The 72,089-nt window shown below is 48.0% G+C and overlaps 1 protein-coding gene and 1 pseudogene across 1 annotated transcript; one reads left to right on the top strand and one right to left on the bottom strand.

Moving 5' to 3' along the window:
• Positions 1-42,765: 42,765 nt before the first annotated feature.
• LOC123443119 (casein kinase 1-like protein HD16) lies at positions 42,766-50,308 on the bottom strand. The gene is made up of 16 exons (XM_045119385.1): positions 49,851-50,308; positions 48,181-48,315; positions 48,030-48,103; positions 47,851-47,920; positions 47,561-47,616; positions 47,405-47,476; positions 47,230-47,324; positions 47,071-47,134; positions 46,849-46,978; positions 46,550-46,768; positions 45,864-46,003; positions 45,325-45,499; positions 45,079-45,169; positions 43,550-43,707; positions 43,177-43,365; positions 42,766-43,091 (listed from the first exon to the last, which is right to left on the bottom strand). The coding sequence occupies exons 1-16, from the start codon at positions 49,944-49,946 to the stop codon at positions 43,032-43,034; spliced, it is 1,824 nt and encodes a 607-aa protein (XP_044975320.1). The 5' UTR covers positions 49,947-50,308; the 3' UTR covers positions 42,766-43,031.
• A 345-nt stretch (positions 50,309-50,653) lies between these two features.
• LOC123441541 lies at positions 50,654-52,452 on the top strand (annotated as a pseudogene).
• The last annotated feature ends 19,637 nt before the right edge of the window (positions 52,453-72,089 follow it).

The following is a 72,089-nucleotide window of genomic DNA, read 5'->3' as shown; positions in this document are numbered from 1 at the left end:
GCATGTGATCGTGTTATTTTATTGCTGCTGTTTTGTCCATGTCAAGTATACATTCCTATGACCATGAGATCATGTACCTCACTGACACCGGAGGAATTCCTTGTGTGTATAAAACGTCCCAACATAACTGGGTGAATATAAAGGTGCTCTACAGGTATCTCCGAAGGTGTCCGGTGAGTTAGCGTGGATCAAGACTGGGATTTGTCACTTCATATGACGGAGGGGTATCTCGGGGCTCACTCGGTAATACAATATCACAAACAAGCCTTGCAAGCAATGTGACTAAATAGTTAGAGAAGGTATTTTGTATTACAGAACGAGTAAAGATACTTGCAGATAACAAGATGGAAATAGGTATAGAGATACCGAGGATCGAATCTCGGGCAAGTAACATACCGAAGGACAAAGGGAATGTTATAACGGATTAACTAAATCCCTGACACAGAGGTACAACCGAGAAAGATCTTCGTAGAATATGTAGGAGCCAATATGGACATCTAGGTCCCGCTATTGGTTATTTACCGGAGAGTGTCTCAGGTCATGTGCATAGTTCTCGAACCTGTGGGGTCTGCACACTTAAGGTTCGGTGATGTTTTGGTATTATTGAGTTACGTATGTTGGTGACCAAATGTAGTTCGGAGTCTCGGATGAGATCTCGGACATCAGGAGGAGCTCCGGAATGGTCCGGAGGTAAATATTGATATATAGGAAAGTTGCATTTGGCTTCCGGAAATATTTCGGGCATTACCGGCAAAGTATCGGGGGTGATGATTAGGTTCCAGGGTTTTACCGGGAGGGGCCACCCACACGGGAGAGGACCTAATAGGCCTAGAGGTGGCACACCAACCCCTAGTGGGCTGGTGCATCCAGCCCAATAAACCTATTTTTGGTCAAGGTGCAAAAAGAAAAGGAAAATGAAAAAAATGAAGGAGGTGGCCAAGTAGGAAGGGAGTCCTCCACCAAACCGAATTGGAGGAGGACTCGCCTCCCTTGGCTCGGCCGAACCCTCCGGAATGGTGCGGAGGTAAAGATTGATATATAGGAAGTGAGGATTTGGACATCAGAGGTGTTTCGGGCATCACCGGTAATGTACCGGGACCGCCGGAAGGGTTCCGGAGGTCCACCGGCAAGGGCCACCAGCCCCAAAAGGGTACTTAGGCCAAAAGGTGGAAGGGATCCAGCCCAAAGTGGGCTGGTGCACCTCCATCTCTCGGCCCAAGGCGCACAAGGGTGGGGAGGGGCAAACCCTAGGCGTGGGAGGGCACCCTTGGGCCCAAAGGCCCGCCCTAGGGTGCCTCCACCGCTTGGTCGCCGCCTGACGGGGGGATAAACCCGGGGTAGGTTCAGCGAGCCTGCTCCTTTACCTTCAGCCAAGAAGGAATAACCAGAAAATTCTACAAGGCCCAAGTCCCCTGGCCGGCTAGGAAGCACCTGCCGGCTGGGGGCGAGGCGGCCAACTTTTTGGCCAGCCAGGAAGCATCTGCCGGCTAGAGGCGAGACGGCCACCTTCCCGTGGCCGCCTAGGCCAAGCCAGCCCGCTAGGGGCGAGGCGGCCGTGCCCAGGACGGCTAGTCAAGCAGGCTAGCCGGCTGGGGATCTCAAGTCACATCAGACCGTAGGTCATGACGAGACCCTACGGTTAAAGGTGGCTATGCATCTGCAAAGGTGCTGGATCGGAGTGCACGGCAGGTACCAGCATCGGTGGCCACGCCGCTGACCTCCTCCGGCTCTAATCCATCACCCTGCATAGTGTCGGTCCGTCAAACTCCCACTCCATTACTGCACTCGGCGTGGGAAGAGTGGAGACGTCTGTAATGTTTGCCCATGACGAATCTCGCTGGATGACGTCGGACGTACCACACGTGTCCTGCGTCAACCATACGCGAGAGCCTTATTGGCTAGCCGGCGGGTCCCACAACCAAACGGGACCTCGCAGCTGGCGGGCCCTTCCAGCGACAAGACAAGACCCCCGTGGCCCCCCTGGCCAACCGGCGAGGCTGCCAGCCGGGACCCACTCTTGTACCTTTTATCCATATTGTAGGTTGGTGGGTTTGTCTATAAAAACCCCTGGCCCCCCTCCATGCAGAGGGTCGGTCAACTTAGCACACACACCAACCACCTAGGAGAGGCAGACGCGAGCCGGCAGCTCCTTCTTCCTCCTCCGCAATACAGCTCCAGGAGCACTTTGTAGTCCCATTCATACATCATACACTTCGGCAGGATTAGGGGTGTTATCTCTACGGAGAGCCCTGAACCTGGGTACATCGTGCGTTCCATGCTTGTACCAACCTCGTTCCCGGTGCCCTCCGGTGCCACTTCAGTTCCCACCATCTTTAGCCTACCCATGGCTTATGTTTCAGTAAACACCGAGATTTGGCGCCCACCGTGGGGCCATCCGCGGCATTGGCTGGCTTCACGCGCTGGGCGGGGCCCCGCGCTTACACCACCGGATGCATCGCGTCCGGATAGATCTGCATTCCCGTGGAGCCTACTTTCAATGAGGCTTCACCGATGATGATCGACGTCCCTGTCCGTCATGCGGAGTCGGACGGGGAGTCCGATGAAGAGTCGCTCCCTAGCGTCGTCGTCGCTGCTATGGAGAACCTCATCGTTCTCTTTAGCGATCTGCGCCTCAACGATGGTCCTCGCTACTTTGGCGAGGACTTTGATGTCGAGGCGTTATGCGCCAGCTTCAGTAGGCTCTCTATCGCTGAGACGCCTACATTCAACGTGTACCCCAACAATGTACTCGTCTTCGACGGTCCTCCGTTGTCTGCGGGGTTCTTCACCCCATATCATGTCGCCACCGTCTCCAACATCATGGAGGTGATGGTCATCGGCGCTGGCACCAGCACGGCTCATGGCAAGGCATCAGCAAACGCTGGTGAGCCTACTGCTGTCACCGCTCACATTCTTCAGGCTGCGCTTACCGGCCTGAAGACGCCCATCTCCACCTCCACAAACCCCACCGACGCACGGGCTTCGCTGGAGGAGGCTCGCAGGAAGATCTTGGAGGAGGGCATCGACATCGCCTCGGCTAAACATCGGATGGAGGCCACGCAGCGCGAGTATAACTCTGCCTACGGCCTCACTCCGGTTTCCGAGGCCCCTAGCCGGCTCGGCTCGGTCCGCGGCCGCGGCCGGGTCATCGCCGAGATTCTAGGCGGCAAGCAGCCCATCTACGAGACTCCTGCGGCCAACTTATGGGCAGCCCAGGCAGCCATGGCAGAAATGCCAAGCTTGGAGGGCGAGGAGCGCGCCTTCCAGGAGAAGCGGGTCAAGGATCTCCTTGACGCCGCCAACAAGAAGCAGACACGGCTTGACCCCGGTCAAGCTCAATCGGAGTCTCCGGGACCCAACCCCGGAGCGCGTCATAACCCCAGCGGTCATCAACAAGCCAAAGGATCTTCCTCGCATCGCACTTCCGGCCGGAAGGGCGAGGGCAGCCACGACAGGCGCTCTTAGCGCCAGAGCGAGCATGCTTCGAGCCAGCGTCATGGAGACGATGAGAGTGACAAGGTATATGAGGTTCCTCGTCCGGGGAGGACCCATGCTACCGGCTCACAAGGCGCCCTTCCGATCGCAGCTCGGATCGGCGCTCGCATCCCCCAGGGTGACTGTCGTGGGTATAAGCCTGACAGTAGATGTGTAGGGTACGAATGAGATGGGCAGAGTCCTAGCTACGGCGAGGTTGTATGAGTTCAGGCCCCTCTGCGGTGGAGGTAACAGCCCTACGTCTCAGTGCTCTCGGAGCTTGTTACCGAGTGTGATATGGAGTACAAAGATTTGCTAACCCTTTAGCAGTGGGGGAGGGCGGCTTATATAGAGTGCGCTGCCCTCCACAACGGTTCTGATTCAAGGGTGGAGTAGTGGCGATTGAATGCATACGTTACAGGTAACGTATGCTCTAAATGCTAGTAAATGCACCCGGAAACGTACAGCAGTTTCCCTCCGGAGAGGTTACGACGTACCGAGTGTATCCAGTCGGTAGGCCCGGTGCTCTCCGAATGTTAGTCTCCGACTGGATGATTCTGGGCCTGTTACCGACTGGATGATGGGGGCACCTTAATTCAGTCGGGGCATACTTAAGGTCCTGTCCCTTGTGTGGGGTAGTCCTTGGGTAGGACATGTAGGGCAGGCCTATGACCCTACCCTAGGACTATGACCCCATCATTAGTCCCCGAATGGATTGGCGTTGAAACATCGAAGCAGTGCTCGAGGTTCAGATCCGACTGGACTAGGTTCGGCTTGGGCGTTGCTTGCCTCTATCCATTTTATCTCTCCTGACCAATGATCCGAGTGGAGGTGTTTTGCGAAACAGACTGTTGGGAACCGAGTGCTTTCGCGGCATCTTTTGATGCGACCGGTCAACTGACAGCGGCGGATTTTCTGGGATCTCAAATTTCGGGTTCCGCGCGCTTAGCGGGGACGACGTCAGGGCGCTCGAGTAGCGCCGGACTCCTCGATCCTCGCGCCTTCAACTCCTCCACTGATATCGCAGCGGCTGGTTGGGCAGATAAGATTCCGGGCCCGCTCGCCAGCGACCCAGTCGGCGCTCTATTTAACTCTGGGCGATGAGACCCTTCGATTACGCTCGCCGAATCCTTTGCTCTTGCCTACTCCGTCTTCCTCGCCACCTCCTGCGCTCATACACCCTTCTCTTCCCCTCCTTCTCGAGAGCTCGTCGTCGCCGCCATGACCAAAGGTCAGACCAGCAAGATGGAGGCGAGGAAAAAGAAGAACAAGGCGGCGGCTGCTCAGCGGCGGCAGCGGCCATTGCCGGCGGGGTGGATCCAGGGAGACTTTCTCCCCTCCACGGTGACGGAGGGGGACCTGCTGGAGCTGGTAGAGCACGGCCTGCTCGTGCATAAGTCCTGGAGGCTGCCGGCGGATGACGACGTCGAGCCGGCGCCACGGGAGGGGGAGCGCGTCTTGCTCCTCAGCCATGTTCACAGAGGTTTTTCTCTGCCCCCGCATCCCTTATTCAAAGGCATCATGAATCATTTTGGTGCTCAACTCCATCACTTCCCTCCGAATGCCATCGCCCACCTTTCTGCCTTCATTGTTTTGTGCGAGTGCTTTATCGGTTGCCCCCCCCATTGGGGTTTATTCAAACATATCTTCTCTGCCCGCTCTCAAACCATCAAACGTCTTAGTCAGTCGGATGACAAGACGCATCTCCTCCAGCTCTGCGGGGGTTTAGGGTTTCAGAACAAGAGTCGAAGCAGCTACCCTGCTCTCCAGTTGAGCGAGTCGGTTAGGAACTGGCAGTCGACGTGGTTCTACTGCCAGGACATAGCCTGTCCGAATGCGTCGACTAGGCTGCCTCCGTTTAGTCTAGACCGTCCTGCTCCACCCAAGCAACTCGCCCTCTCGAAAGCCGAGAAGAACGACATCCAGCCTTTGGTCGAGGCGCTCGTGGATGTTGTCAGGAGGGGGGTCACCGGTATTGACCTGCTGGAAGTCTTCATCGGTCGGCGAATCCAGCCTCTGCAGGCACGCCACCACGCTATGTGGCACTACGCAGGGCCCGAGGATTCTACTCGGACCAACGTGGAGGGCATACTCGAGGAGAAGGTGACCTCGTGGGTGCTCCAAATCACGGGTCCCTGTGAGAACCCCAAAGGAACCCGTCAAGTGACGCCTTACAGCGCGGACGACCCTCCACCGAATCAGGTGAGTAGCATTAGCCGAGTGCATTGAACTGTCTTGATTCCAGTCGTTTATTTATATCTGCGTGTGATGCTTAACGTTTCCGACTGACCTCATGCAGGAGTGGACCAACTGGTCCTCCCCCGTCTCGAACGGGAATCCGGAGGAGGAGGAGGAAGAAGGCAGCCAGGAGAGGAGCGTGGAAAGCGCTGAATACGTCTCCGACAGCAGGGAGTCGGAGGAGGAAGACAGTGAGGAAGAGGAAGAGGATGAAGAGCCAGACTCGCCACCTCCGCGGCCAGAGCATCGGAGTAAGCGTCAGCATGAGCCTGCCGTCCCTTCAGCTCCTCCTTCGTCGTCGAGTGCTCTGCCCTCTGCCCCGGCGGTACCGAGTGTTCGAGGCACCAAGAGGACCAGGGATGCAGCCGCTGAACTTGCAGGCCAGTCCTCCAGGGCGCCCAAGCCAAGTGGGCCCAAACCTCGGAAGGCTTTGCCGCGGATGAGGATGGCCATCCCTGTCACCTCCACGTAAGTGAATCTAACTTTCGGCTCTTTCTGTTGACCGAGTGAACTCCTGCTTTACAAGTCGAATGGACTTCACTCGACAGGGTTGCCACTTCTGCGACCTCGCCGGCCCGTCAAGGGGACGACCCCATGGACACGGACAACATCGTTTCGTCCCAGCCAGGTATGTTGTGGGAGAGTCGGGTGTTTATTCCTGTAGACTGTGCCATCCTTTTCTTTTTCTGAGGCGCCATGTTATTCGGCTTGTCAGGGGCGATCTGCCTAGACGAGGGCGACCAGGGGAGAGCCGACCCCGTCGTGGAGCCTGTCTTGGAGCCTGTCCTTGAGGCTGCTCCTCCTGCTGCCGCCCCTGCCACCGACGCTCCACCGACCGAAGTGTCTCCACCGACTGAACCAGTGCCGGTGGGTGAGGAACCGACTGGGGCGAACCTTGGGATGCCCCAGGAACTTCCCACGATTCCCGGTTCGTCGAATGCTGAATTCAGCATTTGGTGTGTCCCAGAGGAGCAGGTGGGAGCGGCCAAGGGGGCCATGATCTAGGCGGAGCTGATGGACGGAGAGGCCAAGAGGGCTTATGACTCTGTTGCGGCTTTGTACCAGCGGAACTTGGAGCTGCGCGATGACATCCGAGTAAGTAGTCTAGTAAGTACTTACTTTTCTTCTGTAACCCACTGGGTGTTGTCTGCTGTTTGCAATGGGTTTACTCCGAGTGAACCCAGTGGGTGTAGTCCCCGAGACTTCTGTCGAGTGCTTGCACCGACAGTTGTCTTTATACATTTGGTCTTTAGTTTGGTTGTGTCCGTAGACAAGATTTCCGAGTGCGAGTACTTATTGCAGTCGGAGCGCCCTTGCGGCAAGAGTCTCCGAGAGTAAGTTGCACGCAGGTGGAGTAGTATTAGCCCTTGAGGCGTAGGTGAAAACATGCATCTCAATAGGGCGGGCCTGCTTGAGGTGCATGCCAGTGGGGTCACTCTTAGTGAACCCACTGGGTGTAGTCCCCGAGACCGCTGTCGACTGCTTGCGTCGGCAGGGGTCTGAAGAACTTAGCCTGTGAACTGATAAACTTGCTGATTACCCTTTGTTTCTTGGTGCAGAAAACTTGTGAAATGGGAACTGCTTATGAAGCCGTGAGAGCGGAGAGGAACCAGTATGCTGGTGAACTGGAAGCTGCAATGCTCGCCATGGTCGGCATGAAGGACGCGCTGGAAGTTCGAGAGAAGTCCTTGGAGGAGGCGCTGGAGGCAAACAGGGTCTTGGTGGCGGAGGTGGAGAGACTGAAGAAACAGAGGACTGAACTGCACAATCAAATGGCTGTTCGGAACAAACGATGGACAGCTCAGGAGAAGTATGTCAACGACTGGGCTGTCCAGATGATGACTCGTCTGGCTGGTAAGTCTTATGCTTTGTCGAGTGGTTGTACCGTGTGACGAACACTCGGTTTTTACTGTCTGTTTGCTCGTTTGGTGCAGATTTTTGTGGTGACGCCGAAGCTGAAGCGGCGGCTGTGGAGCGGTCCATGAAGGACAATGTGCCACTCGGTGAGGACGCCAACCGGGATCTGCTCCGGGCGCATATCCGCGTAGGCAAAGTGGGTCCTTTTATCAGCCGACTGAGAGAAGTCATCGGCCGCATTGAGAAGGAGCTTTGGCCGGAAGACGAGTCGCAGCAGGAGATGGAGACTCTGTTGGGGCAACTGGAGGAGATTCCGGACCGAGTGCAATCCTGGAATAAATCGGCAGCGCGTTGCGGTGCTGACATTGCGATGTCCTTGGTCCGAGTCCATTGCAAGGAGGTGCGGGAAGATAAGCTGAAAGCATTGAAGGTCGCCAACACGAAGAAGCTTCAATTCCAAGACTTCATGGAGACGTTCCTTGAGACTGCTACCCGCATCGCTGATGGAATCGACTTGGACACTTTTGTGGAGCCCTCCAGTCCTGACGCCGGCCCAGCTGACGCGTGATCAAACTTTATCCTCGGTATGTCGAGTGTTTACCTGTAAGATACTGTGGCCACTTCTGTTGGCCGTCATACTTTTAAATCGGTGCGGGTAATCTTGATCCGCACTGAGTCAGCTATCGTTTTTGGACTTATGTTGTCGGAATGAAAACATTTAGTCTTTTGTCGGAATGCTGTTTCGAGTGCAACCCTTAGTGCGTACTCGGAGAAGATTAAGACTTAGGTGATTCGTGGTCACGTCTAAGTCCCCGAGTGCGACTTGTAGTGCACACTCGGAGGAGATTAAGACTTAGGCGATTCAGGATCGCAGCTAAGTCTCCGAGTGTGACGTATAGTTCACACTCGGAGGAAGTTATTACTTAGGTGACTCTTGATCACAGCTAAGTCTCCGAGTGGGACGTATAGTGTACAGTCGGAGGGAGTTATTACTTAGGTGACTCTTGATCACAACTAAGTCCCCGAGTGTGACCTGAAGTGCACACTCGGAAGAAGTTTGTACTTAGGCAATGCAGGATCGCAGCTAAGTCTCCGAGTGCGACGTATAGTGCACACTCGGAGGGAGTTATTACTTAGGTGATTCTTGATCACAGCTAAGTCCCCGAGTGTGACGTGAAGTGCACACTCGGAAGAAGTTAGTACTTAGGCGATGCAGGATCGCAGCTAAGTCTCCGAGTGCGACGTGAAGTGCACACTCGGAGGAAGGTAGTACTTAGGTGATTCTTGATCACAGCTAAGTCCCCGAGTGCGACGTATAGTGCACATTCGGAGGAGGTTAGTACTTAGGTGATTCTTGATCACATCTAAGTCCCCGAGTGCGACGTGAAGTGCACACTCGGAGGAAGGTAGTACTTAGGTGATTCGTGATCACAGCTAAGTCCCCGAGTGCGACGTATAGTGCACACTCAGAGGAGGTTAGTACTTAGGCGATTCAGGATCGCAGCTAAGTCCCCGAGTGTGACGTATAGTGCACACTCGGCGGAAGTGAGTACTTAGGTGATTCGTGATCACAGCTAAGTCCCCGAGTGCGACGTATAGTGCACACTCGGAGGAGGTTAGTACTTAGGCAATTCAGGATCGCAGCTAAGTCCCCGAGTGTGACGTGAAGTACCCACTCGGAGGAAGGTAGTACTTAGGTGATTCGTGATCACAGCTAAGTCCCTGAGTGCGACGTATAGTGCACACTCGGAGGAGGTTAGTACTTAGGTGATTCAGGATCGCAGCTAAGTCCCTGAGTGTGACGTGAAGTACACACTCGGAGGAAGGTAGTACTTAGGTGATTCGTGATCACAACTAAGTCCCCGAGTGCGACGTATAGTGCACACTCGGAGGAGGTTAGTACTTAGGCGATTCAGGATCGCAGCTAAGTCCCCGAGTGTGACGTGAAGTGCACACTCGGCGGAAGTGAGTACTTAGGTGATTCGTGATCACAGCTAAGTCCCCGAGTGCGACATATAGTGCACACTCGGAGGAGGTTAGTACTTAGGCGATTCAGGATCGCAGCTAAGTCCCCGAGTGTGACGTATAGTGCACACTTGGCGGAAGTGAGTACTTAGGCGATGCAGGACCGCAGGTAATTTTTCTTTTGTGTGTGTGTGAGAACTCTGAATCTGCACAAAACTGAATCTGCTGAATATATTATTTCTTCAAACTTGTTCGTTACACTGCTTCAGTCGACGATCACATATAAAAACGCTTCAGGAGATCCCCGTTCCATGTGCGTGGCTCATCTGTCTCCCTCTGAATATTGTAGAGTTTGTATGTGTTGGGGAACGTCGCATGGGAAACAAAAAATTTCCTACGCGCACGAAGACCTATCATGGTGATGTCCATCTACGAGAGGGGATGAGTGATCTACGTACCCTTGTAGATCATACAGCAGAAGCGTTAGTGAACGCGGTTGATGTAGTGGAACGTCCTCATGTCCCTCGATCCGCCCCGCGAACAATCCCGCGATCAGTCCCACGATCTAGTACCGAACGGACGGCACCTCCGCGTTCAGCACACGTACAGCTCGACGATGATCTCGGCCTTCTTGATCCAGCAAGAGAGACAGAGAGGTAGAAGAGTTCTCCGGCAGCGTGACGGCGCTCCGGAGGTTGGTGATGACCTTGTCTCAGCAGGGCTCCGCCCGATCTCCGCAGAAACGCGATCTAGAGGAAAAACCGTGGAGGTATGTGGTCGGGCTGCCGTGGAAAAGTCGTCTCAAATCAGCCCCAAAACCTCCGTATATATAGGTGGGAGGGAGGGTACCTTGCCTTGGGGCTCAAGGATCCCCAAGGGGGTCGGCCGAGTCCAAGGGGGAAGGCTCCCCCCCCAAACCGAGTTGGACTTGGTTTGGTGGGTGGGAGTCCTTCCTTCGCTTCCCACCTCCCTTTTTTTCTCTTTGATTTTTATCTCTATGGCGCATAGGGCCCTTTTGGGCTGTCCCACCAGCCCACTAAGGGCTGATGCGCCACCCTCATGGCCTATGGGCTTCCCCGGGGTGGGTTGCCCCCCCCCCCCCCCCCGGTGAACTTCCGGAACCCATTCGTCATTCCCGGTACATTCCCGGTAACTCCGAAAACCTTCCGGTAATCAAATGAGGTCATCCTATATATCAATCTTCATTTCCGGACCATTTCGGAAACCCTCGTGACGTCCGTGATCTCATCCGGGACTCCGAACAACATTCGGTAACCAACCATATAACTCAAATACGCATAAAACAACGTCGAACCTTAAGTGTGCAGACCCTGCGGGTTCGAGAACTATGTAGACATGACCCGAGAGACTCCTCGGTCAATATCCAATAGCGGGACCTGGATGCCCATATTGGATCCTACATATTCTACGAAGATCTTATTGTTTGAACCTCAGTGCCAAGGATTCATATAATCCCGTATGTCATTCCCTTTGTCCTTCGATATGTTACTTGCCCGAGATTCGATCGTCAGTATCCGCATACCTATTTCAATCTCGTTTACCGGCAAGTCTCTTTACTCGTTCCGTAATACAAGATCCCGCAACTTACACTAAGTCACATTGCTTGCAAGGCTTGTGTGTGATGTTGTATTACCGAGTGGGCCCCGAGATACCTCTCCGTCACACGGAGTGACAAATCCCAGTCTTGATCCATACTAACTCAACTAACACCTTCGGAGATACCTGTAGAGCATCTTTATAGTCACCCAGTTATGTTGCGACGTTTGATACACACAAGGCATTCCTCCGGTGTCAGTGAGTTATATGATCTCATGGTCATAGGAATAAATACTTGACACGCAGAAAACAGTAGCAACAAAATGACACGATCAACATGCTACGTCTATTAGTTTGGGTCTAGTCCATCACGTGATTCTCCTAATGACGTGATCCAGTTATTAAGCAACAATACTTTGTTCATAATCAGAAGACACTGACTATCTTTGATCAACTGGCTAGCCAACTAGAGGCTTGCTAGGGACGGTGTTTTGTCTATGTATCCACACATGTAAATGAGTCTTCATTCAATACAATTATAGCATGGATAATAAACGATTATCTTGATACAGGAATTATAATAATAACTATATTTATTATTGCCTCTAGGGCATAATTCCAACAGTCTCCCACTTGCACTAGAGTCAATAATCTAGCCCTCACATCATCATGTGAATTACATTGTAATAAATCTAACACCCATACAGTTCTGGTGTTGATCATGCTTTGGCCGTGGAAGAGGTTTAGTCAGCGGGTCTGCTACATTCAGATCTGTGTGCACTTTGCATATATTTATGTCCTCTCCCTCGACGTAGTCGCGGATGAGGTTGAAGTGTCGTTTGATGTGCCTGGTCTTCTTGTGAATCCGTGGTTCCTTTGCTAAGGCAATGGCACCCGTGTTTTCACAGAACAAGGTTATTGGATTCAGTGCGCTTGGCACCACTCCAAGATCCGTCATGAACTGCTTCATCCAGACACCCTCTTTAGCCGCCTCCGAGGCAGCCATGTACTCCGCTTCACATGTAGAATCTGGTACGACGCTTTGCTTGGAACTGCACCAGCTTACCGCACCCCCATTAAGAATAAATACGTATCCGGTTTGCGACTTAGAGTCGTCCGGATCTGTGTCAAAGCTTGCATCGACGTAACCTTTTACGGCGAGCTCTTCGTCACCTCCATACACGAGAAACATCTCCTTAGTCCTTTTCAGGTACTTCAGGATATTCTTGACCGCTGTCCAGTGATCCACTCCTGGATTACTTTGGAACCTACGTGCCATACTTATGGCCAGGCTAACATCCGGTCTAGTACACAGCATTGCATACATGATAGAACCTATGGCTGAAGCATAGGGGACGGAGCGCATATGCTCTCTATCTTCATCAGTTGTTGGGCACTGAGTCTTACTCAATCTCGTACCTTGTAAAACTGGCAAGAACCCTTTCTTGGACTGTTCCATTTTGAACCTCTTCAAAACTTTATCAAGGTATGTGCTTTGTGAAAGTCCTATCAGGCGTTTTGATCTATCCCTATAGATCTTAATGCCTAGAATGTAAGCAGCTTCTCCTAGGTCCTTCATAGAGAAACTCTTATTCAAGTAATCCTTTATGCTCTCTAAAAACTCCACGTTGTTTCCAATCAGCAATATGTCATCCACATATAATATTAGAAACGCCACAGAGCTCCCACTCACTTTCTTGTAAATACAAGATTCTCCAACCACTTGTATAAACCCAAATGCTTTGATCACCTCATCAAAGCGTTTGTTCCAACTCCGAGATGCTTGCACCAGTCCATAATGGATCGCTGGAGCTTGCACACCTTGTTAGCATTCTTCGGATCGACAAAACCTTCGGGTTGTATCATATACAACTCTTCCTTAAGGAAACCGTTAAGGAACACCGTTTTGACATCCATCTGCCAGATTTCATAATCGAAAAATGCAGCTATTGCTAACATGATTATAACGGACTTAAGCATCGCAACGGGTGAGAATGTCTCATCGTAGTCAACTCCTTGAACTTGTGAAAAACCCTTTGCCACAAGTCGAGCTTTATAAACGGTCACATTGCCGTCAGCGTCCGTCTTCCTCTTAAAGATCCATTTGTTCTGAATAGCCTTGCGGCCCTCAGGTAGTACCTCCAAAGTCCACACTTTGTTCTCATACATGGATCCTATCTCGGACTTCATGACTTCTAGCCATTTGTTGGAATCTGGGCCCACTATTGCTTCTTCATAATTTACAGGTTCATTGTTGTCTAACAACATGATTGATAAGACGGGATTACCGTACCACTCTGGAGCAGCACGTGGTCTCGTCGACCTGCGCGGTTCGACAGAAACTTGAACTGGAGTTTCATGATCATCATCATTAACTTCCTCCTCAACCGGCGTCGCAACGACAGAGGTTTCCCCTTGCCCTGCGCCACCATCCAGAGGGATGAGAGCTTCGACAACCTCGTCAAGTTCTATCTTCCTCCCACTCAATTCTCTCGAGAGAAACTCCTTCTCGAGAAAAGCTCTGTTTTTAGCAACAAACACTTTGCCCTCGGATTTGAGATAGAAGGTGTACCCAACTCTCTCTTTTGGGTAACCTATGAAGACGCACTTTTCCGCTTTGGGTTCCAGCTTTTCAGGCTGAAGCTTTTTGACATAAGCATCACATCCCCACACTTTAAGAAACGACAACTTTGGCCTTTTGCCATACCACAGTTCGTATGGTGTCGTCTCAACGGATTTTGATGGTGCCCTATTTAAAGTGAATGCAGCTGTTTCTAATGCATAACCCCAAAATGATAACGGCAAATCTGTAAGAGACATCATAGATCGCACCATCTCTAATAGAGTACGATTACGACGTTCGGACACACCATTACGCTGTGGTGTTCCAGGCGGTGTTAACTGTGAAACAATTCCACATTGTTTTAAGTGAGTACCAAACTCAAAACTCAGATATTCACTCCCACCATCAGACCGTAGGAACTTGATCTTCTTGTTACGATGATTTTCAACTTCACTCTGAAATTGCTTGAACTTTTCAAATGTTTCAGACTTGTGCTTCATTAAGTAGACATAACCATATCTACTCAAATCGTCAGTGAAGGTGAGAAAATAACGATATCCGCCGCGTGCCTCCACGCTCATCGGACCACACACATCGGTATGTATGATTTCCAACAAGTCACTTGCACGCTCCATTGTTCCGGAGAATGGAGTCTTAGTCATCTTGCCCATGAGGCATGGTTCGCACGTGTCAAGTGAATCAAAGTCAAGTGACTCCAAAAGTCCATCAGCATGGAGTTTCTTCATGCGCTTTACACCGATATGACCTAAGCGGCAGTGCCACAAAAATATGGCGCTATCATTGTTAACTCTAACTCTTTTGGTCTCAATGTTATGTATATGTGTATCGCTATCAAGATTCAATATGAACAATCCTCTCACATTAGGTGCATGACCATAAAAGATGTTACTCATAGAAATAGAACAACCATTATTCTCTGACTTAAAAGAGTAACCGTCTCGCAATAAACAAGATCCAGATATAATGTTCATGCTCAACGCAGGGACTAAATAACAATGATTTAAGTTCATCACCAATCCTGATGGTAACTGAAGTGAAACTGTGCCGACGGCGATTGCATCAACCTTGGAACCATTTCCTACGTGCATCGTCACTTCATCTTTCGCCAGCCTTCGTCTATTCCGCAGTTCCTGTTTCGAGTTGCAAATATGAGCAACAGAATCGGTATCGAATACCCAGGCACTACTACGAGAGCCGGTTAAGTACACATCAATAACATGTATATAAAATATACCTGATTTTTCTTTGCCCGCCTTCTTATCTGCCAGATACTTGGGGCAATTGCGCTTCCAATGACCCATACCCTTGCAATAGTAACACTCCGTTTCAGGCTTAGGTCCAGCTTTGGATTTCTTCGGCGGATTGGCAACAGGCTTGCCGCTCTTCTTCGAATTACCCTTCTTGCCTTTGCCGTTTCTCTTGAAACTAGTGGTTTTATTCACCATCAACACTTGATGCTCTTTACGGAGTTCAGACTCTGCGACTTTCAGCATCGCAAACAACTCGCCGGGAGACTTGTTCATCCCTTGCATGTTGTAGTTCAACACAAAGCCTTTATAGCTTGGCGGCAGTGATTGAAGGATTCTGTCAGTGATAGCCTCTTGCGGGAGTTCAATCCCCAGCTCAGCTAGACGGTTTGAGTACCCAGACATTTTGAGCACATGTTCACTGACAGACGAGTTTTCCTCCATCTTGCAAGCATAGAATTTATCGGAGGTCTCATACCTCTCGATCCGGGCGTTCTTCTGAAAGATAAACTTCAACTCCTGGAACATCTCAAATGCTCCATGACGCTCAAAGCGACGTTGAAGTCCCGGTTCTAAGCCATACAAGACTGCACATTGAACTATTGAGTAGTCCTCCTTACGTGCTAACCAAGCGTTCTTAACATCCTGATCAGCCGTAGCGGGTGGTTCATCTCCTAGCGCAGCATTAAGGACATAATCCTTCTTCCCAGCTTGTAAGATTAGCTTAAGATTATGAGCCTAGCCTACAAAGTTGCTTCCATCATCTTTCAACTTAGCTTTCTCTAGGAATGTATTAAAATTCAGGATGACTGTAGCGTGAGCCATGATCTACAACACAAATATATTCAAAGTGGACTTAGACTACGTTCAAGATAATTAGAGTTTAACTTAACCAAATTATTCGCTAAACTCCCACTCAAAAAGTACATCTCTCTAGTCATTTGAGTGGTTCATGATCCACTTACATTCGCTCAAGTCCGATCATCACGTGAGTTGAGTATAGTTTCAGTGGTAAGCATCCCTATGCTAATCATATCATCTATATGATTCATGATCGACCTTTCGGTCTCATGTGTTCCGAGGCCATGTCTGCACATGCTAGGCTCGTCAAGCTTAACCCGAGTGTTCCGCGTGCGCAACTGTTTTGCACCCGTTGTATGTGAACGTTGAGTCTATCACACCCGATCATCACGTGGTGTCTCGAAACGACGAACTGTAGCAACGGTGCATAGTCGGGGAGAACACAATTTCGTCTTGAAATTTTAGTGAGAGATCACCTCATAATGCTACCGTCGTTCTAAGCAAAATAAGGTGCATAAAAGGATTAACATCACATGCAATTCATAAGTGACATGATATGGCCATCATCACGTGCTCCTTGATCTCCATCACCAAAGCACCGGCACGATCTTCTTGTCACCGGCGCCACACCATGATCTCCATCAACGTGTTGCCATCGGGGTTGTCGTGCTACTCATGCTATCACTACTAAAGCTACATCCTAGCAAAATAGTAAACGCATCTGCAAGCACAGACGTTAGTATAAAGACAACCCTATGGCTCCTGCCCGTTGCCGTACCATCGACGTGCAAGTCCATATTTACTATTACAACATGATCATCTCATACATCCAATATATCACATCACATCGTTGGCCATATCACATCACAAGCATACCCTGCAAAAACAAGTTAGACGTCCTCTAATTTTGTTGTTGCATGTTTTACGTGGTGACCAGGGGTATCTAGTAGGATCGCATCTTACTTACGCAAACACCACAACGGAGATATATGAGTTGCTATTTAACCTCATCCAAGGACCTCCTCGGTCAAATCCGATTCAACTAAAGTTGGAGAAACCGACACTTGCCAGTCATCTTTGAGCAACGGGGTTACTCGTAGCGATGAAACCAGTCTCTCGTAAGCGTACGAGTAATGTCGGTCCAAGCCGCTTCAATCCAACAATACCGCGGAATCAAGAAAAGACTAAGGAGGGCAGCAAAACGCACATCACCGCCCACAAAAACTTTTGTGTTCTACTCGAGAATACATCTACGCATGAACCTAGCTCATGATGCCACTGTTGGGGAACGTCGCATGGGAAACAAAAAATTTCCTACGAGCACGAAGACCTATCGTGGTGATGTCCATCTACGAGAGGGGATGAGTGATCTACGTACCCTTGTAGATCGTACAGCAGAAGCGTTAGTGAACGCGGTTGATGTAGTGGAACGTCCTCACGTCCCTCGATCCGCCCGGCGAACAATCCCGCGATCAGTCCCACGATCTAGTACCGAACGGACGGCACCTCCGCGTTCAGCACACGTACAGCTCGACGATGATCTCGGCCTTCTTGATCCAGAAAGAGAGACGAAGAGGTAGAAGAGTTCTCCGGCATCGTGACGGCGCTCCGGAGGGTACCTTGCCTTGGGGCTCAAGGAGCCCCAAGGGGGTCGGCCGAGTCCAAGGGGGAAGGCTCGCCCCCCCCAAACCGAGTTGGACTTGGTTTGGTGGGTGGGAGTCCTTCCTTCCCTTCCCACCTCCCTTTTTTTCTTTCTCTTTGATTTTTATCTCTATGGCGCACAGGGCCCTTTTGGGCTGTCCCACCAGCCCACTAAGGTCTGATGCGCCACCCTCATGGCCTATGGGCTTCCCCGGGGTGGGTTGCCCCCCCCCCCCCGGTTGAACTTCCGGAACCCATTCGTCATTGCCGGTACATTCCCGGTAACTCCGAAAACCTTCCGGTAATCAAATGAGGTCATCCTATATATCAATCTTCGTTTCCGGACCATTTCGGAAACCCTCGTGACGTCTGTGATCTCATCCGGGACTCCGAACAACATTCGGTAACCAACCATCTAACTCAAATACGCATAAAACAACATCGAACCTTAAGTGTGCAGACCCTGCGGGTTCGAGAACTATGTAGACATGACCCGAGAGACTCCTCGGTCAATATCCAATAGCGGGACCTGGATGCCCATATTGGATCCTACATATTCTACGAAGATCTTATCGTTTGAACCTCAATGCCAAGGATTCATATAATCCCGTATGTCATTCCCTTTGTCCTTCGGTATGTTACTTGCCCGAGATTCGATCGTCAGTATCCGCATACCTATTTCAATCTCGTTTACCGGCAAGTCTCTTTACTCGTTCCGTAATACAAGATCCCGCAACTTACACTAAGTCACATTGCTTGCAAGGCTTGTGTGTGATGTTGTATTACCGAGTGGGCCCCGAGATACCTCTCCATCACACGGAGTGACAAATCCCAGTCTTGATCCATACTAACTCAACTAACACCTTCGGAGATACCTGTAGAGCATCTTTATAGTCACCCAGTTACGTTGCGACGTTTGATACACACAAGGCATTCCTCCGGTGTCAGTGAGTTATATGATCTCATGGTCATAGGAATAAATACTTGACACGCAGAAAACAGTAGCAACAAAATGACACGATCAACATGCTACGTCTATTAGTTTGGGTCTAGTCCATCACGTGATTCTCCTAATGACGTGATCCAGTTATTAAGCAACAATACTTTGTTCATAATCAGAAGACACTGACTATCTTTGATCAACTGGCTAGCCAACTAGAGGCTTGCTTGGGACGGTGTTTTGTCTATGTATCCACACATGTAAATGAGTCTTCATTCAATACAATTATAGCATGGATAATAATTGATTATCTTGATACAGGAATTATAATAATAACTATATTTATTATTGCCTCTAGGGCATAATTCCAACAGTATGCTCCGTTATTCAGCACCTTGGAAATGATGAAAGGCCCCTCCCAGGCCGGAGCTAACTTGTGGGGTCTTTGCTGATCCACTCGGAGCACTAAATCGCCTGCTTGGAACGTGCGGCTCCTGACATGACGTGCATGAAAGCGTCGCAGATCTTGTTGGTAAATTGTTGAACGAGTGAGTGCCATCTCGCGCTCCTCCTCTAGAAGATCGACTCCATCTTGCCTTGCTTGTTCTGCTTCGGCTTCGGAGAAGAGTTCAACTCTTGGGGCGTTGTGAAGCAGATCACTCGGAAGGACTGCTTGTGCTCCATAAACGAGGAAGAACGATGATCGCCCCGTTGATCTATTCGGAGTGGTGCGGAGGCCCCAAAGCACCGAAGGTAACTCGATAACCCACGCACCAGCAGCATGTCCTACCTCTCGCAAGAGTCGAGGCTTCAAACCTTGAAGGATAAGCCCATTCGCCCTCTCAGCTTGCCCATTGGATTGAGGATGTGCTACGGAAGCAAAATCCACTCGGATACCCTGACTCGCACAGAAGCCTTTGAATCTGTCCGAATCGAAGTTTGTCCCATTGTCTGTGATTATGCTGTGAGGCACCCCGAATCTAGAAATGATGTCCGTGACAAACTTGACAGTTGTTGATGCATCGAGTTTCTTGATGGGCTTGGCTTCTATCCATTTGGTAAACTTGTCGACTGCCACCAACAGATGTGTGTAGCCTCCTTGGCCTGTCTTGAATGGTCCGACTGTGTCTAATCCCCAAACTGCAAATGGCCACACAAGTGGGATTGTCTTTAGTGCAGATGTTGGCTTGTGGGACTTGTTGGAGTAGAACTGACAGCCTTCACATCGGTCGACCATAGCTTTGGCCATCTCGTTAGCCTGTAGCCAGAAGAATCCAGCTCTGAATGCCTTGGCGACGATTGCTCTCGAAGAAGCGTGATGGCCACAGGTTCCCGAGTGGATATCCTCTAGGATCAACTGTCCTTCCTCTGGGGAAATGCAACGTTGGAGGACGCCTGAAACACTCTCCTTGTACAATTGACCGTCAATGACAGTGAATGCCTTCGACCTGCGAACTATTTGCCGGGCTTGGACTTCATCTTCTGGAAGTTCTTGTCTCAAGATAAATGCCATGATCGGCACAGTCCAATCGGGAACGACTACCAGAATCTCTGTGACCAGATCAACCACAGCAGGCACATCGACTTCAGTCGGATCTGTTGCGCTTTTGGGTTGTACTGGTCTTCGGTGAAGGGATCTTCTTTGACTGAGGGAAGATGGAGGTGCTCGAGGAAGACGTCACTCGGGACTGGTCTCCGAGTGGATCCGAGTTTCGCCAACTCATCAGCTGCTTGGTTCTTCAGTCTTGGGACATGGTGGAGCTCTAGACCTTCAAACTTCTTCTCCAGCTTCCTTACTGCATTGCAGTACACTGTCATGGTGGGGTTCCTTACGTCCCACTCTTTCATCACTTGATTGACCACCAAATCCGAATCGCCGTAGACCATCAGGCGACGGACGCCGAGTGAGATGGCCATGCGCAATCCGTAGAGGAGAGCTTCATACTCCGCCTCGTTGTTGGAGGAATCAAAGTGTATCTGGAGCACGTACTTGAGCTTGTCGCCTTTGGGTGATATGATCACAACACCAGCGCCGGATCCATTCAACATCTTAGACCCATCGAAGAACATTGTCCAATGAGCCGAGTAGATGTGAGTCGGTTGCTGTTGTTCTACCCATTCTGCTATAAAGTCAGCCAGGGCTTGAGACTTAATAGCTTTCTTGGCCTCGAACTTGATGTCACAGTACAGCATCTCCATTGCCCACTTCGCCACTCGGCCTGACGCGTCTCGATTGTGGAGAATTTCCGACAAAGGAGCATCAGAAACGACAGATACCGAGTGGTCTTGGAAATAATGGGCCACCTTCTTCGCAGTCATATAGATCCCATAGATAAGCTTCTGATAATGGGGATACCTCTGCTTGGAAGGGGTCAGGACTTCGGAGAGGTAGTACACTGGCCGCTGAACTTTGTATGCTTTGCCTTCTTCTTCTCGCTCGATTGTAAGAACAGTACTGACGACTTGATTTGTAGCCGCGATATATAGAAGAAGGGGCTCTTTACTGAGCGGAGCAGTAAGAATCGGCTGGGTGGAAAGTAGGACTTTGAGGTCGTCGAATGCGACTTGGGCTTCGTCTGTCCACTCGAAGGTATCTGACTTCTTCATGAGTCGGTACAGAGGAAGTGCTTTTTCGCCGAGTCGACTGATGAACCTCCTCAAAGCCACTAGGCAACCTGTGAGCCGTTGAACATCGTGTATTCTGACCGGCCTATCCATTCGGACGATGGTCCCGGTCTTTTCGGGGTTAACATCGATCCCTCGTTTGGAAACGAAGAAACCGAGTAACTATCCGCTGGGAACACCGAATGAACATTTGGCTGGGTTTAGCTTGATATCGTACCTACGAAGGTTGGCGAATGTTTCTGCCAAGTCAGTCAGCAGGTCGGAACCTTTGCGTGACTTGACTACGATATCATCCATGTATGCCTCCACATTGCGACCGATCTGGTCGAGGAGACATTTTTGGATCATGCGCATAAAGGTAGCTCCTGCATTCTTCAGACCGAAAGGCATAGTGATGTAGCAGATGCACCCAAACGGGGTGATGAAGGCTGTTTTCAACTCATCGGGACCATACAGACGGATCTGATGATAACCCGAGTATGCATCAAGGAATGACAAACGCTCGCATCCCGCAGTCGAATCGACAATTTGATCTATGCGGGGGAGCGGAAAATGGTCTTTCGGGCAGACCTTATTGAGGTGCTTGAAATCAATGCACATTCGGAGTGACTTGTCCTTCTTGGGCACCATGACGACATTGGCGAGCCACTCGGAGTGGTGAACCTCGCGAATGAAGTTGGCAGCCAGCAGCTTGGCCACCTCTTCTCCGATTGCCTTCCTCTTGTGCGCGGCGAACCGACGCAGGCGCTCGCAGACGGGCCGAGCGACGGGATCCACATGCAGTTGGTGCTCAGCCAACTCCCTGGGTACACCCGGCATGTCAGAAGGCTTCCATGCGAAGATGTCCCAGTTCTCACGGAGGAATTGGGTGAGCTCGGCTTCCTATTTAGGATCGAGGGTGGTGGAGATGTTCGTCGGGGCGGCAGACTCGTCCGTCGGGTGGATGCTGACCTTCTTAGTCTCTCCCGCCGACTGGAACGCGGACTCAGAAGCTGGCTTCTTTGAGCGCATTAAGTCGGCAGGGTCGATTGTCTTCTTGTACTCTTCGAGCTCGAGTACAGCCATCTGCTGGTCGGCGATCCTTGATCCCTCTTGCAGACACTCCTCGGCTCGCTGACGGTTGCCGGTGATGGTGATAACGCCTTTTGGACCTGGCATCTTCAACTTCAAGTACACATAGCACGGGCGTGCCATGAAACTCACGTACGCCGGGCGGCCCAGAATTGCATGGTAAGCGCTCTGGAAATCTACCACCTCGAATGTGAGCTTCTCCTTGCGAAAGTTTTTGTCGGAGCCGAAAGTGACGTCCAGCGCGATCTGGCCGAGTGACTTGGCCTTCCGCCCGGGGACGACTCCGTGGAACTGCATATTGCTCTCGCTGAGTCTGGACATCGGAATGCCCATTCCCTTGAGGGTGTCGGCGTACATGATGTTCAGTCCGCTACCGCCGTCCATGAGGACTTTGCGCAGTCAGACTCCTTCCACTACCGGGTCAACGACCAGAGCCTGTCTTCCTGGCGTGGGGACATGCGTTGGATGGTCCGACTGATCAAAGGTGATCGCAGTCTGAGACCATCTAAGGAACTTGGGAGCAGTCGAAACGGCCATGTTGACCTCTTTGTTCACTAGCTTCAGTCGACTCTTGCTTTCGACATCAGCAAAAATCATGAGGGTTGCATGGACTTGGGGGAACGGATCCTCCTTATCCTCCTCATCTTGTTCAGGATTCTTCTCACTCGGTTGTCCTTCGCTGAACCCCTGGATCAGGAGACGACATTACCGAGTGGTATGCTTCGCGTATATGGGATTGCCTTCTTCGTCCATCTTCGTGTGTATTGGACAAGGCTGATCCAGGATGGGATTGTTGAACGGCTTCTTCTTGGGGGCAGACTGCGCTTTCCCTTTGCCCTTGAACTTGGCGCTGGTCACAGCTGCAGCTTCTGCCTGCGGTGTGGGTGGAACTTTCTGTTTCTGCTTCCGAGTGTTACCTCCGTCGGCATCACCGACTATCTTGTGTTTGCCGCTCCGGATGCGGTCTTCTTCCTCGCCATTTGCATAACGAGCAGCTATCTCCATCATCTTGCTCATGGAGATGTCGCCCGTCCGGCCGAACTTTAGGTACAACTCTCTGTACCGTACGCCTGCCTTGAATGCGCAGAATGCTTGATGCTCGGTGACGCTCTCCGCCGTGTGGTAAAGAGTCGTCCATCGCTGGATGAAGTCGCGCAAGGGCTCATTCGGCTTCTGGACACAGTGCTGAAGCTCCACAAGGCCTGCAGGTCGTTTGCACGTCCCTTCGAAGGTCATGATGAACACTCGGGCAAGATCTGCCCAACTGTAAATGCTTGAGGGGGCTAACTGGTTCAGCCAAGCTCGCGCCGAGCCGTCGAGCATCAGAGGGAGGTGCTTCATAGCGACATAGTCGTCCCCTCCTCCGATCTGGACTGCCACTCGGTAGTCGTCTAGCCATGTTTCAGGCTTGGATTCCCCCGTAAATTTACCGATTCCCGCTGCCAATCGGAAGTTGGGCGGGATGTCAGCCGAGCGGATGGCTCGACTAAAACACTCGGGACCGAACACGATGGTCCTGCCGCCACCCGGACGATCCAGATCGTGGCCATCGCGGTGGGCTCGACCCCTGTCGACTCTTCGCTGGGCGATTCGCCCTCTCGCGTCGGGTCTCGGGTCGTAAGTGTCGCCGACTGAACGCCGATCATCATGATGTCGGGACCCATAGGGTCCACCCGGCGGAGGGGTGCGCGAACGGCGGCGATCTTCACAGACCATGGAACGACTGCCTCCCCTGTGGTGCTGATAGGAGCCGGGGCTGTGAACCGACCGATGCGTGTTTGCATAGGCGGAACTATTGTGGATCCGATTGTGCGATTGGGAGACTGCCGAATTCTGCTGCTGCGCCGTGTGCAACAGAGCACGGATCTGCTCGATTCCTCTTCCTGCCCTTGAATCAGTCGGCTGGAGGGAATCGGCGATCTTGGCTGCCGCAGCCAAATTGAGGAGAGGTGTGCGGAACAACTCTACGTTGCTCTGCCGGGTGTGCCGACTGGCAGAACGGCGAGGCGGACGGCGTGCACCGGATGCTTCACCGGCTTCCTGCTCGTTCCGGCCAGCCTGATGGGGATCTTCATGGGTGTTGGCCATGTGAACTTCTGCTGCAGGCCCGAGGCCCATGTACTCGGAAGGAAGCTTAGTCGGAACCGAGCCCGAGCACTGGGGACGCGGGGCAACCACAAGAGACTCCAGAACCGCCACTTGAGAGGACGCAAACTTACGCGCTCGGGCATGTTGCACCCAACGTTGTAGACGCGGACTGCGAGATCGCTTGCTGCGGCGCGTGACGAAGGTGCAAGCCGGCAATGGAGCCGATTGTTGGAGGAGAAGAACGCCGCGAGCACCGGCACGGAAGTTGTGGCCCCGCGACGGGGAAGCGCCTCGACGTCGAGAAGTGCCTTCCGAAGCCACGCCGAATCGTCGACGAGGAAGGAGAGAGCGCCGAAGAGGATCTGGTGACCCATGCTCGAACCTCCACCGGACGACATGACGAAAGGAAGTAGTCGCAAACTCACCGGAAGTCGCTTAGACGCCTGCCCCACGGTGGGCGCCAACTGTCGTGGGTATAAGCCTGACAGTAGATGTGTAGGGTACGAATGAGATGGGCAGAGTCCTAGCTACGGCGAGGTTGTATGAGTTCAGGCCCCTCTGCGGTGGAGGTAACAGCCCTACGTCTCAGTGCTCTCGGAGCTTGTTACCGAGTGTGATATGGAGTACAAAGATTTGCTAACCCTTTACCAGTGGGGGAGGGCGGCTTATATAGAGTGCGCTGCCCTCCACAACGGTTCTGATTCAAGGGTGGAGTAGTGGCGATTGAATGCATACGTTACAGGTAACGTATGCTCTAAATGCTAGTAAATGCACCCGGAAACGTACAGCAGTTTCCCTCCGGAGAGGTTACGACGTACCGAGTGTATCCAGTCGGTAGGCCCGGTGCTCTCCGAATGTTAGTCTCCGACTGGATGATTCTGGGCCTGTTACTGACTGGATGATGGGGGCACCTTAATTCAGTCGGGGCATACTTAAGGTCCTATCCCTTGTGTGGGGTAGTCCTTGGGTAGGACATGTAGGGCAGGCCTATGACCCTACCCTAGGACTATGACCCCATCAGTGACCACGAGGCCCGCAGGCGTCTCAACACCCTGGCACAATCAGCTCTTCTCGAGGAGATTGGTCCCATCGGTCTGACGTGCTTCGGCCCCCGGATCCGAGGGGAGCCGTTTCCCCGAGGCTTCACTTTGCCTCGGGACACTCCCAAGTACAATGGCACCGCCAAGCCAGAAGAATGGCTGATCGATTACACCGCCGCCGTCGGCATTGCCACGGGCAACAAGCGCGTAGCAGTCCGCTATGTGCCACTCATGCTCGCCGGCTCGGCTCGGATATGGCTTAACAGCCTTCCAGCCGGCAGCGTCAACTCATGGGTTGATTTCGAGGAGGTGTTCGTCCGCAACTTCACTGGCACCTACAATCGCCCTGGCCGGCCTTGCGAGCTGGCCATGTGCGTCCAGATGCCCAATGAACCCCTTCACGACTACGACACACGCTGGACGGAGCTTTGCAACTCCTGCGAGGGAGTGCATGAGGTACAAGCCATCCAGTACTTCATCGACGGCTGCCGAGACAGCACTCTCCTCAAGCACAAGCTCATGTGCTCTAAGCCCACCTCTCTGGCGGTGCTCATGGCCAAGGCGGACAAGTACGCCATGGCCGACTCCGCAATGCGGGTCAAGGTGACCGCCTCGGACAAGGTTGTCCCCATGCCGGCTACTACCAAGCCGGTTGGAGACAATCGACGCGGCAAGAACAACAACAAGCGCAATGCGGATCAGCTAGATTCGCGCTCCAACAACAAGTTGGTAGCCAGCATGGAGGGAGAGGCATCGGCAACTCAGGATGGCTTCCAACGGAGGCGGACCAACAAGAACGACTGGCAGCCCAAGCAGTCTTTCAAGCAGATGCTTTACGCACCCTGCAAGATGCATTCTGGGGCGAAGCCCTCTAGCCATACCCTTCAACAGTGCAGCTTTGCACGATGACTGTCGGAAGGGGAGGGCCTGCCGGCTACCTCAGGTGCGCGTGCAGCGCCTCAAGCTCCAGCTCTCGGTCCAGCTCCGTCTCCACCGCCGCCGCCTCGCGACGACGGCCGCCTCCACGACGACTACCCCCATCAAGACGGAGCATTCGTCGTCTTCACCAGTGAAGGCAATGACAAGCACAGCCAGCGCCAGTGCCGACGCGAGGTGAATGCCATGGTCCCCTCGGTTCCCCAATACATGCACTAGTCTGAAAAGCCCATCACATGGAGCCGGGTCGACCATCCTGCGGTGATGCCCAACCCGGGCTCATACGTGCTCATCCTTGACCCTACCTTCGCCTCCCAGAGGCTCACATGCCGGTTCTCCCGGGTGTTGGTCGACGGCGGCAGCATCATCAACATCCTCTACCTCGACACCCTCCTCAAGCTCGGGCTCAAGGAGAAGGACGTCTTGCCGACCAGCACTGTCTTACACGGCATCGTGCCGGGACAGTCCTGCTCGCCGATCGGCAAAATCCAGCTGGACGTCCTTTTCGGTGACAAGGCTCACTTTCGCCGTGAGTCCATATGGTTCGAGGTGGTGGATCTCAGCAGCCCGTATCACGCGCTGCTCGGCAGACCGGCTCTGGCCAAGTTCATGGCTATCCCCCACTACGCCTACCTGAAGATGAAGATGTCGGGTCCCAAGGGCATCATCACCGTTGCTGGCGACTACAAGAAGTCACTCGAGTGTGCACAAGACAGCAGCCGCCTGGCCGACGCCATGGTGATTGCTAAGGAGAAAAGGCAGATTAACCGGCTCGTGGCTCAGGCTACCGAGCAGCCGGCGATCACTACTCCTTCATCCCAGTCAGTCGGTGAAGGCTCCTTCAAGCCGGCTAAAGAAACCAAGCAGGTGTCACTCGACCCTGCAAACCCCAAGCAATGCGTCACCATCGGGGCTGGCCTCAGCCCAAATAGGAAGGCGAGCTCGTTGACTTCCTCCATGAGAATCGGGACATCTTTGCATGGTCCCCCAAAGACATGCCTGGTGTCCCGAGGAAGTACGCTGAGCACAAACTTCACGTGCGACTGGATGCAAAGACAGTGAAACAACCTTTGCGCCACTTCGCCAAGGGGAAGCGGCGCACAATCGGAGAAGAGATTGCCCGGCTCCTTGCAGCCAGCTTCATCATAGAGGTTTTCCACCCGGACTGGTTAGCCAATCCAGTCCTTGTGCTAAAGAAAAACAACACCTGGCGAATGTGTATCGACTACACAAACCTGAATAAGTCCTGCCCGAAAGACCCTTTCGCCTTGCCCCGAATAGATCAAGTGATCGACTCCACAGCCGGCTGCGAACTTCTATCATTTCTGGATGCTTATTCCGGCTACCATCAAATCAAGCTGGATCCATCTGATCGCCTGAAGACCTCCTTCATCACACCCTTCGGGGCCTACTTCTACACCACCATGACGTTCGGTCTGAAGAACGCTGGTGCGACATTCCAATGATGCATGCAGCAGTGCTTACTGCCACAGATTGGCAGAAACATCCACGTCTATGTGGATGACATCGTCGTCAAGACCAAGCAGCACTTCAGCCTCCTCGACGACTTGCGGGAGACGTTCGCCAACCTGCGTGAATACAAGATCCGGCTCAATCCGGAGAAGTGCGTCTTTGGGGTTCCAGGCGGCAAACTCTTGGGGTTCTTCGTGTCCGCTTGCGGCATTGAAGCGAACCCTGAGAAAATCGGCACCATCGAGCGGATGGTGAAGCCGGATCGAATCCTAGACGTCCAAAAGTTTGCCGGCTCCCTGGCGTCCCTTAGCCGGTTCGTCAGCCGGCTCGGCGAGAAGGCCCTTCCACTCTATCAGATCATGAAGAAGACAACGAAGTTTGAGTGGAACGACCAGGCGGACAAAGCCTTTCGCGACCTCAAGCGGGTCATCTCGAGCCTGCCAATCTTGGCAGCACCGGCTGAAAGGGAACCCATTCTCATATACATTGCAGCGACCACTCGCGTGGTTAGTGTAGTGCTGGTAGTTGAGCAAAAGGAGGAGGGCAAGGTACTGTTAGTGCAATGCCCTATCTACTACCTAAGCGAGGTCTTGTCCGCCTCCAAGCAAAACTACCCCCACTACGAGAAAATGTGTTCTGGTGTTTACCTTGCTGCAAATAAGTTGAAGCAATACTTCCAAGAGCATGCCATCACTGTGGTGAGCACTGCTCCACTTTCAGAAATCATGGGCAACCGTGACGCGACTGGGCGGATCGCTAAGTGGTCCATCTCCATGGCCGACCACGACATCCGCTACGAGCCTCGCACTGCCATCAAGCCTCAGGTGGTGGCCGACTTCCTCGTCGACTGGACTGAAACCCAGTTTGAGCCGCCGCCTCCAGATTCCACTCATTGGCGGATGCACTTCGATGGCTCAAAGATGCAAACTGGTCTGGGAGCCGGCATTGTCTTGATATCTTCAAAAGGAGACCAGGTCAAGTATGCTCTCGAGATTCACTTCGCCGCCTCCAACAACGTCGCCGAGTACGAAGCGCTTGCTCACGGCCTCCGGCTCGCCAAGGAAATTGGCATCCGGTGGCTCCTTTGCTTCGGCAACTCGGACCTTGTGGTGCAGCAAGTCTCTGGTGAATGGGACGCTGGGGACGCCAACATGGCGAGCTACCGCTTCGTCATCCAGCAGCTCAGCGGCCCTTTAGAGGGTTGCGAGTTTCACCACGTTCCCAGGGCGGACAATGAGGCGGCTGATACATTCGCCAAGATTGGCTCCACAAGACAAGCCATTCCAGCCGACGTCTCCCTCGAACAGCTGCACAAGCCGTCCATCAAGCCGTCCCCACTTTCGGCATCATTTTTTCTGCCGGCTGGTCCCTCGGTGCAAGCATCGTCGGCTACGCCAGTTGCGCCGGCTACAGCTTCTGTGCCGGCTGCACTGGCTCTACCGACTCCAATTGCGGCACCGGCTACAACCACTACGCCGGCTACGACCACTTCGCTGGCTACAACAACAAATCCGGCTCCGCCAAGCCTCGAATCATGTCGTCTCGACACCCAGTGGGTCGACGTCATGGAGGTAGACGGCGAGCCGGCTGCCACAACGGCATCAGAGACAGAGAGTCTCGAGCCTGCGACTGCTTCATCAAGCGCAGGGGCTACAGAAGCCCCCGACACTCAGGTCGAGACGGAGCCAGTCCTTCTGTCGGCTCCGTCGTGGGCTCAATCCATCCTGGCCTTCCTTCTTCGCGGCGAGCTTCCTCAAGAGGAGGCGGAGGCAAGGCAGATCCAGCGCCGATCTGCAGCCTACGCCATCATCAATCGCGAGCTGGTTCGGCGTAGCGTGACTGGCGTGTTCCAGCGCTGCGTCGAATCAGAAAAGGGATGCTACAGCAACAAAAGACCTTCCCCGGCAACAGCGCCAGAAATCCTTCTGCTGCTGGCTATGCCTATAGGGATTTCCTTGGCAAATATGCGAAGGATTTCCCCACGGCCTTGTAGCCTGCGTTGGTGTTCCCTTGAAGAGGAAAGGGTGATTTAGCACTGTGGCGGTAAGTATTTCCCTCAGTTTGAGAACCAAGGTATCAATCCAGTAGGAGGATCGCGTCAAGTCACAAGTACCTTCACAAACACAAAGAGCTTGCACCCAACGCTATGAAGGGGTTGTCAATCCCTTATAGATTATTTGCAAAGTGAGAACTGAAAGCAAAAAGTAAACAAAGCAAAGTAAAAGTGAAAGTTGAGATGATAATTGTGAATAGACCCGGGGGGCATAGTGTTCACTAGTGGCTTCTCTCATGAAAGCAAGTAGACGGTGGGTGAACGAATTAATGTCGAGCCATTGATAGAACCGTGCAAAGTCATGACGTTATCTATGGCAATGATCATACATATAGGCATCAGTCCAAAACAAGTAGACCGATACTTCCATCATCTACTACTATTACTCCACACGTCGACCGCTATCCAGCATACATCTAGTGTATTGAGTTCAAAAGAACAGAGTAACGCCTTAAGCAAGATGACATGATGTAGATGGACAATCTCAAATCTATGATGAAAGCCCATCCTGTTACCCTTGATGGAAACAACATGATGCGTGCCTTGCTGCCCCTTCTGTCACTGGGAAAGGTCACCGCACGGTATGAACCCAAAACCAAACACTTCTCCCATTGCAAGAATCATAGATCTAGTTGGCCCAACAAAACCCAAGATTCGGAGAGACTTACAAGGATATCAAATCATGCATATAAGAAATCAACAAAGACTCAAATATAATTCATAGATAATCTGATCACAAATCCACAATTCATCGGATCTCGACAAACACACCGCCAAGAGGATTACATCGGATAGATCTCCATGAAGATCATGGAGAACATTGTATTGAAGATCCAAGAGAGAGAAGAAGCCATCAAGCTACTAACTACGGACCCGTAGGTCTGAAGTAGACTACTCACGAGTCATTGGAGAGGCGATGATGTTGATGTAGAAGCCCTCCAGCTCCAAAGTCCCCTCCGGCAGGGCACCGGGAAGGGTCTCCAGATGAGATCTCACGGAAACGGAAGCTTGCGGCAGCGTAAAAGTGGTTTCGTGGACGCCTTGATTTTTTATGGGATTTTAGGGAATATATAGGCCAAAGAGCTAGGGCACGGGAGCTCCAGGGAGGCCACAAGCCTGGTCACCGCGGGCCCACCCCCCCTAGCCGTGGCCACAGGGCTTGTGGGCTCCCTCTGGGCCTCCTGCCTTGGCCCTCAAGTCCCCCGATCTTCTTCTGTTCCGGAAAAATTTATTTCGGGATTTTATTCCGTTTGGACTCCGTTCCAAAATCAGATCTGAAAAGAGTCAAAAACACAGAAAAACAGGAACTGGCACTTGGCACTGAATTAATAAGTTAGTCCCAAAAAAGATATAAAAGGTATATAAAACATCCAAAGTTGACAAGATAACAGCATGAAACCATCAAAAATTATAGATACGTTTGAGACGTATCAAGGGACAAGAGATCCTCATAGACATTCACCATGGGGAGTGCGGGCATCAAGCCACCTCTAGAACCCTGGTGGCCAAGGCGTTCCGCCATGGATTCTACTGGCCCAAGGCCCTCGAGGATGCCATGGACATGGTCAACAAATGCGAGGGCTGCCAATGCTTCGGCACGCAGAGCCACATGCCGCATTCGGCCCTCAAAACCATCCCCTTGTCATGGCCTTTCGCCCTAGGGGTTGGACATGGTGGGACCATTCAAGACCGCTCGAGGCGGCATGACTCATCGCTTGGTGGCCATCGATAAATTTACCAAGTGGATCGCGTCTAGACCCATCAAGAAGCTTGACGGCCCCACGACCGTCAGGTTCATCACGGACATCTTTGTCCGATACGGCATCCCCCACAGCATCATCACCGACTACGGCACCAACTTTGCCAAGGGTACTTTGCCGCTCTACTGCTCCAAGGTAGGCATCCGGCTCGACTTGGCATCGGTGGCACACCCCCAGTCCAACGGCCAGGTGGAGAGGGCCAACGGCCTAATCCTAGCCGACATCAAGTCAAGACTGGTGGCACCACTCGCGGGGTTAGCCGACTGCTGGATTGAAGAGTTGCCGGCAGTACTGTGGAGCCTCCGCACCATGCCCAACCGATCAACCGGCTTCACCCCATTCTTTCTCGTATATGGGTCCGAGGCTATCATCCCTACAGATGTCGAGTTCGACTCACCTAGGGTCACCCTATACACAGAAACAAAAGCATAGGAGGCAAGAGAAGGCGGCATCGATCTGCTCGAGGAGGCACGGGACCTAGCCTTGAGCCGGACGGCAATCTATCAATAGAAGCTGAGGTACTACCACAACAAGAAAATCAAGCCTCCCTCTTTTAGAGAGGGAGACTTGGTGCTCAGAAGAATCCAGCGAACAGCGGCCAGCACAAGCTCTCATCCCCATGGGAGGGACCCTTCATCATCAGCAGGGCATTGCATAACAATGCCTACTACCTGATCGATGCCCAGAAGCCAAGGAAGCGCAAGAGGGACGACTCCGGCCAAGAGATGGAACGTCCATGGAACGCGGCGTTGCTTCACCCGTTCTATTTCTAAGAAGGCAAGTAACAAAAATGGAAAGAGCATGCACATATGTATCTTCCTCCCTCTCCAGTATTTCCAATGAATACAAATGATGTTTCAAGCCGATGCTTAAAGCATACCTCTTTTGGGTTCATACTAGAGTCTTCACTCATTCTGTGAGTCCCTTGGTCCGGCTCCAACGGGCTCGGGGGCTTGCTAGCCGCCCGAACGATTACCTTAGTTGTAGAAGAACATATAGTGTCTACCGGGTCGAACCCTGGCCGTCTCGTAATAGCTACAGACCGGCTCCCGGCTGTCCGGCTAGCGAGGCGGCGCCAGGTAAGGCCTGTTGCGTGAAAATTTCAAACTACAAAAAGGGTTGCCGGCTCGGGTTGGTTTGATCCTTTTAGAGATCTTATTCTAGCCGGCCTCTGCTGGTTTGTGTTTGAGTCTTTAAGTCTTGATGGCTTCGAAAAATCTAAGTCCAATATTCCCAAAGGCAGAAGCCTCGACCCAGTCACAGACCGCCTCCCGGCTGGCGGGCTGGCGGGCTAGATGCTAGAGGGAGTAAAGGGGTTGGAGAAAAATAAGTCAAGCAGGAATCAAAAGATGAAAACATAAAACAGCACGCATGGCATTACGAATTTAATGCAGAATTCATACATTCAAAAGCATTGGCCAACGGCAGAAGTTCATTACACACCCCCAGTGGGTGGAACTGTTGGACTGACAATATATTGCAGACAACCAAAACAAAAATAGGACCGACTAAGGGGCGTCGGCCCCGTCTGTTGCCCCGGCTGCTGCTCTTGAAGTGGTGACTTCGCCATTGCCAGCTGCTCCCGAGGCGGTGGCGTCGTCTCCTCCACGACAGCTTCCGGCTCCGTCCTTGGCGGAGTCGGCATATGCCTTGCCACTGGAGGCGGCGCCTTCCCCCTCATGGGCCGCCTTGTCGGAGCTGCCATTGGCGATATAAGGCTCAAGACGGTGCAGATCCTCAGGGATCACATTGTCGTCTTCATCCCGCTCCAAGTTGAGCTCATCCCAGGCGGCGTACGAGGCGATGTCACTGGCCCTCACACGCAGCTGATCCTCGACGGCCTGCAGCTCCCCCTCTGAGCCGTCACGCTGCGCGACGAGCTTGCCCAAGTCCAGGTTCCGGTACCAGGACTTGGCCAAGCACAGGGCCATGTAGGCTCCAGCACGCGCGACTGAGGCACGCCAGGCGTCAAGGTGATCGTCGTCGGCCGCAAGCCAGCAGGAGAGCCGGCTCATCGACGCCGGCTCCACGGCGTCGGGCCACAGAGCCTTTATCATCGACGAGCCTGCGCTCTGAAGCCGCTCCACGGATTCGGCCAGGGCACGCAAGCGGGCTCTGAGGCCCACGCCAATCTGTTCCACGCTCTAGCCGACAGTGGCGTCTACCTCCTGCCCGGCAACGCGACGCTCCTCGCGGCTGACCTCGACAGCCGTTTCAGCCGCTTCCCGTGTCTCAGGGAAGAATCCTGGGATAGGGGAAGGGGTGCGAAGAAGAATAAGAGGAGGAATCAACAAAGAAGAAAATTCAAGACGAAATAAAAAGGACTTCCGGACGAAATGGATGTCAGTCTCGTGGGCATTCTCCACGGCCTCGAGCTCCCGCACCTTGCTCGCTTGAGTTGCGCGGGAGATCTCTTCCTGGAGAGCCGCAGCCATCTCCAGCGCCTTGGCCAGCTGCGCCTGCCTATGGATCAAGGCTTCCTCCTTCCCCTTCAGGGCAGCGTCCTTGAGCTTCATCTCCTCGAGATGAGCCGTCTTGAGACGCTCCGTGTCGGCAGCATAGGAGTCGTTCTTCTCCTGCAGGGTGGCGCGCAGCTGCTCTTGCTCAGCCTGGCGGGCCGCCTCAAGATCCTCCTTCTCCGTCTAGAGAAGAGCCAGCTACTGCTGGAGCCGCTGGTCCGCCTCACGCAAGGCGTCCCGCTCCGTGACGGCCTCGCCCAGCCGGACCTGAAGATCGGCGACCTGGCCGTTAGCCGCCTGGTTCTGAGACCGCAGCGTGTTATACGCATGCACCTGGGCGTCGTAAAGGTCCTACGAGCAAAGCAAAGAAGAAGCAAAATAAGATTCGACCCTATTAATTCATAACCAATCCGATTCTCGGGGGCTACACCCAATGGGTGCGCTAGCGCGCCCCCACTAAAAAAGCAAAGACAAGGGATAAGCTCGAAGAGATTCGGCCCGGCCAATGCTTGGTTGGCCCGATTCTCAGGGGCTACACCTAGTGGGTGCACTGGCACGCCCCCACTGATTCAAGAGAAGAAAAAATCAAAACCAAGATGAAGAAGGTGCAAAGGATAAAGTACTCACCCTGGTGCGCTCCTCCAGGCGCTCTAGATCGCTGTCCGCCATGCGGGCCGCCTGCTTCACCTTGTATCGGCTGCTGCCAAACAGCGACACCAACTCCGGGACGCCATGGAGCACGGTTCCAGCGGGCAGCGTCTGGCGCTCGAGGTTGGCCGCCCGCCAAGCCTTCATAGGCCGGCTCCCGGCGCTGGGGCCGGCTCCTGGAGCAACCGGGCCACGGTTGGAGACGATGATGGTGCCGTCCCCAGGCGTCTGATTGGTGGCCGGCTCCATCGACGCCCTAGCCGGCGTCGTCTCCAATGTCAAACATTAGGCATGTATCCCGAGGTAGTCGTGCGTGCTTGCAATAAGAACTTGCACAACATCTTTTGTCCTACCATCCCACTATCAACGGGGCCAAAAGGAACTTATGGAGATTGAGGTGCTCCTATCAAAGAGCATTGGAACAAAGAATTAATGATCAATGGATACATGGAATCCTCAAACTATAGTCTATTCCCTTTGGTGTCCCAAGTTGTCACCATTGGGATCGTCGGTTCCGGACTATAATAGGTGCATACTACTCATGGATAGGATCAAGAACACAAATATATTCATGAAAACATAAGGTATTCAGATCTGAAATCATGGCACTCGGGCCCAAAGTGACAAGCATTAAGAGTAACAAGTAGTAGCAAAGATGATAAGCACCATAGTAGATGATAGGCAACATGCCCCCAACAATCCGACGAACTATTACATGATCTAACTCATCCAATCTCTCCCATCCCCTTCACCTAGAGCGGGGAATTACTCACACATGATGGGGGAAGCCATGGGAGGATAATGGAGTGGTGATGGTGATGACGATGGCGACGATTTCCCCTCTCCGGAGGCCAAAACAGCCTCCAGATTAGCTCTCCCGAAGAAGAATCGAGGGTGGCGGCGGCCTCCCGGCCCGGCCAGGGGGCAGGACGCGCCCACAGGTGGCCTGGAGGCCGTGTGGCCCCCCTCTGGCCCATCTTCTGGCCCAAGGTTCCTTCCGGTGCATGGATTTTCTCTATTTTTTATTGGAATTTTCTGGGACGCTTAAAAATCCATTTTCCTGCAGACAAGAAAACCATACAGGCAGCTCTGCTGAAAACAGCGTCAGTCCGGGTTAGTTTCATTCAAATCATGCAAGAATGAGGCCAAAACAATAGCAAAAGTGTTTGGAAAAGTCGATACGTTTGAGACGTATTAGTCATGCACCCAATGTGAGGGGTTTGTTCATGTTGAATCTCGATAGTGAAGATACTCATATCCATAACATTGAGACCAAAATATGTAGGGTTGATAATGATAGCACCACTTTCTTGTGGCACTGACGCTTAGGTCATATTGGTATAAAACGCATGAAGAAACTCCATGTTGATGGACTTTTGGAGTCACTTGATTTTGAATCACTTGACACATGTGAACCATGCCTCATGGGCAAAATGACTAAGACTCCGTTCTCCAGAACAATGGAGCATGCAAGTGACTTGTTGGAGATCATACATACTAATGTGTGAGGATCAATGAGCATAGAGGCACGCGGTGGATATCGTTATTTTTTCACCTTCACTGATGATTTGAGTAGATATGGTTATATATACTTGATGAAGCACAAGTCTGGAACGTTTGAAAAGTTCAAGCAATTTCAGCGTGAAGTTGAAAATCATCATAACAAGAAGATCAAATTCCTACGATCTGACCTAGGAGATCAGTATATGAGTTATGAGTTTGGTGCTCACTTAAGAAAATGTGGAATTGTTTCACAGTTGACACCGCTTGGAACTCCACAGCGTAATGGTGTGTCCAAACGTCCTAATCGTACTTTATTAGATATGGTGCGTTCTATGATGTCCCTTAACGATTTGTCATTATCATTTTGGGGCTATGCATTGGAGACAGTTGTATTCACTTTAAATAGGGCACCATCAAAATCTGTTGAGACGACACTATATGAATTGTGGTATGGCAAGAAGCCAAAGTTTTCATTTCTTAAAGTTTGGGGATGTGATGCTTATGTCAAAAACCTTCCGCCTGAAAAGTTGGAATCCAAAGCGGAAAAGTGTGTCTTCATAGGATACCCAAAAGAGACAGTTGGGCACACCTTCTATCTCAGATCCAAAGACAAAGTGTTTGTCGCTAAAAACGGAGCATTTCTTGAGAAAGAATTTATCTCGAAAGAATTGAGTGGGACGAAGATAGAACTTGATGATGTTGTAGAACCTTTGCTTCAACCAGATGGTGGAGCTGGACAGAAAGAAGTTTCTGTCGAAGCTACACAAGTTGAAGAGGAAGCTAATAATGATGATCAAGAAACTTCAGATCAAGTTGCTATCGGACCTCGTAGGTCAACAAGGGCACGTACAGCTCGTGAGTGTTACGGGAATCCTGTCTTATCAATCATGTTGTTGGACAACAATGAACCTACGAGCTATGGAGAAGCAATGGTGGGCCCGGATTCCAACAAATGGTTTGACGCCATGAAATCCGAGATAGGATCTATGTATGAAAACAAAGTATGGACTTTGGAAGTATTACCTGAAGGGCGAAAGGCCATTCAGAACAAATGGATCTTTAAGAAGAAGATGGATGCGGACGGTAATGTGGCCGTCTATAAAGCTTGACTTGTGGCAAAGGGTTTTTCCCAAGTTCAAGGAGTTGACTATGATATGACTTTCTCACTCGTAGCGATGCTTAAGTCTGTCAGAATCATGTTAGCAATAGATGTATGTTTCGATTATGAAATTTGGCACATGGATGTCAAAACAACGTTCCTTAACGGGTTTCTTAAGGAAGAGTTGTATATGATGCAACCAGAAGGTTTTGTCAATCCAGAGAATGCTGACAAAGTATGCAAACTCCACGATCCATTTATGGACTGGTGCAAGCATCTCGGAGCTGGAATCAGCGCTTTGATGAGGTGATCAAGGCATTTGGGTTTATACAAGTTTTTGGAGAAGCTTGTATTTACAAGAAAGTGTGTGGGAGCTCTATAGCGTTTCTAATATTATATGTGGATGACATATTTCTGATTGGAAACAAGATAGAACTTTTGGGAAGCGTAAAGGATTACTTGAATAAAAGTTTTTCAATGAAGGACCTGGGAGAAGCTGCTTACATATTAGGCATCAAGATCTATAGAGATAGATCAAGACGCTTGATAGGACTTTCACAGAGCACATAACTTGATAAGATTTTGAAGAAGTTCAAAATGGAACAATCCAAGAAAGGGTTCTTGCATGTATTACAAGGTATAAAGTTGAGTAAGACTCAATGCCCAGTGACTGCAGAAGATAGAGAAAAGATGAGTGTCGTCCCCTATGCTTCAGCCATACGGTCTATCATGTATGCAATGTTGTACACAAGACCTGATGTCAGCCTTGCCATAAGTATGGCGGGAAGGTTTCAAAGTAATCCGGGAATGGATCACTCGACAGTGGTCAAGAATATTTTGAAGTACGTGAAAAGGAATAAGGAAATGTTTCTCATTTATGGAGGTGACGAAGAGCTCGTCGTAAAGGGTTACACCGATGCAAGCTTCGACACTGATCCGGATGACTCTAAGTCACAAACCGGATACGTATTTATTCTCAATGGGGGTGCGGTAAGCTGGTGCGGTTCCAAGAAGAGCATTGTAGCTGATTCTACATGTGAAGCGGAGTACATAGCTGCCTCGGATGCGACTAAAGAAGGTGTTTGGATGAAGCAGTTCATGACAGATCTTGGAGTTGTGCCAAGTGCACTGGATCCAATAAATATTTTCTATGACAACACTGGTGCCATTGCTCTAGCCAAGGAACCAAGGTTTCACAAGAGGACCAGACACATAAAATGACGCTTCAATGCCATCCGCAATTATATCAAGGAGGAGGACATAAATATTTACAAAGTGCACACGGATTTGAATGTTGCACACTCGTTGACTAATCCTCTTCCACGAGCAAAACATGATAAACACTAGAACTGTATGGGTGTTAGATTCGTTACATTATAAATCACATAGTGATGTGAAGCTAGATTATTGACTCGGGAGACTGTTGGAAATATGCCCTAGAGGCAATAATAAAATAGTTATTATTATATTTCCTGTTTCAAGATAATCATTTATTATCCATGCTAGAATTGTATTGAATGGAAACACAAATACATGTGTGGATACATAGACAAACAATGTCCCTAGTAATCCTCTAGTTGACTAGCTCATTGATCAAAGATGATTAAGGTTTCCTAGCCATAGACAAGTGTTGTCACTTGATAACGGGGTCACATCATTAGGAGAATGATGTGATGGACAAGACCCAAACTATGAACGTAGCATGTGATCGTGTTATTTTATTGCTACTGTTTTCTCCATGTCAAGTATACATTCCTATGACCATGAGATCATGTAACTCACTGACACCGGAGGAATGCCTTGTGTGTATCAAATGTCGCAACGTAACTGGGTGACTATAAAGGTGCTCTACACGTATCTCTGAAGGTGTCCGTTGAATTAGCATGGATCAAGGGTGGGATTTGTCACTCCGTATGACGGAGGGATATCTCGGGGCCCACTCGGTAATACAACATCACAAACAAGCCTTGCAAGCAATGTGACTAAAGAGTTATCCATGGGATTTTGTATTACGGAACGAGTAAAGAGACTTGCCGATAACGAGATTGAAATAGGTATAGAGATACCGAAGATCGAATCTCGGGCAAGTAACATACCGAAGGACAAAGGGAATATTACACGGGATTAACTGAATCCTTGACATAGAGGTTCAATCGATAAAGATCTTCGTAGAATATGCAGGAGCCAATATGGACATCCACGTCCTGCTATTGGTTATTGACCGGAGAGTGTCTCGCGTCATGTCTGAATAGTTTTCGAACCCGCAGGGTCTGCACACTTAAGGTTCGGTGACGTTTTGGTATTATTGAGTTATTTATGTTGGTGACCTAAAGTTGCTTGGAGTCCCAGATGAGATCCCGGACATCACGAGGATCTCCGGAATGGTCCGGAGGTAAATATTGATATATAGGAAAGTTGCATTTGGCTTCCGGAAAGATTTCGGGCATTACCGGTAAAGTATCGGGAGTGACGATTGGGTTCCAGGGTTTTACTGGGAGGGGCCACCCACCCTGGAGAGGACCTAATAGGCCTAGAGGTGGCACACCATCCCCTAGTGGGCTGGTGCGTCCAGCCCAATAAACCTATTTTTGGTCAAGGTGCAAAAAGAAAAGGAAAATGAAAAAAAAGGAAGGAGGTGGCCAAGTAGGAAGGGAGTCCTCCACCAAACCGAATTGAAGGAGGACTCTCCTCCCTTGGCTCGACCGAACCCTCCTCCTTGGAGTAGGAGGCAAGGCAGCCCTCCCTCCTATTCCTCCTATATATAGTGGAGGTTTTGAGGGCAAACACCACCAGAAAAGTCACGTGTTGCCCTCTCCTCCATAGATCGTCTCCCTCGTCTAGATTAGTCCGGCATAGCTTGGCGAAGCCCTGCTGGATTAGTTCACCACCACCTCCACCACCATGCCATCGTGCTGCCGGAGAACTCATCTACCTCTCCACCCCTCTTTCTGGATCAAGAAGGCGGAGATCGTCATCGATCTGTACGTGTGCTGAACGCGGAGGTGTCGTCCGTTCGACGCTAGATCGGGACTGAGTTCGCGGGACGGCTTGCGATTTGGATCGTGAAGATGTTCGACTACATCAACTGCGTTTCTTAACGCTTCCCGCTTAGCGATCTACAAGGGTATGTGGATCCGATCTCCCCTCTAGTAGATGATCACCACCATGGATAGGTCTTGCGTGTGCGTAGGAAAATTTTTATTTCCCATGCAACATTCCCCAATGGATGTGTGAGTAGTTCATCCTCAGGGCTAAGGGTATGTACTAGTAACGATGTGTTCTCTCTCTCTCTCTTGGGCCTAGAAGCTTCGGGAGAGGTCGAGCGGGCCTATAAAGTAGCCACATGGCCTACGGGTGGTTGCGCCACCCGCCCATGTGGGGCCCTTGAGCCTGCTTTCTCCTAATTACACTCCTATAAATACCACGGTATTATGTAACCCTCAAAAGCAAACCAGAAAGAATTTATCGCTACCGTAAGCCTCTCTTCTGAAGCGATCTCATCCGCGGGACTTCTACGGCACTCTGTTAGAGGGGGAAGCCACCACGGGAGGCCTCTCCGGCAACCTTACTGCCGCCATGGTGATGTGTGAGTAGTTCATCCAAGGGGCTCAGAGTATGTAGTGGTAGTGATGTGTTCTCTCTCTCTCTCTCTTTGCCCTAGAAGCTTCGGGAGAGGTCGAGCGGACCCATAAAGCAGTCACATGGCCTAGGGGTGGTCGCGTTACCTGCCCATGTGGGGCCATTAAGCCTTATTTCACCTAATTACAGGCCTATAATTACTCCAGTAATCTGTAACCCTTGGAAGCAAACCATAAATAACTTATTACTACTCGAAGCCTCTATTCCGATGTTGTCTCATCCGCAGGACTTCTCCGACAATCTGTCAGAGGGGGAAGCCACCACAGGATACCTCTCCATCAACTTTACTGCCTCCACGATGATGTGCAAGTAGTTCGTCCCCGGGGCTGAGGGTATGTATAGCGATGTGTTCTCTCTCTCTCTCTCTCTCTCTCTCTCTCTCTCTCTCTATATATATATATATATATATATATATCATAGATCATGGAAATTTTAGAATTAATTTTACCATGATCGATGAAAAAAAATTGACCAGAAGTTGCCATGATGTTTACACTATGGTTGCCATAGTGTTTACCCTAAGTTGTCGCCACATGTTCTACCCTTTTTTTCTAGATTTAAAGTTATCGCCATATTCTCAACTACTTTTTACGACGATTTTTATTAATTGACAATGACATTTTTTCACCATGGCAATTTTAGTTTATGGTTCATGGCTAGTCTAGTTTCTTAATTCTCCGTTTTATAATATGTCAAAATTTAGTTTTAAAGGTAGAAGAAAAAATAGATGAAACATATCATGGTAACTTCCATGTAAACATCATGGCAATTCATGTGCAATAGATATGGCAACTTTTAACCCCAAAAAATTCATCGAAACATATTGATATGAGATATAGTTTCGAAGATCTCGTCATGATAGATTTAATGGTGAAAACGGATCTTCAATCGAAATTTTCATTTACAAGATAAAACATTTTAAAAACTGGAAATCCAAAAAGATTCTCACATGCATGCATGCGGTGACATGACTGCAATGTCCCAACCACCGGAAGTGTGGGCTGCGATTTGAGACGCGCGGACGTGCGCGTGCGGGCGGAGCTAAGTCGATGCCGCACAGGGCATACGGCAGGTACCTCCCACCTACCACACGTGTGGCAGATATCACGACCCTTCTTTTTATGGTGGATTGAGTCTTGCTCTTTGAAGTTTGTTTATATTGTATTGAATATTTTGAATTTGAGATCACTTCATACATGTCTAGTAATTAACTTGTGGATACACGTGATGACATTAGGCTACTCTAAGCATGAAGGTTGAACGGTGCTATCATATGGTGTTGTCGTAGTACAATCTGTAGGACTGCTTGTGACACTTTGGGGTGGTTCAATAGATTAATTAGAAAAGATAACTTTGAGGTGATTTGCTACTTATGCCATTTTATAGTAGTAGCTAGTGGTTCTCTCTTTCTATTTGGATCTTCAATATCATGTTTTCATTATTTTTTCTTCTTTGATCAAGATCAATCTAATGTAATTTTGCGGTGTGTTTGTTGGAACATCATGAATTGTGAGTTTCCGATCTAATTGCTCATTGAATCTATTTGATCTCTTGAGATTTATTTTTTGTACAATTAAATAGCTATGTAGGTCTAATTTGAATATGAAACTTCGTAACAATGTTCTAGTGAATTTATGTTTTGTGCACATGCTAAATTATTTTCAAATATTTTGAACACTAGTAGTTGTACAATACATATTAGCTAACAGGTGCAAAAGTAGCACAAAACTCCCCAGCCCTAAAAAGCACATCCAAAGGTTGTGAAATGCTCCGAAATTAGGGCTTAGATTGATATGACATCAATCTAATAAAAACTGGCCATAAGAACTAACAAGTCATTATGGCCAATGCGGAGGGTTACAAGAACTCACATGGTAGTAAGGGAAAAGGTTTGCGTGGGCAAAATTAAGTTTATGCAAAGGGTTATAGGAAGTCACATGGCAGTAAGGAGTACTTGCTAAATAATAAATTAATGTATGGTACTAGAAATTTTCCTCAGCAGCCGGCCAGAGTAACATAAACAGCTGAATCAGTCCAATGCTCCAGAGCCATTCCAATCCAGTCATCTCAAGGTACAGTCAGACATAAATTTATATACATGACACTTAATTAAGTACACTTCTTTGTTTACAAAATTATGCTATAGATAGTTCATAGTTACACACAACAAAGTCGCGAAGCAGAACCAAGTCGTCTGTCACAGGTTTGCCTTTTGTTAGTTTATGGGTAAGTAAATTAGTAGTGTTAGCACTTCAAAATCACCCATTCTCATCATAGAAACCGGCGATCCATATTAGTAGCTCTTACCAAGAGCCAACTGAACTAAATGGGCTTCAAGACGCCGCCCTTCCATAGCAGATGGATGCTAAGTACAGATTTTTTGACCATTTTTCCTGCAAGCAGATTGATCAGCTGGTGAATACATTTCTTATTTGGAATTTAGACTTTATACAATATAAGCAGGAAAGGTCAAGTCACCTTCACATGCTGGCTCGGGAAAGCAGATGTTCTTAACGTCTCCTGTGTTTCATCATTAGGCTTTCGTCTAGGTATGCTCAAGATAAATGCAGCCTGGTCCAATGTGGCAGCTGTTGCAGTGATGCGATAACCATTATCCCATCGTTGATGGATGCCCTCACTTGGATATAGGAAATCTAGCTCCACTACCTGCAACAGAAAAAGGTTTCTTCAGATCCTAACAAATCAAGGTATACATTCATAAAGATCTTAAATTCTTTTAGAAGTTCCCTCAAAATAAAACTATTTTAAGATTCACTGCACCAATAGAACTGATTCCGAAACTAAAGTCCATTCCACTTTGAAAGGCTTGTGAATGAAGAATACACGTTACCTGGTCTGAGAAACCAGCATTTCGGGACATGACAACTGCCCATCGACTTCCAGCTGTAGCCATGGATGTGACATAGAAGCCCTCCTTCCACTTTTTGTTTATCCATTTGAATGGAAATGCATCACTTACTTTGTAGGATTGCTGTGCATACGTTGTTCCTGGAGATAATATTTAAAGTCAGTTCTTGTCCATAAATACCAGCAGCCAATATTCCAACATTCAACTGTTTCCACTTTGATAGGATACAGCAAGCTGAAAGCTAAATATAGGTGTGACACTTTCTGAATGCCTAAATTCATCATTATTGGCACATCTCAGCTCACCTAGCATTGTTTGGGCAGAAAGGGGAAACACTAAGTGGTTGTTTAGATAGCAAACATTAGCGTTTTTACATGATTTTTAGCAAAACCAGTTTTACTATTTCTTCTGTTAGTAATCAGTTTATAGAATATTAGGTTTGGTTGGAAGTGTGTTTGTTCAGTTCCTTATTTGGATAATGATTCACAGTATTTGTGTTCTCCCGTGATCTTCTCATTCTCCCGTGACATTCCGTCGAGCTACGTGTACAGGAGAGCTGGCTGGTCGATCTAGCCAGACCTGCATATAGGCGCATGTAGAAGCTAGCTACCAAGGCAAGCAACTGGATCGATTCGATCCGCCGGCTGCGGAACACACATACGCGAATGCTCAAGGAGTTGACCTCAGCGGCGGCAGCGACCAGGGCAGACGGCGCAGAGAAAGCAGACGCTAGAGGAGGACGGCCTCGAGGTGTGGCACACCGGTGAGCTAGTCGCGACTGTCTTCATCTGCCAGGCATCGATCACCGGCGTCTGCAGCTTCTCTTGTTCAGCTGATGAACGTGCCCACGAGGATCAGCAAGAGAGATGAATCACATTTTTAGAAAAATAACCAATGGTCATTTTTCTACAAACGCGGAATTCCGGGTTTCTGAGAATCCAGTTTTGCATATCTATGGATTAGTTAGAGTAGCCAAACATGATTTCAGTCTGCTAAACCATTTTTCTGTTCTATATACCTCCTCCGTTCCTAAATATAAGACCTTTTAGAGATTTCACTATGAATTACATACGGATGTATAGAGACATATTTTAGAATATAGATGCACTCATTTTGCTCCGTTTGTAGTCTTTAGTGAAATCTCTAAAAGGTCTTATATTTAGGAACGGAGGGAGTAGAACGGATTCACTACGTTCCACTTATCCAAACAACCGGTTATGGCCATATATGTGTCCAAAACTCCAAATGGTTCTGCGTACTTTGTGTATAGCCGGTTATGGCCAAAAGGTTGAAATTGTAGGGCATTTTAAAATGCATTGCAACGTAACCAGATTGGCACTTATTCAGGCTATTAAACGTACTTCGGGCAAAAGCAGAAATTTAACAAAATATGTATCTTGGAGTAGATTTTACAGATCAGTCTTGGTAGTCAGCATCAGGTCACATAATGGTGACCTGGGAACCAAACATGCAAGTGGCAGTCCAGCTATCAAGTTGAGTAATAATATTACCTCTTGACATGATCACTAAAGAACTTCCACTATTCGCACCAGCCAACGCAGTGATATAGTAATTTCTCTCCCACTGCTCCAGGATCCATTCCTAACATAGCACAAGCAAGTTAATAGCGATAAAAACACAATACGACAGGAATGGCAAACAAGATCTCATTGAAAAATTGATAAAAGTATTTCTACCCAACGATAAACAGAGAAAGATACATTCTGGAAGCAGGATGGCCTGAACTAATTGCTCACCTTGTGAAGGAAATGTTGAGAAATTTCATATACTTGAGCAGTAAAACCGGTGCCAGCATCCATTATTAAAGCCCACAGGTTTGCGGAAGAGGAAACTGAACTTATAAACAAGCCATCTTCATTTCCTTTCAGAATATGTTGCACCAATCTATCATCTGCAACATTATAGTGGTACCTGGAAAATAAATGTGCTAACACGGTGAAAAAATCTCTTTAGTCCTTATCTCTACTACTTGAAAAGAATGTAAGGTTCCATGTTCCACTTTTCTTTCCACCACCCCTTCGTCCAACCTTCCGGTATGATAATCAATCAGCTTAATTTACTTGCCTTCTAAACCATTATCACTGTAATTTGCTTACCAAACTTCTCATCAAAATATAAGGTAAATCACAGGCAGTATTTAATAAATATTTATTTACACAATCACATTAATATAAGCAGGTAATCACAAGCTAACGTGCTAGAATATCTATATCCCATTGCAATGCACGGGCATTGTTCTAGTTACTACTATAAAGAAGATAAGTGACAAGTAAACCTCTGTTTCATAGGCCGCCGGGCACTGTAGACACTAATCCACTGAGTTGCTGGCATTCCCATTCTAATCTTCTTCTTAGGTTGCTCATCATCTTCCTCTGCTATGAGGCGGCCCCGCTTCTGACCAACCTGATATACTAGCTGGTAGCAATCCAATAAAGTATTAGGCAGCTACTTACTATAGCATAAATACTCCCTCCGTACTGCAATATAAAACGTTTTTGCAAGCTATGTTAGCTTGCAAAAGCGTCTTATATTGTGGGACGGAGGGAGTAAATAAAAGGAGGTGATTTATTACAACATGCAACCGGGAAACTAAATATATAGGATACGTTGCTCAAGTTAACAGTTCAAAATAAATTCAATGCATAACACAACATATTCACACATGGAATACCACTGTCCCAACTTTTAAAATACAAATTACTTCATGTGATATACAATGGCACAACATGATGTTTTAGTTCTATGTATATAAGCAACATTTGAAATTTTATACTACAAAAAAATAGACAGGAAAAAAGTTCAATGGAAGGTCCAAAGCTGAGTAAATCCATCTACAAAATCAACAAGAACAATCAACTGAAATTCTTGGTAAGTAATTATGTTTCTAATGGTGACATGGATAAATCTTTAAAGTTCATGAAAATGGTAAGTAGTAAGAATTGAAGTGAACAGAAAATGTACCTTCTGGGCACCATCTGTGTTTATTGGCCTGGTATCTGGATGTGGACCAACAATGCCATCAAAAAGAGAGATGCACTTGGCGTAATTGGGTTCTTCGTCAAACTTCAAGTTCACAACATACTCAACAAAGTGTCGAAAAGACTGTGGACAAATGCCACACAGAGATTCTGGGGAGGTGGCCATCTTTTTCTTGCTGACAAGAAAACCTTTGTTGTCTCCCTGAATAATAACAAAAGAAAACTTAGAAATAGAAACAGCAGTAAGAAGAAAAAGAAGCTCCAACACCAAAATAAATTAACCTGGTATCCTTGCCAAGGTAGGCGGCCACGGAGAAGAAATATAAGTGTGTATGCGAGGGATTCAAGGTCATCTCTCCTACTTCCAGTTCTTCCCAAGTGGGCATGCACACTAGCATAACGAACAGTTCCCCTGTTCACAAGAGCAGGCAAGAAGGAAAAAAATATGTCAAGTACAAAGAGTGCACCAAATGAAGTGCATCATAAATATATTTCCATCCGAACCTAAATACATCAGGTCTCTGGTCGTATTCAATGTGCCCGTTACCAGCACCCTTCCATTTCGTAGCTGTGTTGTACAAAATGATAGGTTAACATAAGTAACATAAATATTTTATACTCCAAATAGACGTTATATAGAAGTGGGATATGATTATGAATTACCCAGTCCAAGATCAACAAGAAAAAGTTTCTTCTCTTCCAGGGTACCACACGGACCAAGCAGAAAGTTCTCAGGTTTCACATCACCATGGACATACCTGTTATATACTAGTATTGTTAGCCAGATATTCACAAGCACTATGAAAGACCCCATCTGAAGAATGGAACACCAAATTACCCTTTTGAATGCATCTTTTCCAGTATGGAGATGGCTTCTATAGCTATACAGGCAACCATTTCAACAGACATCCTGCAACAGATACCACAACAGGATATAATTGAAAAGTTGCATATGAATTGTAAAAATAATTATAAACGGTGAGCAGATACTCACGAATGGGAATTATTATTCCAAACATCCCACAGGCTTGGTCCCAACATATCCATAACCTGCATAAACACCAAATAGGATTGAATAAAAGCAAGGTTGTTGGTAGTTATTTAAGGAAAGGAATAAAATAAATCTCCACCAAACAATGGCTGAGGGCATGTTTGGAAATTATAACACACAAACTTTGTAGGACCCCATACAAAAGAGGGGCCACATACACAAGTACAATTGAATTGTTTTGGGTAATGTTCCAATATATATATACGGAGAATGAACAGCACATGATCCGTTACCATGATGTAAAACTCGCCCTGCTTTCCTTTGTAATGCACCCGTGGGACACCATGATTTCCACTAAGGGTGCTGCAAGAGGGAGGTTTAACATAAGCAAAAGAAGGTACAATATATATCCAACTAATAACTTGCCAAAAAATACATCAAAAAGGAACAGAACTAAAAATCAACTACTCACTTGTAAACCTGCCACTCAGATGGAGCTCCATAATTGCAACCTTTGCTGGTTCGATGTTCAAACTTTAATGCAACCTGACAGATAAAAAGCGCATTAGTACCAGATGGCATCAGTTCTAGCAATACGTCAAACCTTCCAGAGATATAACGACCTCCAAAGCATTTGCACCAGGGTTTCTATCACCAAGACTGGGAGAGGAAACACGTCGACCAACATATACTTGTCCAAATCCACCCTTTCCAAGCTTCCTTCCAAGCTTATAGGTTGGTGAATTTCCAATTTGCACCTAAACCAATAGATGAATAAAGGATTACCTTGCATCACAAACATAACAGGTGCAGTAGTGATGTTATTTTCCAGATTTAGAAGTGTCTCCCCAACCCCCATCCCAGACGGCCCCTGGCCTTTATACATGATGAAAAATGAAATTGAGATGCATAAAAGGATTGAAGTGAATATTGCGTCACTGGAACAAGCAAACCATATATTTGATATTTCCATTTGGTAGCAGCCATAGTGCAGCTCTATACAGCGCAAATACAAAGTGAAACCTCTTTAGATTCTTGCAGACATAGAAATATCTTACACCTGCATGTAACACTGAACTGGGCAAATTTAACAAAAACAGGAAACAAAGTCCAAGAAACCAGCCACAAAACTATAGAACTAACGTACAAGGTAATGCACAAAACCAGTAGGTTAGATGGACAAAGACACAGACCCAGTAGGTTAGATTTACAAATGCCCATTCCTGGACACGGCAAAAAACAGCAATTTAAGCCTAGGGAACTCATCTCAGCAGTGGAGCGCTATAAAGCAAACAGCAATGGAACAGGGGGGTCATATGTGATAATCAACATAAGCAGTATTCACTGAATGCAGGCTGTGCACACCAGAAATGGTACATTCGGTAGCATGTCCGGCCAACATGTTGCCTACTGCATGCACAACACAATGTACAAAGAAAAAATAATAATTATATATGGCCAGTATTTAGGTAAAAAATTCTGACAACAATGAAGCAGAAAGTCACAGCACACTAGACACACTAGGCGACAAAACAAATACAAAGAACTGGCAAAACAGGCAGCAGCTATGAAAGCTCCACGTTAACTCATACTGATGTCCCACATTTACATAACAAGTACTCCCTCCAACCAAAATACTTGTCGTGGTTTTAGTTCAAATTTTAACTAAAACTACAACAAGTATTTTGGAACGGAGGGGGTACTTTTTTGTATATATTCAAACTTCGAGAAGAGAAACCAACAGTTCACCAAAAAATAAACAAATGTATCCACTTGTTTCAGCTAAGATCTTAGCAACTGCTTGATGAAGTAGGCCCAGTAGTTACAATTTCAGCTCTTTTGATGCCGCTCACCGCTCATAGCTCTAACCTAGTTCAGATATTTCAATCCTACTATAACATTTTACTTAGAAACAGAGGAATCCTACTCTAATCGTTTATATTTAGGATTAATCGTCCACACCTTAGGGGGGTATATTCTCCACATAAAGAGATATACTCTTTGTAATACCACGCCCATCACTCCATTTTTGGTCATGGCAACCTAAGAGATTTTCAGCGTCATTGTCTAAGGGAGCGGCGCAGGAGGCATCCACGCAAATTTATTGTAGACACACGGCCACTAGAGCAACTTATAACTACACAAGCATACTATCTCACCGTCCTCCGAGTGAGGTTACCAAATTCGATCCACGATCCACAAATTCCAGCGTCTAATCAAGGCAAGTAGAACCCAAGGCGCTACCAATTTTCCACGAACATCTAAAGTAGCGGCAGCCAAGGAGATATCATACCGTCTCAGGAAGCGGCGCGGAGTTGCCGTCGTCCCCAGCGCCGGGGCCCGGGGCGGGGCCGGCGATTCCCTTATCGCCGCTCTCGAACTCGTCCATTTGTCACCCCTGCTCGCGCTTCTGCGACTCAGGAAGTGTGGATACCTCGCGGCTCGTGGATCGGCTTCCGGATTCTGCGGCTACGGCTGCTTTCCACGGCCTCGGCGCGCGCCACCGTGGGGCACTGGCAAGCCTCAACGGCGTAGCCCCATGCGCTCCCTGGAGGCACCGAGATCGGACCGGCGCTAGTCGAGTATCGGCTGCGGCTCAGTTGTACTGAGTCGGAGCTTGGCCTGCGGCGGTGGATGAGGTGGTCGGTGACGACGGGAGGGGAAGACACGGGGAGGTCGAGGTCGAGAGCAAGGGGAAGGAGGGCACCGAAAAAATCCTACTAGAGCAAACTCCTCGTGGTGCTACCATATGATATACGTCTTCCGAGAGAGATCACGTAGCTCGCATTTACGTCTTCGATTGAACATACAGCCTGTGTGTAGGATTTGGATTTGGATAGTGGTATAGACTCCTACCGACGCCCGATGCATCTCCACTCGCTCCCCCCCCCTCCTTCGCCTTTTTCGTGTCTCCAAACTTCTCGTTTAGTGCCGGTTTGGGTTAAAATAATATCCCTCGAACCTGGGGATGCCTCGGAGAGCCGGCCGAAGCGAAAAGTCGAGTGGATCCGCGTTGTCAGCGACGGATCGGCCTATTCCCGTTGTTTTCTCCTCCCTTTCCCTCCATTTTCCCCTTCTCCCCTTCATCTGGCCGCCATGACATCGAAGAAGTACACCGTCCCTCGCCCCGCCACCGCTGCCGATTACATCCAGCCGAAGCAGAGGAAGTCGAGGAAGCCGATGGCTAGGTTGGCAGGCGTTTCGGACGTCGAGTGGAGGGCGGATGTATAGCACCGGTAGGCGGTCACAACCGACCGACGAAGAAGGCTCGACGCCAAGAGGGTCAGGGACGCGGCGGCGGCGGCGGTCGATCAGGAAGTGGCCCCCCGCGCGGGGATGATGAATCCGCCTGGCAGAGCGTCGCGTCGCCGGCCAACCTCTCGCCGTCGATGCCGTCCTCGGGGTACGCAACCTCGCCTGGCTACTCCGACGGCGACGCGCATGGCAGTTTCAACCCCAACACCACCTTCTCGCATGACGCATCGTAATGTTCCTCCCCCCATCGGCTTTAGCCACGACCCGCGTACTCCCTCCCCCGCGTTCAGCGTCGGCCTCAACACCCAGTACAACTACTTGCCGTCGGTGTACTCGTCAACAACCTCGCTTGTGTCGCCTCTGCGTTGTGGTGCCCTTCCATCGCGCCCGCTTCGGCGCTACAGTTTAACCACACCGACGCCGACATGGACGAGATAATCACGAGCAGCTCTGTCGTCGTCGTGTCCTACCCGTGGTTCGGCGTGCAGGATGAAACAATGGACACTGCTGGCGACATTGACGACGAGCTCAACGACGCCGTGGAGGAGGGGGAAGAGCAGGTGGAGGTGGAACCGGAACCAGTGCCAAAAAATAAGGGGGGAAGTAGGCGTCGAACGCCAAGCCAGCCGAACCCCGCGTCAAGTGGACGTCAAAGGAAGACGAGTGCCTTGCTGAAGCATGGAAGACCGTCGACATCGACCCGATCACCGGCGCGAATGAGAACATCGACATGTACTGGGGGAGAATCAAGACGGTGTTCGACGAACGCAAGCTGGTCGACCCCAACGTCGTCAACATCCACATGGACCACGGCGAGAAGGCCATGTCAAACCACTGGTCGACGGTCCAGATGGACTGCAACAAGTGGCATGGTATCGTTGAGGAGGTCATTGCTCACCCGAAAAGCGGCGCCAACATCGAGGGTCGGGTATGGACATAGTTCGTCGGCCCCAGTTCATCGCGTCACCGTTTACTTTGCTGACATGTTTTGTCCGCGGTTGTGCAGATGGTTTGGATGTTCACCATGTATCACACCAACAACGAGGACCAAGAGTTCAAGTTCCTTCACGTGTTCTCCGGGATCGAGTCGTGCTAGAAGTGGAGGGAAGTTTGCCTCGCTCTCGACAAGGCCAAGGAGACCTACAATCCAGACGCGCCTGCCCCGGCTGCGGCAGAAGGGCGCCCAGATGGCACCAAAAAAGCCAGGGCGGTGAGGGACGCGATGCCCGCTGCCAAACAGCTGCAATCTTCGATCGAGCAATGCATCGCCGACACCAAAGAGCAGCGCTGCCAGGAGGGAAGAGAAACCCAACGCGCGGTGGCCGGCATTGATGACGAACCAACACGTCAAGCTCAACCTTCTCAGGACCAACGTCGCCACAAAGAAGATGAACACCGACCTGGCATTTCTGACGAGAGCAAACACGTCGATTATGGATGAGCATGTGAAGACGTGGTACCTCATGGAGCGCAGCTTCATCTTAAAACAGATGCCCGCTTCGGCGGCGACCACAACGGCGACCACGACAACAACACCAACGACGATGCCCAGCCCGAGCGCAGAAACCACGCCAACGACGAGCCCGACCCCGGCCAGTCCTACGGCAGAGGAGCCGCACTACACCGAGTCGGCCGTTTGATTCATTTCATCCCTACTACCCCTTCGTTTTGATCGCCGAACTATTGGGTGTGTTTGATCTCGTCGAACTATGGCATGTTGATCGCCAACTTGTGGCATAATGACCGCCGAACTCGTGGTGTATTTTTGGCAACGGGAAAGACAAATTTGAAGAAGTTGGCGTCTCGGAGCCGAAACTAGGGGGCGCGGCTGGAAACTCGCTCGCCCAAGGGCAAAAAAAGTGTGGGCGCAACGCCAAAAATGGATTTGTCGGGTGCTCTAGGGGAAAATGGCTGGAGATGCTTGGTATATATGGTAATAAAAATATACTTTATACACTAGTGTATATCTTTGGGCGATGAACGTTCCCATGCCTCTACAAAAATTCCTTTCTTCTTTGTCGATTTGATGTTATTCTATGAATCCGTTGATGCAATGCAATCCAATACGGTACTAGTGGTTGGGGCCCGCCGTTGCGGGCCGCTTGAGAGGAAACTGTGCACACCATACCTTCATTTCAAAATTAAAGAAAAATCTTATATCATATAAATATAACATCCATCTCAAAAAGAAAAAGAAAAACTAAAAAAACATTTCTTGAAAAGAAAGAAGTCTTACTTTTATTTTAAAAAGAACTCTAAAAAATACACAACTTTCTCACTACGACCAACCAGCATGCGCCACATGGCATAGCTGGTTGGCTTTTGAAAAGAACCCTAAAAATCTAAAGATTTCTCATCGCGGCCAACCAGCATGCGCCATGTGGCATGGTTGGTTGGTGTAACGACTAAGATGCGGTCCTTTCCGATCTGGGGATCGAGGCCCCGAATTGGAAAGGAGCGCATCTAAGCGTTTCGCAAACAAGGTATCATAGCACATACATAATATCAACAGAATGACAATAAGGGATTCAATTGCCATCTCATAAATATATCAGAGTACATCACGCATACAATCAAGGTAGTTCCTCTACGGACTACAAAACAAGGGAAATGGCTATGCTACCCTGCCTGCTGGCCCACGATCACGACCACGCCTCAATCTTCTGGATAGTTCACGTACAGGCGGTCGTTCTCCTCATCGTACTGCCACGCCAGCTGCGTGCCGTCGGGATCACCTGTCTCGGGGGTACCTGAACCTGTTGGTGTTGTGAAGGAATCTGTGAGCCACGGGGACTCGGCAATCTATGACCTCGGTGCCAGAACTAGTCAAGTTATTAGGTTGGAAAGGTGGAGTAGTTTAGGTTGCAGCATCCTAAGCTTGATATGGTGGCTAACTTACGTAGAACATATATGAAGGTGGTCTATGCTAGCGGTTGATGATAGATGATCACTAAGTGATCCTGAACACCTACCTACGTCAATCATAACCCCACCATGTTCCCGATCGAAGAGAGGTCTTCGAAGGGGACACTCACGGTTATGCACACGGTTGGCAATTTTATTAGCTTATGTTTAAGTTATCTAATACCGGATTTAACAAAATATTCCAAGTTGCCACATAACCGCGGGCACGACTTTCCGAAAGATTAAACCCTGCAGGGGTGCTCCAACTAGTCCATCACAAACGTACACGGGCCGCAAAGTAATCCTCTATCACGAATCTCGTGATCTCGTCGGATTCCTTAGAGGAAAACCTCAACTCTGGGGAGAACCAAAGCTTCACCGGGATTCCTATACGCAAGATATATCGCTAAGGTAAGACAACTCTAGCAGGACCTCCCGTCGTGTCGACGACCCTGATAAGAGCCGCGTATCTCAGTCTCAGGACGCGATGGATGGAAAAGCCTACAGGAGCCAAACCTCAAGTTTCCCTGTGGTGGCCCCTGCAGTCTGTCCATTTTGGACCAACACTCATGAGGAGCACTGGCCCGGGTTGTTGATTAAAGATCCTCAGGGTGATCATTCCCTATGCAGATTATTATTAAGTGATTAGCAAATTAACACCAATGTTGGGTCCTGCCGGACAAGTCTTAACACTACGCGATTTATCGAGGGGGTCCCCATAACAACCCCGAACGTGTTAGGAGCGATCAATATGGAATCAAACACCGGTAGCCGGTAACTATGGCGGCAATAACGGAACAAAACACCCGGAAAAAGGCTAGGCCTTCCGTTATTTACCAAGTATATAGGTGCATTAATTAAATAACAGAATTAAGATAATGATATCAAGCTCATGTTATCACATGAGACAAAGCACCTGCATCTAGCAACGCTAACATTAGTAGCTGAGCAAGGCCTACTTAGCCATTCAAGTTTTGCTAGGAAGGGATGAGTGTTTGGGTTTCATGGAAATTCAGGAGGCAAATATTTCAGTGGTAGGCAGCGAGCATATGATGGAACAAACGTAAACTAACATAACAAGTCTAGAGATGGAATCAAGGTCATGTCATCTTGCCCGTGATATCCTCAGCTTGGAACTGTTCTTGTTCGTCCTGCACATACTCTCCCGAATCCACGAACTCGTTCTCCGATCCCGGTGCTACCCAACATAAGAATAACATCCAATGAACAACAACACCTCAAGATGAAACAAGCACATGATGCATGAGATGAATATGATCATGCATCACTATTTCTATCACTAGCACAAGCACGAGAAGTAAATACATGTTCCTGGACAGAACTGCAACCTAAGCTATATGTACATGCATGAGAATGACATGATCAGATGCGTCTCGAGAAAACGATGCAAAACCATATAAAGAACATTACAATCGGAGCTACGGATCAACGGGAATCAACAAAACAAGATATAAAGCCCTACGTGTCAAAATCATCACACCACACTAAAATGGCTCAACTCTGGTATTTCCAGGTAGCCAAGACATAAAACAAACCAACATGGATGGGGTGAAGCAAATAAGAACACCACATCATCAACTAAGCACTCACAATCATCAAAATGCCAAAACTACACAATCTGCCATAAACTGCATCATAGAACTTTGTAAGCTACATGCAAAGCACCTACAGCCACCCAAATATGCCAAATAAGACATGTGGTTGTATCTATCCAAGAGTACTACAAGCACAAGAAAGAATCACACACAAAGGAGTTAAACACAGAAAGTTACAAGGCTGCAAACTTGCCCAAAAATATCAGATTTGAGGGACTTGGTGAAAATTCTAGATTCTCACTTTCTGTCTATGGTCTGAAGCATTTTGACAGCAGCCAAAACAATATCTACAGGTCTCCACATGTAATTAAAATTTACAAGGAGCTAGAAAAATATATCAGATTCAACTTTCCAGTTGAAAGCTAAGGCTAAATCACAACACATTGACCTGCACAAGCTCATCTAGAGGAGAAGAAAATATAAACAGATTCTCAGACTTAGTGAAAATCTCATATTTTAACTAATCTGGAATTTCAGCCACATGCCTACTTTGATTGAGCACAACTTGCTCATATGGATTCCTAAACATGAAATGAAACCAACATGTGGTAGAGGGGGTCACCCTCTACTAGCACAACCAAGAAGCAAACCTTTGTGCTCAACGAATCACATGGAACCAAGCTCTAAACATGGAACAAATCTAAAATATGTCATCTTCAGAAAATGTTCCAATGGCAAAACTAATCTCACCAATGGATTCCTGGGATGATTCTACCCCAAAATCATATAAAATACATATGCACTTTCTTGGAACAAGTGTGCACAAACTAGGAAAAGAAAACTACTTAGTTTCACATAGAGATGAATAGGCATCATCACATGTGATTCCACTAGCTCAACGCCTACACAATGAACACACACACACTCACAAGGAAGGGTACACACTCACACATATGGACATGTGTTGGTGCACCTAGCTTTAGTAGGTGGGGTGAACCCACAGACACCCACACAACTACACACACAACAACTATTACACCACATATACACAAGGTGCACAAGCATATCACCCTTGGTGATTGCACCACACTCATGCACATGAACTCTTGTTCATGTGTGTGAGATGCATACACACACATCCAGCTCTTGCATGTGTGCTACCACACACACACAACACAACACCAACACCTACACTACACACTCTTGTAGCAACTTCACATACACCTCACAACACCAAAGTGCACCAACATATAAACTTCACATGCAGCAAACAAGGACACAACAAAATAAAATGAAAAACTAGCCTAATATCTCCTGATCACATGCACATGCACTCACAGTTGCTAGCAGTAAAATTACACAGCAAAGGAAAAAATACAGAGAAAAAAATAAGAGGCTTGGGGGGGGGGTCGAACCCAAGCCCTCTTTGCAACTGCACTGCTGCTGTTGCCACCCTGCTACTGTCTTGGCTTTGATAGAGAAGACTCTGCTAGCAAGGTGTACCTCTGCTGCTGCTATCTACTTCGAACAGGAAAAGAAAACCCAAAAAGGGGGATGCACCATAGGGGACTCGAACCCTGCACCTCAAGGAAACAAATAGAGACACACACCAACGCGCTACAACACGGCTACTGATAGTAGGAGGGGGTATTTCTAGGAATACCAACACAACACCTATCTCTGCTCTGCCCTGCACGTCGGCGACAGAGAGGCCGATGTGGATTCTGTGCTGATGCTGCTGCGCTACGACGGAAGACACTAAGGCTACGAGGAGGATACTCCCCCTGCTGCTGAACCTACGAGCACCACAAGCTACACAAGCCCTCTGCAACTCCAGGACCTGGCGCTACCTACTTCGAACAGAGACGCTAGATCGCCGCCTGCGCTAGCTACTGCTCTCTACCCGATGAGAAAGGGGGAAGGAGAGGCTTGCTCACCTTGGGAAGGAAGAGAAGGAGTCGCTCCGAAGGAGAGGGAGCCGGATCGGAGTGGAAGAAGAGTTGCTGCACCCTGACGCGGAACCGAGGAAGAAGCTGAAGTTCACCGGAGCTTGCCGTTGACGAGGTGATGGCCGACAATGTAGATGTCCCCCGGCCTCAGCTAGGTCGGGAATGGGGCGCGGGCACCTCCCTCGTGCCCCTGGACATGGCGCCTGCGCCGCTCGTCGGATGGACGCGGGGATAGACGCCGACGGGCTGCTCTCCTCCCTCTGCTACCCTATCTACAGGGACTTACCTTGGGGAAGAAACAGAGAGGAGGGAGATGGGGAATGGAGCGGCGGCGGCGGATGGGAGAGAGGGAAACCCTAGGAGAGGGAGAGGGCACGGACGCCGAGATATATAAGGGGGTGGCCTCGATGTTAGTGCCTCACGGCGGCAACTCTCGCTCTCTGCAACGCCTGACGGAAAGGAGCAGAGGAGGGGGGTAGATGCCGTCTGCGGTGGAGAAGGGAGGGACGCGCGCTGGGCCTTGTGCACGAAGAGGTAAGGGAGTGGGCCGGCCTTGTGGGAGGGAGCCCACAAGGTGGCGCCACTTAAAGAAAACAAACACTCTGGGCCCTTTCTATTAACAAGAAAAGCCACAAAAGAGAATAATACACATAGAAATCCACTTGGGATAAAAATACAACAAAAATACCCCTGACCAAGGAAAAATATAACCTATCTGAACAAAATAACACAGATGCATTTGGGGCAACTAAATATTTACAAAATAGCATTATCATTGGCTGTTTTGTAATTAGTTGCAACTCTAAAACTTGTTTTCAAAATAGCAAACATATCCCTCCATATCCAACACAAAACCTGCTAACGCATAGGCATTTTTAAAACAGGAAAGTAAGAAGAGTATCTTGATCTTGGAATAAAAGAGAGAGGAAAGGGTTTTAAAACCTAAGCAACCCCACATGGATGGACCTACTAGCACAAGGCATACTTCACACAAGATTCATATCTCACATCACCACATAAGATCACATGAAAACACATGACTCAAAGAAACCACACCTGACACATGAAATGATATGATATGCATGCAAGCAAGGGAAGAAATAATAAGGAGACAACACATGAAATCATAAGCAAGAACTCTCTCATAGCATTGATAAGGTGGACCCACATGGGAAGGTTCCAAAAGGGGAAGGTTGCACATTTGGGGCATTACAGTTGGTCACCATTGTGGCAATGTGTAATGTGTTGGATTAGAGTCGCGAGATTTTTTATTCAAGATCGAACTATCATACTTATAAATAAAAAATGTTGTATTAGCCGTATCCTGAATTTTCGCAAACTCTACGCCCTACCACCATACCGATTACATACACCAATGGATGACAAAGAAGGCGAAGAGCTGGAGATTGAGGTTGCTGGTAGGTTTAAGGTTTTGTCGCGGGGGTGGTGTTAATTTAGTGGTGATCAGGATGACAACAACGCTTCCTTGGTCATTGATCGGCTGCAAACTTCTCCTCCGTGGCTAGCCATGGCAGAGAAAGCAAGCAAGGGATGGCTACTCACATGAAGAAAGTTATCTTGTTGTGCAAAGGCGAACGATGACACACCATCATCGAGATCACTAGCTGAGGGGAAATCAGCAAATGAGGCGGCCAGGCTCTCGGCGAGGTTAGGAAGTCTTGTGCTCACATAGAAGGAACCTGAAGGCCTCATCTTTTCGGTGCTAAGATCAAATCTACCAAAGACGACGAAATGGTCATTTGTGGGGAAAGTTTGTTCTCCATGACCGCTCAATATCAAGGCTTTTGAAAGGGTGATGCAGCGAGCATGGGGTCTCCACGGGGAGGCTCAATTCAAGAACATTGTAGGTAATATCTTTGTGGTTCACTTTGGCAATGAGTGTGATTGAAAGCACGCCTTGTACAACGGACCCTAGCAACTAGATTTCAACGGTGTGGTGTTGAATGATTATGACGGTAACACGAGGCCTTTGAAGATGATTTTTACAAGATAGGGACGTGGGTTAGGGTGACAGATCTTCCTATGTATAACCGGTGTGGAGACTTTGGGAATGTGCTAGGAACTAGCTTGGAGAGGTGGTAAAGGTGGATGTGGAAGAATGGCATGGCAAGGGGGGAGTGTATGAGAGCCAGGATAGAAGTTTTGGTGTATCATACTCTTGTGGGAGGTTTTTACCTTAGATCCACCAGAAGAACTAGGTTGGGACTTGGTATGTTTTTCGCCACGAGAACATTTTGCACTAATGTTTTGATTGTGGCATACTGGTGCATGTTGATGATAAATGTGAGTCACTAGTTGATTTTTCTTCCCAGTGGGGAGAATAGATGAGAACCTCGCCTGGCTGAAGCTCCTCATAGAAGGAACCATCTTAGAGGTCAACTCGATCGAATGGGAGATTATGTTTTGAGAGTTCTAAATCTAATGGTGGTGACTATAGAGGCATGGAGAAAGCAGTGGTATATGATATACCTATTCGACGCAACATGCGCCATGATTCTCCTGCACTATCACGGGGGTTGACCGTGATCACCACACAGGTAGGAGCAAACGAGGTAAACAAGAGGAGGTCAACAACCCTGAAAGGGTATTTTCTTCCCTAAGTGATTTTTGCGTTGATGACAACGCAATTTATGGACTAACCATGTGCTTGAGCTACACACGCATATTCAGAAGTGGCACGAGATGGTTAGGTTCCCCTTTAGAATAAAAGAGCGAAGACGGTGTTTCGACGATTTTACTTTCTTCGGGTCATAGCAAAACTATATTATTAAGAGGGGTCCGCATTGGAAGGTATGGGTGGAATCAAAACATGCACATGAAAGCAAAAATGCATCCACATTACCATCCCATGTTTTTGGGGAGAGATTCAAATGCATCTAATGCTCATGGTTGCTACTACCTGGTATTACAGTACTGGTAAGCGGTAGTACAACTCCCTGATACGTCCATTTTGCATCATGTTTTCATGTTGATATTTATCGCTTCTTTGGCTGTTATTTCACTTCATGGTACAATTCTTATGCCTTTTCTCTCTTATTTTGCAAGGTTTACATGAAGAGGGAGAATGTCGGCAACTGGAATTCTGGCCTGAAAGTGGAGCAAAGTTGAGATACCTATTCTGCGCAACTCCAAACGCCAGATCCTTGATGCTACTCATTACCTCTCTGGTCATGAATATGATTATGCTTTGTGAGTAGTTACTTTTGTTCCCGAGGACATGGGATAAGTCATGCTAATAGTAGTCATGTGAATTTGGTATTCGTTCGGTATTTTGATGTGTTGCATGTTGTTTTTCCTCTAGTGGTGTTATGTGAACGTCGACTACATAACACTTCACCATTATTTGGGCCTAGAGGAAGGCATTGGGAAGTAGTAAGTAGATGATGGGTTGCTAGAGTGACAGAAGCTTAAACCCTAGTTTATGCGTTACTTCGTAAGGGGATGATTTGGATCCACTAGTTTAATGCTATGGTTAGACTTTGTCTTAATTCTTCTTTCGTAGTTGCGGATGCTTGCGAGATGGTTTAATCATAAGTGGGATGCTTGTCCAAGTAAGTGCAGTACCCAAGCGCCGGTCCACCCACATATCAAACTATCAAAGTAACGAACGCGAATCATATGAACATGATGAAAACTAGCATGACAGAAATTCCCATGTGTCCTCGGGAGCGTTTTTCCTCCTATAAGAGTTTGTCCAGGCTTGTCCCTTGCTAAAAAAGGGATTGGGCCACTTTGCTGCACCGTTTCTACTTTTGTTACTTGTTGCTTGCTACGGATCATCTCACCACACAATCACTTGTTACCGACAATTTCAGTGCCTGCAGATTTTACCTTGCTGAAAACCACTTGTCAAATCCTTCTGCTCCTCGTTGGGTTCGACACTCTTACTTATCGAAAGGACTACGATTGATCCCCTATACTTGTGGGTCATCAAGACTCTTTTCTGGCGCCGTTGCCAGGGAGTGAAGCGCCTTTGGTAAGTGGAACTTGGTAAGGAAACATTCATATAGTGTGATGAAATTTATTGTCACTTGTCACTATGGATACTAATCCTTTGAGGGGCTTGTTCGAGGTATCTTCACCTCGAATGGTATAGGCTATGTGATGATACTGGATCATGGGACTACAATCGGTTGAAATTGGAATTTTATCAAAAGTTTTATCCTATGCATTTAGTACATCGTGATCGGAATTATATTTATAATTTTTGGCCTCGTGACAGAGAAAGCATCGCTCAAGCTTGGGGGAGGCTTAAATCAATGCTATATTCATGCCCCAATCATGAGCTCTCGAGAGAAATTATCTTTCAGAACTTCTATGCTCGGCTTTCTCATGATGATCGCACCATGCTTGACACTTCTTGTATTGGTTCTTTTATGAAGAGAGATATTGACTTCAAATGGAATTTACTGGAGAGAATTAAACGCAACTCTGAAGATTGGGAGCTTGAAGAAGGTAAGGAGTCAGGTATGAATTTCACGTTTGATTGTGTTAAATCCTTTGTTGAGACAAATACTTTTTGTGATTTTAGTGCTAAGTATGGACTTGACTCTGAGATAGTAGCTTCATTGTGTGAATCCTTTGCTGTCCATATTGATCTCCCCAAAGAGAAGTGGTTTAAATATCATCCTCCGTTAGAACTCAATGTAGTTAAACCCACTCCAGTTGAGGAGAAAGTCATTGCCTATAATGATCCTGTGGTTCCCAGTGCTTACATTGAGAAACCACCTTTCCCTGTTAGGATAAAGGATCATTCTAAAGCTTCAACTGTGATACGTAGAGGCTATATTAGAACACCTACACCCCCTGAGAAAATTAGAGTTGAACCTAGCATTGCTATTATCAAAGATCTTCTGTCTGAAGAAGTTGAGGGACATAATATTCACTTCTGTGAAGATGCTGCTAGAATTGCTAAACCTCATGTTAGAGACAAACATAGGCCTGTTGTTGGCATGCATGTGGTTTCTGTTAAGATAGGAGATCATTGTTATCATGGTTTATGTGACGTGGGTGCTAGTGTTAGTGCAATGCCTCAATCCTTATACGATGAAATTAAAGATGAGATTGCACCTGTTGAGATAGAGCCTATTGATGTCACTATTCAGCTTGCCAATAGAGATACTATCTGCCCTGTGGGAATTGTTAGGGATGTTGAAGTCTTGTGTGGTAAAACGAAGTATCCTGCTGATTTCCTCGTTCTTGCTACCGCTCAAGATAGCTTTGTCCCATCATATTTGGTAGACCTTTTCTCAATACCGTCAATGCTCATATTGACTGTGAGAAGCAAACTGTCACTGTTGGCTCTGAAGGTGTGTCACATGAGTTCAATTTCTCCAAGTTTGGTAGACAACCTCATGAAAAGGAGTTGCCTAGTAGGGATGAAACTGTTGCCTTAGCCTCTATTGTCGTGCCCCCTACTGATCCATTAGAGCAATATTTGCTTGAGCATGAAAATGATATACATATGGATGAAAGGGATGAAATAGATAGAGTTGTCTTAGAACAATATCCTATCCTTAAGAATAACTTGCCTGTTGAACAGTTGGCTGATACTCTTAAGTATGCCTATCTTGATGAAAAGGAGATATATCCTGTCATTATTAGTGCTAGCCTCTCAGAGCATGAAGAAAAGAAGTTACTAAAAACTCTGAGGAAGCACCGTGCTGCTATTGGATATACTATTGATGATCTTAAGGGCATTAGTCCTACTCTATGCCAGCACAAGATTAAAACCGATCCAGATTTCAAACCAGTTGCTGATCATCAAAGGAGATTGAATCCTAAGATGAAAGAAGTAGTGAGAAAAGAAATACTAAAGCTCCTGGAAGCAGGTATTATCTATCATGTTGCTCATAGCGATTGGGTGAGTCCGATGCATTGCGTTCCTAAGAAGGGAGGCATTACCGTTGTCCCTAACGATAAGGATGAATTGATCCCGTAGAGGATTATCACTGGCTATAGGATGGTAATCGATTTCAGGAAACTGAATAAAGCCACTAGGAAAGATCATTACCCTTTGCCTTTTATCGACCAAATGCTAGAAAGGCTGTCCAAACACACACACTTCTGCTTTCTAGACGGTTATTCTAGTTTCTCCCAAATACCAGTTGCACAATCTGATCAGGAGAAAACAACTTTCACTTGCCCTTTCGGTACCTTTGCTTATAGATGTATGCCTTTTGGCTTATGTAATGCACCTGCCACCTTTCAAAGATGTATGATGGCTATATTCTCAGACTTTTGTGAAAAGATTGTTGAGGTTTTCATGGATGACTTCTCCGTTTACGGGTCTTCCTTTGATGATTGCCTCAGCAACCTTGATCGAGTCTTGCAGAGATGTAAAGACACCAATCTTGTCTTGAATTGGGAGAAGTGCCACTTTATGGTTAACGAAGGCATCGTCTTAGGACATAAAATTTCTAAAAGAGGTATTGAAGTCGATAAGGCTAAGGTTGATGCAATCGAGAAAATGACATACCCCACAGATATCAAAGGTATAAGAAGTTTCATTGGTCATGCTGGTTTCTATAGAAGGTTCATTAAAGACTTCTCTAAGATTTCTAGGCCTCTTACCAATCTCTTCAAAAATGATATTCCTTTTGTCTTCGACGATGATTGTGAGGAAGCCTTCAAAATACTTAAGAGGGCTTTGATAACTGCACCTATTGTTCAACCACCTGATTGGAACTTGCCTTTTGAGATCATGTGTGATGCTAGCGATTATGCTATTGGTGTTGTTCTAGGGCAAAGAGTCGATAAGAAGTTGAATGTTATTCACTACGCTAGTAAAACTCTAGACAGTGCCTAGAGAAACTATGCTACTAAGGAGAAGGAATTTTTAGCTGTTTGCATGTGAAAAGTTCAGGTGTTACATAGTTGATTCCAAAGTCACTATTCACACTGATCATGTTGCTATTAAGTATCTCATGGAGAAGAAAGACGCTAAACCTAGACTTATCAGATGGGTTCTCTTGCTACAAGAATTTGATTTGCACGTTGTCGACAGGAAGGGTGCTGATAACCCAGTAGCAGATAACTTGTCTAGGTTGGAGAACGTTCTTGATGACCCACAACCTATTGATGATAGCTTTCCCGATGAGCAATTGAATGTCATCAATGCTTCACATAGTGCACAGTGGTATGCTGATTATGCAAACTATATCGTTGCCAAATACATACCACCTAGTTTCACGTACCAGCAAAAGAAGAAATTCTTCTTTGACTTGAGACACTACTTTTGGGATGATCCTCACCTTTACAAGGAAGGAGTAGATGGTGTTATTAGACGTTGTGTACCTGAACATGAACAGGGACAGATCCTACAAAAGTGTCACTCCGAGGCCTACGGAGGACACCATGCGGGAGATAGAACTGCACACAAGGTATTGCAATCAGGTTTCTATTGGCCCACTTTCTTCAAGGATGCTCGTAAGTTTGTCTTGTCTTGTCACGAATGTCAAAGAATAGGTAATATTAGCAAATGTCAGGAAATGCCTATGAACTATTCACTTGTCACTGAACCATTTGATGTTTGGGGCTTTGATTGTATGGGATCTTTTCCAAAATCCAACGGGTATACGCATATCTTAGTTGCTGTTAATTACGTCACTAAGTGGGTAGAAGTTATCCCCACTAGTAGTGCTGATCACAACACCTCTATCAAGATGCTGAAAGAAGTTATCTTCCCTAGATTTGGGGTCGCTAGATATCTAATGATCGATGGTGGTTCACACTTCATTCATGGTGCTTTCCGTAAAACGCTTGCTAAGTACGATGTCAACCATAGAATTGCGTCTCCCTACCACCCTCAGTCCAGTGGTCAAGTAGAGCTAAGCAACAGAGAGATTAAACTAATTCTGCAAAAGACTGTCAACAGGTCTAGAAAGAATTGGTCTAAGAAGCTCGATGATGCACTGTGGGCTTATAGAACTGCCTATAAGAATCCCATGGGCATGTCTCCGTACAAAATGGTGTATGGTAGAGCATGTCATTTACCTCTTGAGGTAGAGCATAAAGCTTATTGGGCAATCAAATAGCTCAACTTTGATTTCAAACTTGCCGGTGACAAGAGGTTATTTGACATTAGCTCACTTGATGAGTGGAGAACTCAGGCATATGAGAATGCCAAGTTGTTCAAAGAGAAGTTTAAGAGGTGGCATGATAAGAGGATACAAAAGCGTGAGTTCAATGTAGGTGATTATGTCTTGCTATATAGCTATCGTTTAAGATTCTTTGCAGGCAAGCTTCTCTCTAAATGGGAAGGTCCCTATGTTATTGAGGAAGTATATCGTTCCGGTGCTATCAAGATCAACAACACGGAAGGTAATTGTCCGAGAGTGGTAAATGGGTAGAGAATCAAGCATTATATCTCATGTACTCCCATAAATGTTGAAAGCAATATTATCAATACCATAACTCCGGAAGAATATCTAAGGGATATTTATCAGCCTGTTTCAGACTCCGAAAACGAAGAGGTATGTGATTCGGTAAGAAAACAGAGTCCAAAACTTTTCCAGTAGGAAAATTTCTCCGTTTTGGAATATTTGAAAACATACAAAAATTGGAAGTTGTCCGGAAAGTGCGCGAGGAGGCGACAAGCCTGCACGGCGCGGGCCCACCCCCTGGCCGCGCCGTGAGGGCTTTGGCCACCTCGTGCGCCTCCCGAACTCCGTTTTCGTGCAGGGGACTCCTTCTGGTATGAAAAAAAATCATTATATATACTTACGTTTGGTATGACCCCTGCATCATGCAGATTTCTTCTGTTTTTCGTTTCGAGCCTGTTTCTGTGCAGATCTAGATCGTTATGACTTCTCCAAAAGCTCTCAAGGACAAGATCTTCGAGAAGGTCATCAACCCCTACCTCACGGGAGTGCTGCAACACCCTCAATCTATCGAGATGCGTGAGGGGATGTTGCACATCTGTGATGTTGAGGGGCCTAAGAAGACCGGAAGCGTGGAGACGAGGCTCGAAGCAATGGAGCAACAGGTCTTCAAGTGCCAAGGGATGGTGGAGCGTGGACTCAACACCAACCACATGATGATCACGGAGTTCACCAACAAGAACAAGATTGATGCCAATGACATTGGGAAGCATCTCTCCAGGCTCTATGACAGTATTGATCAACACCAGGGCCAGATCTATGACCTGCAGAACCAAAACTATGAGTATGAGTATAGATTTAAATCAATACGGTTGGCTGCAGATTTGAGGATTCCGGAGACTCGTTCATCTTTCCATGATGGAGCACCTATGCCTTGGAAGACGGAGGATCAAACTCATGTTGCAACAACTCCACCATCACCACGAAAGGAAGACAACTGAGCATTGGTATGGGCAATCCCCTTGGCTTTTGCCAAGCTTAGGGGAGTTGCCCCGGTATCGTATCACCATCACATCTTTTGCCTTTACCTTTGTTTCAGTTTTCCTTTTCAGTTTTCTCTTTTTCTAGTAGAGTAAAAGTCTTAGTGTTTAAGTCTTGAGTTTTGCTTTGTGTCACCCCCGATGTATTCAAGCTCGTGAGCCATATAATAAAGAGTGTCTTAGTTGAAGGGCTTTGCCTCTTGCCATGATCAAAAGAGTGAGAATAGAACAAAAGCATGAAAGATCATGTAATGATCTCATGGGAAGTGATGGCTTCACATATAAAAAGAATGAGGATTGAAACTTGTAGAGGGTAGGCAAACATAGACATTGGTCATGGTTGCAATTAATAGGAAGTGATAAAGAAGGACAGGTTCACATATAAGTTTATGCATTTACTTCGTGAGGGGCTGATTTGGATCCACTAGTTTAATGCTATGGTTAGACTTTGTCTTAATTCTTCTTTCATAGTTGCGGATGCTTGCGAGAGGGGTTAATCATAAGTGGGATGCTTGTCCAAGTAAGGGCAGTACCCAAGCGCCGGTCCACCCACATATCAAACTATCAAAGTAACGAACACGAATATTATGAACATGATGAAAACTAGCATGACAGAAATTCCCGTGTGTCCTCGGGAGCGTTTTTCCTCCTATAAGACTTTGTCCAGGCTTGTCCCTTGCTACAAAAGGGATTGGGCCACTTTGCTGCACCGTTGCTACTTTTGTTACTTGTTGCTTGCTATGAATCATCTCACCACACAATCACTTGTTACCGACAATTTCAGTGCGTGCAGATTTTACCTTGCTGAAAACCACTTGTCAGATCCTTCTGCTCCTCGTTGGGTTCAACACTCTTACTTATCGAAAGGACTACGATTGACTCCCTATACTTGTGGGTCATCACTCCCCCATGGGAGCACTACTGAAAGCAAAAAATTCTCCCTATGTGGTTTTGGTAATTAATAACAACATATATGCCATTGGACTAATGATTTTACCTAGTATTTTTAGGAAAAGTTCAATGATGGATAGGCTAAGGATTGTGAGCAGAACCCCTAGATGCAAGGAACATCTATTGGCAACATGCTTCAAGACTCTACATTTTACATTTTGTGAGAAATCACATTTGAGTCCATAGGAAAGCCAATACTATTAAAAGGGGATTAGGTGTATATGATGATCTAGTTGCTGAGGTGCTTAGAGATTAACCGTAAAAAATACTCATGAAATTCTCCAGGAAATTCCGAATCCAAACACCTTCCTTTGCGGCTTCATAAGACGCAATATATTCAGACTCTGTTGTGGAGTCGGACACCGTATCTTTCTTGGAACTCGTCCATCTCATTGCTCCTCCATTCACAACATACACGAATCCAGTTTGCGATCGACAATCATCCCCGTCAGTTTGGAAACTTGCATCGGTGTAACCCTTTACGCATAGCTCCTCCTCACCTTCATAAACTAGGAATATCTCTTTAGTCCTTTTAAGGTACTTCAAGATAGTTTTCACCGCTGCCCAGTGACTCTCACCTAGATCCGCCTGGTATCTGCTTGTTAAGCTTATTGCATAGGCAACATCAGGTAGAGTACATAGCATGGCATACATGATGGATCCTATTACCGAAGCATATGAAATCATACTCATTCGGTTTCACTCATCAGAAGTCAAAGAACTTTGAGTCTTGCTTAGGTTTATACCATGTGAGATGGGCAAGAACCCTTTCTTGGCCTCACTCATGTTCAACCGCTTCAACACTTTGTCTATGTACATGATCTGGCTTAAGCCGAGCAGCCTCCTCGATCTATCTCTATAGATCTTGATGCCTAAAATGTACACTTCTCTCCAAGGTCTTTCATCGAAAACTTGCCATTCAATGATTCCTTGACTGAGTTTAGCATCGAAATATGTTTCCAATCAGTAGTATGTCATCCACATACAAGATCAATAATACTACCGACCTCCCACTAGACTTCTTGTATAAACAATAGTCCTCTTCGTTCTTGATGAAACCAAGGTCAACAATGACTTCATCAAAATGAATATTCCAACTCCGAGATGCTTGCCTCGATCCTTAAATGGATATCTTGAGCTTGCATATTTTACCAATGTTAGTTGGATCGACAAAACTTTCGGGTTGTATCATGTATACATCCTCTTTTAAATTTCCATGAAGGAAAGCATTTTGACATCCATATGTCGTATCTCATAATCAAAATATTCAACTATAACTAGTATGATCCTTACCGACTTTAGCATCGCTATAGGCGAGTAGGTCTCGTCGTAGTCAATTCCTTGAACTTGTCCATAACCTTTAGTGAAAAGTTGAGCTTTGTGGATCTGAACATTTCCATCCACATCGGTTTTCTTCTTAAAGACCCATTTGCAACCAATGGCTATTATGCCCAGTGGCAGATCAACCAAGTCCCAGACTTGATTATCATCCATGAACTTTAACTCGAATCTCATGGCTTCCAGCCATGCCCCGGAATCTGGGCTCACCATCACTTTCACATTCGTGATCGGCTCGTCGCTTGTGCAACAACACGTCGCAAACTCTGTGCAATTTTTCCGACCTCCAATGCTCTGGTGTCGACTCCACTATAGGTTCTCTGACCGACTCCGGTATGATCTTGTCACCAACCGAGTCGTCCCCGAGTGGCTCTCGAATTTCTTCGAGTCGGACCGCTCTCCCACCGGCTTCCTCGTAGATAAACTTTTTCTCTAGGAAAACCCCCTTTCAAGCAACAAACACTTTGTTCTATTCTCGGTTGTCCCAAGGTTTCCCTCTTGTATCTCACGAATATGCATTTATCTGACTTGGGTGTAAGCTTGTCTGACACGAGTCACTTAACAAATGCTTCACAACCCCAAATCTTTAGAAAAGACAAACTAGGACTCTTCCCGGTCAACATCTCATGTGGTGTCTTGTCTGCGAATTTTGATGGTACCCTATTTAGTGTGAAAGATGCAGTTTGTAGAGTGTATCCCCAGAATGACAAGGGTAAATCTGATTTGCTCATCATCAATTGGACCATGTTTAACAAGGTTTGATTTCTACGTTTTGACACGTCGTTTCTCTACGACGTACTTGGAGGTGTGAGCTGAGGTACCATACCTCGACTTTTAAGATGATCATCAAACTCATGGCTCATGTACTCACCTCCACAATCTGACCGCGGAAGCTTTATTGTCTTGCCGAGCTAATTTTCAATCTCGTTTTGGAACTCTTTGAACTTTTCAGAAGTTTCCGACTTGTGCCTTAGCTCCAGTAGCTCGAACGTCCGCTTGGAACTCTTTGCAAGGGGAGACTTGGTCATCTTGCCTAGCAAGAATGATCTGTATGTCTCGAACGACCCAAACTCGGACGAAGTTAGGAGTTCATCATCATGGAGCTCCTTCATGCATTTCAGACTAATGTGTCCAAGTCGGGAATGCCAGAAGTATGTCGGATTTATCTTATTAGGCTTATGCCTCTTGACATTCACGTTATATACTGGTTTTGTTTCTAGATTCAAAATAAATAGCCCATCTACAATGGGTGCATAGAAGTGGAACATTCAATTCAAATAAAATGAACAACCATTGTCCTTTAAATTGAACTCATAACCCTCACTCATCAAGCATGAGGCAGAAATAATGTTCCGACTAAGTGCAGTAATGTAATAACAATTATTCAATTCCAAAATAAATCTAGAAGGAAGTTGGAGCTGCATCGTACTGACCTCCAACGCAGCAACTCTTGATTTCTTGTCGACCGTGATGTCAATCTCCCCTTGTGCCACATGCCTAGTTCTTACTAGCCCCAATTCGGCATGTTACTTACCAAACATTCCACCTTTCAGTTTCTTGTTTTCAGCGGTGGTGTGTACCAGTTGAGCCTTTAAACTTTCAATCTGGTTTATATATTCTTGCTTTTCTGCCTCAAGCTTCTTGTTCTCGTCTACACTTCAGAACAGGGACTTGTCGTTGGCCTCGTGTTGAGATTCGGCTTTGGCCGTTTCGAGGTCTTTTTGCAACTGGCCTATAGATTCAGCTGCTACAAAAAACGATTTCCTTTTAAAGAAGGACACAATAGGACAACTATGCATATGAGATCAAGACCTGTTACCATGTACTTGTTTGGTGAAACTTTTCACTTGTTCCACCTTGGCTTTTGCAGCTTTGAGTTGTGATCGATAAGACCTGATATCTTGGGATAGTTCTTTGTTTTTGTTGCTCGCAGCCTAGAAAGCATGTCGACGGGTAGGATTAGACCCTCGGACTGGTCATGCTGCCCAATCGAGGATTGGGGGCTGGTAGCTGGGAATTTATACGCAAAAATAGCAAACATCTGAATAGATACCTTAAGGCTTGTTGACATACGATTGACTACTCCTTCAAGTCCTGCTCGGGCAGCCCCGAGGTGTGCGTCGACCGAACTCAAGGCATTAAACTCCTGTTCGGTAAACTCAGGATGGTGTATGGACTCTTTCCTTCAACGATGGCTTATTACACTCTCCACTTCATAGTTTGTAACTAAAACATCGTCATATTCCTTGGCGGCTTGACTCGGAGGAGGAATGTCCAATTTTTCCACCACCGTCGAAGGGGGTGATTGTGTTCGGGTCCTATGAAATACATTAGCAGGTGAATACCTATCTTTTATTGGAAAAAACAATGCTCATTTTTAGATACCTCTTGGGAGCATGGGGAGCAGTCCCTGTGGGAGCTCCGCGTTTGAAAGGCCGACTAGTATTCGACGTAGGCTCAGTAGACCCTATAACAATGGGTGCTCGGTGCGTGGAACAACGACCTATTGTAATAGGAGGGGTCATCGGGACAGCCGAGCGACCTTTTCGCAAAGACATTTTTTTCTTTTTCTACTTGTTTGATGAAGGAGGTATCCTCGAATAGTCAACAATAAGGGTGACTTTGGTGTCGTTTATACTCTTTTGATAAAAGAACATGTCTGTGAAAATTATTGGCGTATCTGAATCATCATGGAATCTAGGGTCGTCGTACTTTGCATAGTTCACCGGCTGAGGAGGAGGACAACTCATCTTTTCTATCACTCGCGTCGAGTCCTGTTTGAAAGACAAAAAATTCTGGAATTTAGTCGACCCCGAGCCAACGTGGGGATCCGGATTAAGGGAGTTAAATTGAACTAACCCATTCAATAGGATTATGGTCCGAATAGCCGTCCTTGGTGTTTTGGCTGATGAAGTCTTCCTTCTTGCCCTTAAAAAGATCGGCTAGCATGGCAGCTAATGTTGTCTGATCTACCGGACCCTGCCACTTGTATCGAGTGGCATCGCTTGTACCTTTGAATTGCCACGGAGGATGAAATCTCTATTGGAGAGGTTGGACACATCGCCTTATGGCTTCTGCCATAACATCGATCATGGTAGGACGATGGTGTGTCAGTGATACGTCTCCGTTGTATCTACTTTTCTGAACTCTTTTGCCCTTGTTTTGGACTCTAATTTGCATGATTTGAATGGAACTAA

The sequence above is a fragment of the Hordeum vulgare genome, chromosome 3H (assembly GCF_904849725.1).
Source record: "Hordeum vulgare subsp. vulgare chromosome 3H, MorexV3_pseudomolecules_assembly, whole genome shotgun sequence".
Lineage (NCBI taxonomy): Eukaryota > Viridiplantae > Streptophyta > Magnoliopsida > Poales > Poaceae > Hordeum > Hordeum vulgare.
Note: the sequence above shows the minus strand (reverse complement) of the source record. Positions and strands in the feature narration are given on the sequence as shown.

Bases quoted from the DNA above. Each gene is read 5' to 3' on its own strand.
- LOC123443119 (XM_045119385.1), bottom strand. From the start codon at position 49,946: ATGGACGAGTTCGAGAGCGGCGATAAGGGAATCGCCGGCCCCGCCCCG. The intron at 48,104-48,180 runs GTCGTTATATCT...TTTATCTGTCAG, and splicing joins CTGGTGCAAATGCTTTGGAG to GTTGCATTAAAGTTTGAACA. The intron at 47,921-48,029 runs GTGAGTAGTTGA...TCCCTCTTGCAG, and splicing joins TCTGAGTGGCAGGTTTACAA to CACCCTTAGTGGAAATCATG.